The 62,281-nt window shown below is 37.4% G+C and overlaps 4 protein-coding genes and 1 pseudogene across 5 annotated transcripts; 1 reads left to right on the top strand and 4 right to left on the bottom strand.

Annotated features, from left to right (window-relative positions):
- The first annotated feature begins 11,779 nt into the window (after positions 1-11,779).
- On the top strand, positions 11,780-13,252 carry LOC121808074 (protein RICE SALT SENSITIVE 3-like). Its single transcript, XM_042208414.1, has 7 exons — positions 11,780-11,996; positions 12,086-12,121; positions 12,192-12,314; positions 12,387-12,492; positions 12,567-12,608; positions 12,689-12,745; positions 12,823-13,252. Exons 1-7 carry the CDS (start codon positions 11,860-11,862, stop codon positions 13,159-13,161), a joined length of 840 nt encoding a protein of 279 aa, XP_042064348.1. The 5' UTR covers positions 11,780-11,859; the 3' UTR covers positions 13,162-13,252.
- A 606-nt stretch (positions 13,253-13,858) lies between these two features.
- LOC121809237 lies at positions 13,859-25,580 on the bottom strand (annotated as a pseudogene).
- A 2,593-nt stretch (positions 25,581-28,173) lies between these two features.
- LOC121809685 lies at positions 28,174-30,940 on the bottom strand. Its single transcript, XM_042210442.1, has 7 exons — positions 30,673-30,940; positions 30,516-30,596; positions 30,282-30,458; positions 29,801-29,971; positions 29,472-29,684; positions 29,301-29,389; positions 28,174-29,098 (listed from the first exon to the last, which is right to left on the bottom strand). Exons 1-7 carry the CDS (start codon positions 30,749-30,751, stop codon positions 28,439-28,441), a joined length of 1,470 nt encoding a protein of 489 aa, XP_042066376.1. The 5' UTR covers positions 30,752-30,940; the 3' UTR covers positions 28,174-28,438.
- A 12,649-nt stretch (positions 30,941-43,589) lies between these two features.
- Positions 43,590-49,273, bottom strand: LOC121808301 (probable alpha,alpha-trehalose-phosphate synthase [UDP-forming] 8). Its single transcript, XM_042208712.1, has 4 exons — positions 49,051-49,273; positions 44,653-46,734; positions 44,292-44,559; positions 43,590-44,191 (listed from the first exon to the last, which is right to left on the bottom strand). Exons 2-4 carry the CDS (start codon positions 46,632-46,634, stop codon positions 43,868-43,870), a joined length of 2,574 nt encoding a protein of 857 aa, XP_042064646.1. The 5' UTR covers positions 46,635-46,734; positions 49,051-49,273; the 3' UTR covers positions 43,590-43,867.
- An 8,599-nt stretch (positions 49,274-57,872) lies between these two features.
- LOC121806684 (spermidine synthase 1-like) lies at positions 57,873-60,630 on the bottom strand. 2 transcript variants are annotated; one of them, XM_042206803.1, is made up of 9 exons: positions 60,401-60,630; positions 59,613-59,632; positions 59,332-59,454; positions 58,941-59,045; positions 58,788-58,860; positions 58,637-58,708; positions 58,384-58,570; positions 58,179-58,308; positions 57,873-58,097 (listed from the first exon to the last, which is right to left on the bottom strand). In XM_042206803.1, the coding sequence occupies exons 1-9, from the start codon at positions 60,531-60,533 to the stop codon at positions 58,020-58,022; spliced, it is 921 nt and encodes a 306-aa protein (XP_042062737.1). In that variant the 5' UTR covers positions 60,534-60,630; the 3' UTR covers positions 57,873-58,019. The 2 variants fall into 2 exon arrangements, with proteins under 2 accessions (XP_042062737.1, XP_042062738.1); XM_042206804.1 differs by having other exon boundaries at positions 57,873-58,055; positions 60,401-60,629.
- Positions 60,631-62,281: the final 1,651 nt, after the last annotated feature.

Genomic DNA, 62,281 nt, shown 5'->3' with positions numbered 1-62,281 from the left:
TCATCTTTTACCACGAGTTAAGTGACATTTTATGAGTTGGCAAGGTTATATAGCATAATATAAATACTACTTCCTCCATCTATGATTACAAGTCCACATTTAGTATGACACGAATTTTAAGAAATATTGTAGAGAATGAGCATAAAAAGGTTAATGGAAGGTGGGTCCTACTTTATAAATTAATTTTTTAATAAAAATGTGAGTGTGATAAAGTTAATGGAATGTGAGGTCCATTACAAAAATAGTGGTAAACGGAACATTTATTGATGAACGGACGAAAATGAAAAAAAAATGAGACATTTTATTGGTGGACGGAGGGAGTAGTACTATTGTAACAAATTCCAACCATAAACCACTCGGACATTGGTTCTGGTCAACTCTATAAGGTGTCTAGCAATGTTTTAAAAACCGGACCAGTGAGTAAACTGGCGAAATTACTGGTTTATGGTTCAACCGGTCCAATCAGGTGAACCACTGGTCGAACGGTTTTAATGTTACAAATTATATATATAATATATCAAATATATTCAATTCAATGAATGATAAAATAAACTGTATATATGACAAAATAGATTAAATATATAAATATAAAAAAATTAAAAATTAGTGTGGATAAAAATTTTAATATTTTAGATATAAAAATAGATCCATATTAATTCTAAAATATTCTATGGCAAAATATATAAATAAACCTGAATTATTAGTTAGTTTTGATAAAATTATACTATGTAGTAATAATTTATTATAAATCTCAGGTATAATTACTTTGAGTCTCCAAATTCACTCATTATTGTCTAATAGAACCATATTAAATTAGGGCTTTTAGATCTAGTTTTTTATGGATGAGGTGCACAAATTTATAAATTATTTTCGTCTTCATCACTAGCCTATTTTCATTCATCCGAGAGAAAATAAGTCACACTAACATATTACGAAGATTTAACTTCATTATATTACTTCATTCCAGTAGGTTTTTACTGCATTCCAACAGGATTATTACTTCATTCCAGTATGTAAGTGTGGTTTCGTCGTCGCGTACCATTCTTTCTCTCTAAAATGTCTATCACCACCGCCACGGCACTGATATGGTGTAATAAACACATGGAATGATATAATAAATTATTTGAATAAAGTATGTGTAGAAGCATTTGAAGTCCTACTGGAATGAAGTAAAAACTTTACCCAATGAAGTAATAACGTTTCTGAATGAAGTAATAAATCCACTTGAATAAATTGCATTTTTTAAAGTGAATAAAGTAAAAACTCAGGTCAATGAATTTGAATGAAGCATATGTTGAATCATTTCAAAACCTACTAGGAACAAGTAAAAACATGTTGTAGTTTCAAGGTATTACGTATGGAAGGAAGTAATAAACCTAATATAATAAAGTCAAATGGGCTTGTAACGAAGACCGAAAAAAATTTACACAACAGCACATCTCATAAAAAAACTAGATCTAATGACCCTAATTTGGTCTCTAGTTCAGTCTTTAAAATTGGTTTGACATTGATCACAACTATATTTACATAATATACCTACCGGGGTGCGTTAAAATGACAACACCTCTTAAAGTAACACCATACCACCATTCCTAGCCAATCATTTGTACACGGGGACGAATAATCAGCTGCCATGTGGCAATCATAAAAAATGCTCAAGGGTAAATTTCTCGGCCAGCAATATCCAATACACTATACAGCAATATTTCTCGGCCAGCAATATCCAATACGCTGGACAACAATCTATAGATTATTGTCTAGCGTTTATACTATTGTTGTGTAGCGTTTATAATATTGTTGGATACGTGGTGTCACAGTGTCATTTTAAAATGTGTTGTCATTTTAACACAAACCTATACCTATATTATACAAATAATGATTAAATTTAGTAAAGATGATAAATATATTACTCCCTATGTCCCAAGTTATTTGAGTCGTATTCTATTTTGGGTTGTCCCAAGTTACTTGAGTCATTTCTCTTTTTGACTAAAAACAAAACATCTAATCACACCTACTTTATTCTTTTTTTTAATTTACCATCTCTCATCTCTCTTACTTTATTCTCTCTTTTACTTTATTTTACCTTATTTAACTCACTAAAATACAACTTTCTTAAATCCCGTGTCGGAACGAAACGCCTCAAGTAACGTGGGACAGAGGGATTATCATATTAATACCTTCTCACTAGAATATAAATTTAAACATGAATTATTAGTTTGCATAGATAAAAAATATTTTGTTTTAATATAATACTCCCTTCGTCCAACAATAAGAGTCACATTTGGTCATTTCGGTCTATCCCACAGTAAGAGTCGCATTTCACTTTTTACCATAAATAGTAACTATGTCTCACATTCCACTAACTCACTTCACTCACATTTTATTATAAAATATATAAAAAAGTGGGCTTCATATTCCACTAATTATTCCAATTCATATTCTTTATTAAAACTCGTGCCCACAATAAGAGTGACTCATATTATGGGACGGATGGAGTAATAACTAACGTCCGTGTTATTACCAAGAAATGCATGTGGTGCAGTGGTAATGGTCTTTGTCTCTTGACCAAGAGATCATGAGTTCGACCCCCACCAAAACCACTTATTTTACAAAAAAATTAAAAAATTAAGAAAACCGATTTTCGGTCTCCGGTTCCCGGTCAGACCGGTTTGACCAGCCGGTTTCGATAGTTCATGGTGGCTCAACATGCTAATTGTTTTATGGGGCAAACAAGACAGGACTACTCGCCGGTTCGTGGTAGAACCGGTCGAACCGGCCGGTCCGGTTCGATTTTTAAAACACTGACCGTCTAGCTTGAAATGCTTTGTCAAGGCATCATTTGCGGTCTAGACTGATCCAACATCATCTTGCAAATTGAATGGAGACAAACAATGTCTATTTAAATTTCCAGTCATATTCACAAATAAATTATTGAAAATAGTAGAGAATTTGTTTTACAGTTGAAAGACTTTTTCGCTTACTTTTTATGCTCAATAAAATAATACACGATTCCTTTACAGTCGATATCTTTCGACCACAGATATTTAGGAGAGTTAGATTAGTTAGAAATGTGTGTGGTCCATATTAGAGTTGTCGCATTGGCCGGCCACGCTAGGCCCGGCACAAGCCCATGTTTGAGGCAGGCTGGACTAGGCCGGACTTTTATTTCTTATGCTAGGCCAGGCTGGCTTTATTTAAAATTTTTATTTATGAAATAGTTTATTAAAGGGATGCTAAAAATATTATATGCACAAATAAAACATATACTAAGGAGTATTTATATGTCATTTACACTAATAAAATAAACCTAATTGTTGGTTATTTCCCAACACCATTAATCTAACTTGTATTTATATGTCATTCAGGTTTGAAGGATTTAAATATAGGTTATCGAATAATTATGACGAATTTAAACATTTTCTAGGCCCAAATCACAAGCTTAACTGCAACCATGAATGATTTTCATTAGGATGAGTCTGGCCCATTAAAACTGTAGGCCCCGATTCTAGACCCATCACTGAAACCACGCAGCAGCCCAATTTGATTTTGAACCACGTACAACTATAATTTAATTCTAAAAAACATGATTCCCCCAAACCCCAAATATTATACCATGTCACAACTATCTTGATTATCTGTTAAACAAATGTTCACATTAGAAAAACATGATTCCCCCAAACCCCAAATGATTTTAAAAAATCGGGAAGAACAAAGGGCATGTAGGATGGGGGAAACCATGTAAAGATAGGGAGTACTAAAAAGAGTGCAAAATATGCTCCAACATTTATATGGAGTTGCTCCTTTTGAGTCTTTTCAATAAAAAGAGTGACATCCCTCTTCATTTATTGTCACCCAGAGTGATATTATATGATATAGTATAGCATTATTCAAATTAATATCTTTACATTTGTCAGAATATAAAATTGAAGCATGGTCTCTCTCTGTCTACGTGTCTTGTTGTGATGAAAAGGAGAGGGGCACTTTGGTTGGAGAGTGATCCAATGTCTATATAATTCAAACCCCACATATCTCAGTCACTCACTAAGATTTAGATAGATGCTTATTCCATCCCACTATCATTGTAGTTCATTTTCAATGCATCTGTAGCCTAAAGATGCTACCATCATCCATTGTCCCACACCAATTATTCCAAATTATTGCTTAAATATTAGTAGTATATAATATTTCCTCCATCCATAAAAAATAGAGCAATTTATATATGACATGGGTTTTAATGTAGAATTGGTAAAATAAGATAGAAGGGGAAAAAGTTTAAGAGAGAGAGAGAAAAAGTAGGAGAGAAGTAGTGTTAATGTAAGAAAGAAGTTTTAATTCTAATGACATAAGTGGTAAATAAAATGGTGTGTAGGGTTATTGTTTTGTTGAAAACTTTTCATAAATGATTGTGCTCTATTTTTTGTGGACGGCCAAAAATGGTAATTATGTTCTATTTTTTGTGGACGGAGGGAGTATAATTTATAGATAAATTTGAAACTCAAACAAAATTAAAGGAATTGAACTAGATATGGTGCAAAATGTTTATACAAATCTCTCTTTAGTACGACATTGTACTTCGATTATATAACTATATATTTGTTAAATTGAGGTTTGACCTCTAACCTTCCCTCAAACAATCATTTAACTAATACAAACTGCACATATATGTATTTAATTATTTTCTAATATTTTGTTGTATGTACATAGATAATGAGAATTTGATGGATCGATGTGTTAAATATCTATCTATATGGTAGTCCGGATGAGATCTTACGATTTACTAATAAATATTAGTATAAAATTAAATAATATTTATTAAAAGGTGGGACGTTGAATCTCATCCGTAGATAATCTGGTCAATTATCTAATTAACGTGATAAAGACTTGATTTGGAGTTGTTTTTATTGCAGCAAAAAAAGACGATTCCGTCACCTTGGCAGCCTCCATACTCCGGCCCGATATCATGTGAGGGGGTTAAATCAGGATACGCAATAGCTCGTTAAGGGGGAGGCCTTAATCTACTAGCTGCCAGAAGCCCATCTTCTAAGACCTCACCCTTATACCTGAGAGATGGAGTTGACCTCACACTTATACCTGAGAGATGGAGTTGTTTTTAGTTAAAGGAAACAAGGGGCAACCGTGAAACTTAATTAAGGTATGCTTAAATAAGTAAAAAGAAACATCGAAAAGGGCTCTACTCATAATACTTCCTTTTCTATAGTTCCAAAACCCCTTTTTCAGCCCTACCAAATAATTACTATTATTAAACATAATCCTTCTTAATTTGTAACCCCCGATAAAGAATCAATGATTGCAAAAACTAATTGACAGAAGTGTGTCTAATTACTTGGACTAACAAGATTTATTTTATACGCACATAACACTACAAGAATTATCTTATAAGGACGTGATAGAACTAGAGATACAATCACCTTGCATTCAAAAAATTTGAAAAATCAATTGGTGGCGTCCATGAGTTAGTGAACGCAAAACTTAAGAGTGTACAATTACTTGGATTGAAAAATTCTAAAAAATAAATTAGGAGTATAAAGAAAAGCGTCCATAAGTTGAGGACATAATTGTCTACTAAACTTTAATCTTTTCATTTGCGTTCCCTTTTTTAATTGGGGTGTCAAAACTAAAGACATTTTTTTACGCAACCTTTAGGTCTTAATAATTGGTTGCTTCATGACATATTAGATATTTCGTATCCTCGTTGGTTTGTTTTTGTTACCGGCCTTTGCCACTTCTATCACCTAAAAAAGGGACATTTATTTTAAATAGTAGGTACGTGTATGTGGTGTATTTAGACATTTTTTTTTTTGGTAATATGTATGAACATTTATCTTGACATCTTTTAACTTTTACTTCTATATTAGTATTACACATCTTTTAACTTTTACTTCTATATTAGTATTACAAATATGGGCCCATTCTACAGCTCTTTCATCACTGGCTCTGAAAATTTTCTCTTTGCTTCTTTGACAAAATTTACACCCATGCTTTCATCAAGTCCTCCACTAACCCCAGCTATTAAATTTTAGTGCGATATGATATAAGTCTACATTCCATATATATGCTGTCAAACAATAGTAATACTGTGCTCAAAAGTCAAATCGGTCTATTAATTAGAGAAAGATTATGGAGATGAATTTATTTGGATTTTGACTATTACATTATGGATACCAGAATTTGAAACAGTGCAACATGTCTTTCAATGTTACATAGTGCGTTACAACCTTCACCACAATGATAATAGTACTACTAATAATTATGTGAGTTTGATATTTGACCAAGATCAGGGCATTTATATCGTAGTACATTATTTTCTTTTGAAAAAGACTAAGGTATTTAAGTTTATTTTATTTATATATGCTAGATACTCCATTAATATATTTATTTATATGTAGCCTAGAAGAATATAATTCATGTAGGCATTAAATTAGATTGTCGACAAAGACACTGAATCTTATACATAAATAACTGCATATAGTAAAGAGCTGAGGATATTCTAAATTCATCACTCCAAGAAAAAAACACTGAATATATCAACCGATTATACACTCTCAATCGTCGATTCCACCTATATCGACTTTATGATAACCAAGTTTATGAATATAGCCCAAAATATTCTTATGTTGCCTGGTTATCTTTTATTCACGTTTTATTTATAAATTATGCAATAATATGTTAGCCAATCATATGATAGATGAATGATTCCTAGTCTAGGAATCATGAATTATGATGACTAAATAAATTATTAGAATTCAAGGTGAATAATGTCAATATTTATGATAATTATACATTTTGTGTAGGTTAGATATCAAATACTAACATTTTAAAGTAATAACTAATAACTAAATATCAATTTTGTATGTTAAAAATATCAATACAAAGACATAAATTTATCAATCTTTATTGTGTTGATAATTTATGTCTTTGTATTGATATTTAAATTTACATGTTGTATTGATGTAATTATGTCTTTGTGTTGATAATTTTAATACATAGAATTGAAATTTATTACTCCCTCCGTCCCTGAAAATTTGTCACCTATTTCCTTTTTCATCCGTCCCTAAAAATTTGTCACCTTTCACTTTTACCATTTTTGGTAGTGGACCCTACATTCTACTAACTCATTCACACTCACATTTTATTATAAAACTAATATATAAAAGTAGGACCCACATGCCACCAACTTTTTCAACCCACTTTCTATTACATTTATTAAAACTCGTGCCGGGTCAAATGGTGACGAATTTTGGGGGACGGAGGGAGTAGTTATTACTGTAAATTAGTTAGAACACTAACGCAACCCGTTAGATATATCCTTAATTATTTTACTGACGAGCGCAGTATCTTTTGTTTGGATGAAGGAAAACAAATTATTTTACAGAACATTTTAAAAACAAACTATTGTGCAAACTGTGAGATCGTCAATTCATCATCATTGCTTAATTTTAGAGAGAATTATACCGAGAATCAAGGAAAAGATCAATATTTTGTCTCCTATATTCGAGGATGAAGATTATTCACCACATCATTAATTTTCTTTCATTAGAAAAAAAAAAGAAAAAATTGCCATAGAATCGTCCATTAATTTCTTTGGGTCTTGGGTCTTTGAGTAGCGCTCACTAATTCGTAAACTGGATGATAGATCACACAAAGACCCATTTCTTGAGTTTGTAGCTACTCCCTTCGTCCGCGAATAGGAGTCTCATTTTTCCATTTTTGTCTGTCCGCTAATAAGAGTTTCGGTTCATAATTACCATAAATGATAAAGATGTCTCATATTCCACTAACTCATTCCACTCACATATCTTTTAAAACTACTAATATATACAAGTGGGAACCATATTCCACTAACTTTCTTTCCTTCACTTTTCTTAACATTTCTTAAAACCCGTATTGGAAGGAAATGATACTTTTATTCTTGGACGGAGGGAGTACGTTATAATGGTTAATAATGTTCACCATATATATGGATCATGTATAGGATATTAGCTGTACATTAAAATAGAATATTTGGGAACATTTAAAAAATATATATGTGAAGTAGTAACGAATAACAATGGAAGATGGGAAGGGCAGAGATTCCACTTTCTTAATGAAGGAAAGGGATGGGGCATTCCTACAATTTGTTATCTTCTCTCTCATTACCATCTTCTACAGTAGTGGTAAGTAGTATGGAGTAGTGGTTTCACGGGCAACGCAATTAGTTCCGTAGGGATAGATTTACAAGAATGGTCAAGAATCGAATCTTACTACTACGTAGTTGCAACACCTCTCAGACACAAATGTGAGGCCTTGAGAGGTGAGTTTCTGGCAGAATAGTGGGTTACGGCCCTCCCCCTAGCGGGCCTTTAAACACGCTCACAATACTATCGGGCCGGGATGTGAGGGCCCTTGGGTTGGGATCTCTAACCTTTTGCAAGTAGTATGGAGTAGTATTATTTTTCATACAAAATCCACAGGAGATATGGTAAATTTGAATACATGTAGTTGCAACTTAGAGCATCCCCATCCGTGCTCTTAAATAAGAGCACGAAGGTGGGCCTGGAGCTACTTTTACTCCATGTCCTTAGCCAAGAGCACAACACCCACATTTATGCTCTTCCGCAAGGATAAGCTCAAGGGTCCCACCATTCTATTATTCAATTTAAATACTTCAATTACTAAAAATATTTCTACAATATAAAAATACATTAAAATATAAAAATGACATAATTAAATCCTAAAAAATAAAAATTACAAAATTAAAATCATAAAAAAATAAAAATATATAATTAAAATCCTAGATAATAAAAAAAATACATAATTAAAATCCTACAAATTAAAAATTACATAATTAAAATCCTAGAAAATAAGAGAGGAAGATGTAGATGATTAGTATTAAAAAATATGAATGAGAGATAATTTGATGTGAAAAGTGGATGATAAATGCGTGTATTTAATATTTATAGATGATTTTGGGATTAAAAAAATTTAAAAAATTCCAAAAAAACGTCCATAAACGGCTCTATTTTTTGGGAATCCAAAAATATTTTTTTAAAAATTTTTGATATTATTTTCGAATATTTTTTTAAAAAAAAAAGAAAAATCAAATTTGCCAACGGATATGTCGTTGGCCAATCGCAGCCCACCACATAAGGCTGCTCAGCGGCACGACGCTGCTCTTATTTAAGAGCACGTCCGTGCCGCTGGCACAGACGGACGAGCTGCAGCGGCGGATGAAGGAGGGGCGTGCCAGTGGCACGGACGGACAGCGTACAGCTGCTGCGGATGCTCTTATGAATAAGAACAAAATCCAAATATCACCACAACCATCACTATCCCAAATCAGAAACAACAAATGTGAAAAATAAAAACTTGGGATTATTTCCAGCCCCAAACACACTTCATCTGCTAACATCACTTCCTCAGGTTTTGTCTCAATTTTCCTCTGCTTGTGCAGTCGTACATACACGCACCCACCCTATATTGTGTCAATTCACAATGCAATACTACTATATACATGGACTATGGCCAACAAAAATATACTACTACTATGTACTGCTACTAATATTATATGGTTAAGAAACCCTACGTTTCTCTCTCTGCGTGTGGTATGTGTGAAGAATCCAAAGTAGGGGAAATAATTGAAATACCACTAAAATGGTGCATCAATTTTCACCACTGCATAAAGAGTAGTAGTAGTACATGTTTTCTTGTTAATGAATGGTCAAAAAGGCTTCCTTAATGTCTCTGTCAGCCTGCTAGACATGAAATGAAGCACTCACAATCTCACATGCACCAATCACCATATATATATATATATATACGTTGAAAAAATATTTTATTTGATTTTATGGAATCACGTTCTACAAAAATATATTTGCACACATTCTAGCACCCACATTTATATGTTGTATATATGCATGTATTTTTATATGATCAGCTGTTGTAATCATGCAGCAGTATGTAAGGAAAAAAAAGTACTACAAGTTACCAAAACTCAGAAAAGAAAAAAGAAAAAAAAAAGTACACTGAGGAATTCGACCACTCTTTATTAAAACTGTGATATGTTTGTACACGATGAGTCAGAGATTGAGAGTGATGTATACACTGTTAAAGGAGTGCTCACAACCTTCTATTCACATCACATTCACATAGTAGAATTATACGAGTATTTATATTCCATTTTCTAAACAAAACAAAAGTGAAAATTAAAATATCCGTGACTGTACATATGGGCTTTTCTGAATCAATTTTCACCTAATTTTCTTATGTTTTAACGAAAAATGTGTTAATCATCAGTTAGGTGGCAAGAGATTTCAGAAGAAAAACTTTTGATAAGAAAAGAGTCAAGACCACATGATTTTTTCATGCTTAATTAATTTGTTACACATTTCATTACTACTATATACGTATAACATACTATAATGCATACATACACACAGTGATTTTGTCTTGTTTTGACAAATGTACATGTAGGTTTTGGCACAGGCTATCTAAATTGTAGTATTTAATACAATAAATATGACTCAATTAATAGGTTTTCAACTGAGTAAATTCTTGGTTATGAATTTATGATAGTCAAGAATAATAAAAGAGATTGGTTTTAAATTAAAATGATTCGTTCTGACGTGTATAGTGTATTATTGAAAATATCAAGTGTAGGTATCAAATAAATCAATAAATGTATACGATACAACTAATACATCATGATCCAATAATTAATTATAGTGTTGTCTTTCTAGGTTTGCACTCATTATACATGAAAAAATAAATATAGCACGTGACACCTTCTATAAAATTATGTTTGTTATTTTGCCGCTAAAATGGGTTTAAGTTTAGTGCAGTGGTTGTATATATTGATAATGAATCATAATTCCTCGAATGTGGAATCCTGGAAATTACTATAGGCAAGTCGCATATATTTCATTTCATTTAACCTAGACCGCCTTAAAATAATACTCCAACTTAACTACCAACTACTCCTCTAGTTAAAGGCATTGAATTTGATTAAGTTAAAATTCGAAGATGGAGGTACTTGTAAAGTAGTAGGAGAGATTAGGCAGAAGCCATGTGTAAATACTGATAGTATGTGTCATAGAAAAAAGATATAGAGCAACTCATCAAAGCATAAATTTGATGTAGTGATTATGGATGCTAAGGTTTTCGGTGAGGATGAACAAAACCATAGGATGGGACTATTAGGGCTAGTTTTGAATGGAGGTTTGAAAACTGGACCCAGAAAATGTTGGCCAATCTCAAATCATTCATTTTTAATGATTAGAATTATAAAGTTGATGAGAGTTATAGTAAAATTATAAGGATTCACTCCATGGTTGTAATAAGTAGCTCTCTTCAACCTGTAGAGTAGGACATATTCTTATCAGAACTTGTTTAGTGAATTACCTCTAGCTTGATGAACGATTACAATCGAAAAATTCTGTTGGATTGGATTTTAGTTTATGGAAGATGCAAATCGATGATTAAATACCTATATGAGGCCATGAAAGAAAAGCCTGAGAAGATGAATCGAGTAGAGTAGGAGTACCTGGATAGAAAGGCGATAAGTTCTACACGTTTATCCTTGTCCTATGATCATATGACTAAATTAGCCAAATCGACGCTCTAAGGATATAGTACTAAGAAATTAAAAGAATTAGGTAACTAATCTTGGTGTTCTTAATTGTTTTTATCATAATTGTTGGTTATTTCCCAACACCATTAATTAGAGAGAGACATTGGTGAGGTGGGCTTAGCCTTATATAAAGGGAGTAAAGAAATGTTGGGGTTTACTTGTTTTGCAAATTGGTTCGACAAACATAGAGAATAAAAAAAAAGGTAGTTCTTTCATCAGAAGAGAGAGATAGAATGGAAGAACAACTCAACTCTCTAGCTGTAGCTCATCTTCTCCAACACACTCTGAGGAGTCTCTGTATACAGGAGAATTCCCAATGGGTTTATGCTGTTTTTTGGAGGATTCTTCCTAGAAATTATCCACCTCCTAAGTTACTATACTCCCTCTACAACTTAATTAATTATGTTTAACCTAGCTATACATTTGACATAGTATTATTATGTTTGGATTTGATGATAGGTGGGATGACAGGTCAAGAGGGGTGAGGAAGAACTGGTAATTAATTTAGGTTAGCTGTATTAAGTATTTAATCAAGGGGTGTTAATTATTGATTTTGTTGGATTAGGATATTGGTTTGGGAAGATGGTTTTTGCAATTTTGCAGCTTGTGGTGGTGAGATGAAGGAAAGTGGGCTGCAGCCTGACATCTTCTTCAAAATGTCACATGAAATCTACAATTATGGTGAAGGGTATGTTTCTCCATACTAATGATATCTATATGTATAGCTTATAAACTAATACAGTAAATAAATAATGTTCAGTTTGATTGGGAAAGTAGCGGCTGATCACAGCCACAAGTGGATCCATAAAGAACCAAATGATCAAGAAATCAACTTCCTATCAGCATGGCACAACTCAGCTGATTCTGTGAGTAATTATTAAACATATCTTAGTAAGTCACTCTTATGGTTTTTTAACATATACTACTACTAAATTAACAGCATCCTAGGACTTGGGAAGCTCAGTTCCGGTCCGGTATTAAGGTAACAATGAATGAATTCATTATTATTATGACCTCAATCATTCAAAATATTAGTACTTAGGAATTAATTAATTGTTGCAGACTATTGCTTTGATTGCTGTAAGAGAAGGTGTCATTCAATTAGGAGCTGTCCACAAGGTTCTGTTATCTCTATTTCCTTCTATCTCTCTCTATGTGGAATTAATTAATTAATGAAGGTATAATAAGTGCTGCAGGTTGTTGAGGACTTGAGCTATGTAGTGCTGCTGAGAAAGAAGCTGATCCATATTGAAAGCATACCGGGGGTTTTGTTGCCACATCCATCGTCTTCATCATCTTCGTCACCATATGCTACTGTACCTCCAGAAATGTGGCACTATCAAAACCATTTGATGAATCATGCACCAAATGAATACTACGATCCCCGAATAACCCCATCGATGAGCAGCCTTGAAGCCCTCCTCTCGAAGCTGCCATCCGTGGAGGCCAGGGAGGAGAATGAGGCCGGAGACGGAGAGAGTAGCCTGCCACCGCCCTATTACACTAATAACCATCATCATCATCACCACAACTAATAACACTATTGATGATGTTCAATTAATTCTGTGTTTGGTTCCTTAATATTGTACTACTTGTTGCTAGGCTTCTTTATATCATCTTCTTCAATTCTTGGTCGCTCCAACTAGATTGATTAATAACGCCAAAACGTCATCATCATATATATTCATCGATCGATTTTCACCTACGATAGTTGTTGGCTAGCTATTGGGGGGCAACTACAATAAGTGCATACGCCTGTTGCTCATTTTTTGGGTTTCTTTTCTTTTGGGTAACGTCTTTACTTTTAGATTCATCAAGTCATACTACTATAGTATGGAGTATAAGTTAGCATTTAATTTCCTAGCTTTGTTTTTCAATACTCCATAAAATGCAGCCTACCCTAACAATACACTCAATTCTGCAGGTGTACACATATTTTCTTCTTAGATCGAATTCGTAAAGGTCCTCTCGGCATTATTTTTATTGTTTTAATATAGTTTGATTTTATCGTAATAAGTAATTAAATATTTTTATGTTAGCTTTAAAGTTTTGGGCAAGAAGGTTTAGAAGGATGATTGGGCTGGATTTGATATTAGACATTTATGTGATTCATCTCTAGATCCCTAAAACATTCAAGAATTAATTCAATTTACATACACGATATGACACATTAATTTCTGGTCTCTCGTTAAGTAAAGAAGGTCAAGAAATATTTACAATAGACAATAGCAATTAGCAAACACATTCCATTTCTCTCTACAAATTTATGCAAAGCTTGCCCGGATTGGATACAATCAGAATCCAGTCAAATACCTCAACTACAAATAAGGGTAAAATTGGATCCAGCAATTGTCAAAAAATAAAATAAAATAAAATAAAATAAAATTGAATGTATTGGTAATGTACCTAAACTGCTTTTCTCAGGGAAGAGATCACTAGCAAAGATAGGATGTCGTTCAAATCAGCACACCCCAATTTCCGCCATAACAATGTGTCTTAAGAGCTGCTTCCCCGCCCGTTCATGAAATCCTGGCTCTACAGCACACCCCACGAGGAAATTGCTTATTTGACCGTCCTCCAAAATGTCTTTGCCATTGGCCTTGTAGTTTATTCTTACTCTCAACACCTGAGATTTCTGATAGTAAAAACACAATTATGCATAAGCATGAAATGCACATAAACAGGTAGCTTACAACTCGGTATTCTGAAAGCACTATTGCATCTTTCCATATATCAACTGCCAATGCAATTGTAACCTATTTTAAGATAAAAGGGTTCCTACACGGTTCATGCAATATTAGTAATACATGAATCTGAAGAATATATATGCATACATATATAGGCAAGTAAACTGATATGCACTAATAATAAAAAACATTGGAAGTTATCACTAATGCATATAGATATGGATTATCTTACCTTGCCTTGCTGGCTATTTGAAACTTTTAGCTTCTGTGCGATTGATCCATTACCACTTGCTGGAAGTGTGTTGCCACTGGCTGGTTCCAAGTGCAATTGAAGAAACTGTACATTGGGTTCACAAAACGATACGAGGATTGATTCAATAACCAAAAAGGCTATAAATATTAGGAGCAAGATTCCACGCCAAAAAAATAACAAAAGCAACGCGCAAAAGGCTTAGCAATAAGAACTATCACCACAAATAACAAAAAAAGGAAGATGATTGATTTAGAAAACCATCACACATTTAAGTGCCTTCCAGTAATTTAACCTTTCAGTTTAAATATTGGTTATCAAGTACTGAAATCTCTAGCTTATACAAGGGACAAGAGAGGAGTTACTTTGAGCAGAATAATCTCTTAGGACCTCCAGCACAGAAAAGCAGATACGGATTTAAGTCAAATACATGCTTGAAACACATTTGGCACAGCAGCCTGGAATTTAAAATTAGAGTAGATATCAGGAGACTTGTTCACAAATTGAGCCTCAGTCTGAGAATTTTTATCTTCAATGAGCCACACTCTCAAATGCAACAACTGATGGATAGGATGGGCCCTTCTGTTTCTGCAACTGAAGCTAGGGCATCATAGTACTAGGAATGAAGTAATAAGAGAAAGAAGGTTATTAGAAATGGGTCACTCACCCCTTAAAAGGCCTCACAAGGGAGGAGGGTTATCCACTCTTATACAGATGAGATAGGATCATCACCAAGTCGATGTGGGACAAATTCAAGAGATTTTAACAAAGGTAACTTGATTAATGAATAGATCATACCAGGAATGCCAGGAACAGACAAGCTGGGTCCAAATCCATCCATCAAATCCATCATTGAAGAACTTGCAAAGGCGGAAGAGGACCGTGCTGAAGATGTAGAAAGAGATGCAAAATTGTCTAGCAGACCCTCTGACCTTTTGTTATCTTGTTCAGATGACAACACATCAAGCATTGACGAACTACTTTTGGCTGTAAGAGCTCCAACAGACAAAAGGTCTAGCAAGACATCTGTTCCATTCTTTGGGGCCTGACTATTAGTTCCTGAAACTGAAGAGACACAGATGTTAGTGGTAGAGGAAAAAGAAACCAAAAACTAATTTAGAACAATATTATTCTCTTTGTTGTAACAAAGATATTACAACAACAGGAGACATGAAGAAAATTAACCTAGTGAAGCAGGAGACAGATCAACACCAAGAAGATCATGAAGAAAATCTCCACCAGAAGAGCTTGGTGCTTGAACATCATCAGAGTTAAGATCGAGTAAATCAATAAGAGGAGCTGAAGTGGGCTTAGCAACACATTTGACATTTATGGTAGAGGTCCTAGCGAAGTTGAAACCACAGCTGGTACAGAACCAGCCCTCCTCCCACTATAAGTTGCCTCATCAAGCACCGGCATCCTTTCCACCAATGCAGATCTGGACCACACAGCATCATCTTAGAAGTTTAAAGGCGTCAAATAGAAGCAAATAAAAGAAAGTATAAATTTTGTAATCAAGGTTGAGTGACTGAATCTGTACCTAATTTTCTCATGCTTCTCTATAATAGAGTTAAATTCAATGGCTCTTTGTTGCAACTCAAGCACAAGGCTTCCCTTTTGATGAAGGACAGTGTCTTTTATTCTCCTGCAATAGATAACAAAACGATCCACGACTTCATAATGCTACCAAACACACAATTAAGATTAAAAATTAGCAATTATAGAAATTGCAACCCTGGGATAATATGCAGAGAACAAATGCGAACATACTTTGCACATGAAGGATATCGACTTGATAGCTTTAACAATGCAATCTGTAGAACAGTAAAATATAGAGACATAGTGGAGAAAGTAGTTGTATATATCATTAGTAAACATAGGCCACATATATATAGTATAACAAACTAAGCTAGGCTATGTTACATAACCAATGTGGGATAGAATTCATATACTATATTAACACTCCCCCTCAAGCTGGATCATATATATTGATCAAGTCCAGCTTGGTACAAAGTTCTGAGAAACGCTTCACACGCAACGGTTTTGTGAAGATATCAGCAATCTGGTTAGACGATGAAGTGAAAGGAGTAGTAATTGTCCGATTCAAAACACACTCTCGAATGAAATGACGGCTTGGTTATCACAATGCATAGGTAAAGGTTCATTGAAAGTGAACCTCAATTCTCCAAGTAGATTCTTGACTCCGATCATCTCAATAGCAGTATGAGCCATAGCTCTATACTCAGCCTCGGCAGACGATCTCGCAACAGTATGTTGTTTCTTACTTCGCTAAGTTACAAGGTTTCCTCCCAAGTAGGTGCAATATCCAGAAGTAGACTTTCTATCAGACTTAGAACCAGCATAATCAGCATCAGAATATCCTTCAATTTTTAGATGCCCATTCTTTTTGAATAACAATCCGTTGCCGGGAGATTTCTTGACATATTGAAGAATTCGAATAGCAGCATCGAGTGAACTTGCTTAGGCTTATCCAGAAAACGACTGACTAAGCCAACAGCAAAGGAAATATCAGGCCTTGTTACTGTCAAGTAGATAAGTTTTCCAACTAGACGTCTATACTTAGCTTTATCCTACAAGACTTCTCCACTGTCATCCCAAACACTTGGATCAACCTCCATAGGAGTATCAACGGGTTTTGCTCCAAGTAGTCCAGTTTCTTTCAACAGATCTGTAGCATACTTTTGCTGAGATAGAGACACTCCAGAATTTCCGTGTGCTATTTCAATTCCCAAGAAATACTTAGAACGTCCCAGATCCTTGATAACAAAATGTTGCTACAAATATTTCTTAGTTTCCTTAATTCCACGAACATTACTTCCAGATATGAGTATATCATCAACATATACAATGAGAATAACAATACCCGATGCTTGACGTCGCACAAAAACCGAATGATCAGACTTGCATTACTTAAAACCAATAGTTCCAAGGACACTACTGAACTTATCGAACCACGCCTTGGGACTTTGTTTAAGGCCATAAATTGCCTTTTTGAGACAACAAACTTTAGTAGCATCCTCCCCCTGAGCAACATATCCCGGAGGTTGCTCCATAAAGACCGTCAGAGTCAAATCACCATACAAGAAAGCATTTTTCACATCACGTTGATACATGGGCCACGAAAGATTAATAGCCAAAGAGAACAGAATTCGGATTGAATTCATACGAGTAGTGGGCGAGAACGTCTCAAAGTAATCAATACCATAAGTTTGTGTGTATCCTTTGGCCACAAGCCGAGCTTTGTAAAGATTAATACTACCATCAGCAAGACATTTTATGATAAACACCCAACGACAAGATACAATATCCACCGAATCAGGGGCATGTACTAGAATCCAAGTACCACGACTCAAGAGAGCTCGCATCTCCTCATCCATAGCGGCTCGCCATAAAGGGTGTTTGAGTGCCTCTTGGTAAGAAGTTGGAATCACTGTAGACAAAAGGAAAAGAGCAAAGGCACGAAAAGGAGCACTCAAGCGAGTAAAGGAAACATGATTACATACGGGGTGTTTGATGGTACAAGTACGTTTACCTTTACGAATGGCTATGGGTAACTCATCAGAAGGAGGTGGATCTTCAGAAGCTGGAGGCGAAGATGACTGTGGCAGTGGACATGAGACTGTTGGTACTGTTTCAGGGGCTTCAGGGCTGTTGCAGGTCGATGACGTCGTGTATAGACCTGTAAAAGAAGAGCAGGAGAAGCAGAAGACATAGGAAAAACAAAAGTTTGGGCAGGTAAAGGAGTAGGATATAACTGGCTGGTTGGTTTAGTTTGAGAATGAGTAAAATAAGGCTGAAACTCAAAGAAGGTAACGTCTGCAGAGATATAATGGCGTTTGGTTAGAGGGTCAAAACATCGGTATCCCTTTTTTGTTCTAGAATAACCAAGAAAAGTACACTTAATAGAGCGAGGAGACAACTTATCCAACCCAGGAGTCAGATCATGAACAAAACAAGTACATCCAAAAATGCGTGGAGGAATATGATAAAGAGGTTTATCAGGATGAAGACACGAAAAAGGAATATCCCCATGCAACACACTAGATGGCATCATGTTAATAAGGAAGCATGCAGTAAGAACAGCATCAGACCATAGATACTTAGGCACATGCATGTGAGAAATAAGAGTACGCGCAACATCTAAAACATGACGATGCTTATGCTCAGCTACCCCATTTTGTTGAGAAGTGTGAGAGCAAGAGGTTTGATGAATTATACCATGAGATTCACAAAAAAATGAGATAGATTGTTGTGTGAACTCAAGAGCATTATCAGTACGAAGAATACGCAGATCAACAGAATATTGGGTCTTTATTTCATGATAAAAAGATTTTAGAACAGTAGGGACTTCACTTCTGTATTTAAGCAAATACAACCATGACATACGGGAATAATCATCAACAAGAATTAGAAAATACTTGAAACCCCCCGGACTCAATCCTACTCGGACCCCAAACATCACAATGAACTAAATCAAAAACAGAAGAGCTACGAGTCTCGACTCGAGAAGGAAAGGAAGTGTGATGGTGCTTGCCCAACTCACATGACTCACAATTAAAATCAACAGACGCAACTTGAACTAAACTACGAAGGCTAGAAGAAGACGGATGATCAAGATGACAATGCCACTGATATGGAGACACAGCAGCAGAGAGAGCACTAGGAGAGACAGGTGAAATAGGATCCAAGTAGTACAGACCACCACGCTCATGTCCTCTACCAATCGTCCTCTTCGTCTGCAGGTCCTGAAAGATACAATATGAAGGATAAAAAGTGATAGAACAATTGTGAGTTTTTGTTAGCTAGCCAATAGATATTAAGCTGACTGGAAAATTTGGGGCAAATAAAACATTATCAAGAGTGATATGAGTAGTGGGTTTGACAACACCAGTGTCAGTTACTGGAGAATGGTTGCCATCAGCAAGACGAACAAATGGAAGAGATGATGGAGAAAAAGATGAGAAAAGGGATTTTGTACCAGTAATATGGGTAGAGGCACCTGAATCCAACATCTAAGACTTACCAGGAGATACAACAAACGCAGCTACAGAGGTAGCATCAGTAGTAGATGAAGAACTTGGCGCCTTAATGGTGGTTTCGATAGGCGGTCTAAAATCAGACATGATAAAAAGAGACTGTAGCAGGAGGACGGCAGCAGTAGGAGGAATAGAATAATAGCTGTAGTAATAGAGCAGCAGAGCAACAGTAGCAGACAGATAACAATTGCAGACAGATAACAGTTGCAGACAGTAAAACCGGAGCAGAATTGAGCAAGTAGAGTCGGAGCAGAATTGAGCAGCAGTAGCAAATAACACAAAATTGAGCAGCAGTATTAGCAGATAACAGTTGCAGGCAGTAGAGCAGAGTAGTGGAGAAGGGGCAGAACAGAGCAGCAGTAGCAACGGAGGCGGAAAAAAACCTAAATTTCGAAACCCTAATTTTCATTTTTTTTAACATAGTGACGGATTCGAATCTGCTCTGGTACCATGTAGAACAGTAAAATATAGAGACATAGTGGAGAAAGTAGTTGTATATATCATTAGTAAACATATGCCACATATATATTGTACAAGAAACTAAGCTAGGCTATGTTAAATAACCAATGTGGGATAGAATTCATATACTATGGGGGTGTTCGGTTTACAAGATTGTATCCAGGATTAAATTTGTAATGTGTTTGGTTCATGAGATTCAACCCCTCAACTCAATCCTAGATGGATAATCATGGGATAATTAGTCATAGCTAACCCCCTATGACTAAAATAATCTCACAACTCAATCCTAGATTGTATCTTGGTATTATTTTATCTTGGAAACCGAACACCACCTAAATTAACACAATCAAACACATAGCTTAAGTTGTTAGATCCGAAGAATTGCGCTTGACTGCAGTTTCTACAAGATCCACAGTTTCAGCCTCAGCTACCTGTTCGAAGCTCGCATTGATAAAAAAAAGATGATAATTTGAAGAAAATCCTAAGAAGCGTGAACTCACAGTTATTGGATCCTCTGCATCAAGCAAGCCAGCATTACTGATCAACATTTCCCCATATTCCCCAATGCACCACACAGCAACTCGAACAGGAGTTACCTGGTGAAAAAAATAGCAAAACAGGCATGACTGTGCGTTTGCAAGACAATTTACCAAATTTCATAAGGAATCAACACCTCTGCAGCATACTTGTTCTCTTGATTTTTGAACAGCCTTGAATATAGATCTAACAGTATACCCATGTAGGTTTGGAGCATTAGTAATTACGACAATAAGTGCATGCCACACTTCATCCTTTACATAATTTCCATCCTGAAACACTCTCACAAAAATCGGATCTATATTGAAGCTTTGAGATCCATGAGAACCAAGTTCCAGTATTTCTACTAGCTTACATCAACTATACGAAAGGATAATGAGATGACAAACCAAAGCACGTTTTTCTTTTAAAAGCACGTGCAGAAAGCAGATGATGAAATAGACAATGGGTGTAGGTGTACGATATGCAGCACAAGGACAAAAATAATAATTATCTGAGCTTAAATATATGGGTACTTACTCATCAATCATCAATAAAAATTTATGAAGTCAAACATATTAGAAGTATACAGATAATCCACCACCAAAAAATAAAGACGGGGGCATACATCGAGAGAGTATTTAGATAGTAAGATGCATGGTGAATTCTCATGGATAAATTGTGTCCTGTCTGAAACAGAAGCATCCAACTGAATATAGAAATATTAGAAACTTAAATGGGAAAACTATCAAGTTAAAAATAAATAAAATACATGGTGGCCACATGATACCTTTACACGTTCTAAATGCCTTTGTACTGCTTGACTATCCAATGAAATAGCTTTCATCAGCATTGAACAACTGAATATAGAAATATTAGAAACTTAACTGGGAAAACTATCAAGTTAAAAAAATAAAATACGTAGTGGCCACATGATACCTTTACACGTTCTAAATGCCTCTGTACTGCTTGACTATCCAATGAGATAGCTTTCATCAGCATGTTCAATGCTACGTACCTGGAATAATGACATTCGGTTAAGTAGCAGAAACAAAAATCAGAAATATGAGAATACCGTCCAGGTAAATTCAACCAAAATGGAGTCGAGAACTCCAAATAGAACAATACAGCAAGGAATGCCCTTGCTACCCAAATATACATCCTTAAGAGTAAGTAGAAGATATATACGCCTAAGTGAACAAGTCACCATTACAACTTTCCTCATGGAACAACATTAGATATCAAAGTAGCACTTAAAGGCACTTTTAGTAGAAGAGTCTACAATATAAGTGTGAGATCATTGTTGGATAACAGTATTCTTAAGAATTGAAGGAAAGGCATAATATCATCATTCTGCCAGCGTTATATATTAAGATATCAGCTCGCAGTAGTATGCCAGGCGCTTCTCAAAACAGATGTTTAGCTACAAATGAGCTTCGGTGTACAAATCAATATGGATAAGCTGAAAAGTATATCACGAAAAAATGATGGTTATGTAAGACCAAACCTCACAGCTTTCTTGACCTTTTCGTGGTCCCCATGACTTGTTCATAGAAAATTACTTAATATTGTTGTCACGGCTGGACAAAAACTTTCCCAGAATATTGACAGCAAGCACGCGTAATCCACCATTATCTTCAATACTCATGATTGTAGCAACACATTCATGGAGGGTGGCATTGCCTGCATTTTATTTGTCTCAGTCTTGGTAGCCACCTAAAACATCAGGGAAACAAAATAACAAACTCTCAGATTACAAGATTTTCCTTTGAAAGTACTGGATATTATAAGCCAAGCATCAAACATCAAAATTAAGGCTTTTATGGAGGAAATTAGCATAAATGTATAACAGTGATCTATTATTTGCCCTTGTAGCTTAGAGCAACACAGCTAACTTTCCTGGGCAAGGACATCAGTCATAGCATCACTAGCATCAGCATCTCCTTGGCCCAACATGCAAAAGCCTGAGCAATCTGATATGAAGTAAAGGATCTGTGATCCCAGAAATATCATACTCGGGTGCATATGGACTGTTTGCAAGATCCCTTAGAAGTTTGACCACGTCATCTAGGAATTTCCGGAAAGCGAAAAAATAAACAAAAAGAACATTAGATTTTTTTTAAGTTGCGCCAAGTTCTTCATATGTTGGCTCCAGGAAGCGCACACAACTGGCACAAAACTTGCCTTTCTGAAATGTTCATGAGGCTCTGTACTGACTCTACACATATCTGTGCAAAGCTGGGCTCCAGCTATTAAGACTCCATGGTGCTTTTCTTTAAGTAAGGCAGCAGCAGCATTTATAGAATTCTCTGCCAGGTCTGGCACTTTCTTGATTATCCATAGTGTGCATAGTGCTGCCTGTTGATGAAACAAAAATATAAGGTCAACATAGGCAATAAAACGTATCAGACATCCTATGTTCTGACAAAATATTGAAAATGGCTAGTAAGGAAGCATTCATCATGTTGGTGCTCCAAGGTATATAAGTGTAAAACTTTCAGTTTTCTGAAACAAAGATTGCAAGGGAAATTATAGTACGATCATACTGAACTGAAGATAACATTTCCACTTCACACTACATATGAACATCAAATGGATGTTATATCAGAGAGACAACAATATTGACTCTTTTCTCGTACAAAAGCAATATATAGAGGTCTTTCTTAACAATTTTGCACAACAATTTACGGTGGTCTCTGACACTTATTCCAAATGGCCTTTAAAACTATCACGAATTACTTTACAGTGTTCCAGATGGCTAAACGCATCAACCACCTGACATGGATGGATATTGAGGATGTTTGGTGTCAGCTTCCTTACTTCTGCCTTGACCTTGAGGACTTTCCTTACTTCTACCTTGGGGACAAGGTTGTTTCCGCTGGGGGCACAATTGATACAGATCAACAGCCTTGGCATCCACAAATGTAGTGAAGGGGCATTGCAGATTATCGTTAGCTTGGAGATAGACTTTTAGTTGTCATTGGTATTTATCTTGAATTATCTGTCTTTGTTAAGTTGTTCTTTGGCGTAAGGAATCTTGCGTCGGTAATCTTCTAGGAATAGATTTGTTTCTGAGTTCTTTTAGGAGTAGGAGTCTTTATGTAGTTCTTATAAATGGTCCCTTGAGGTTTGAGAGGGAGAGCTTTGGTCATAGAGTTGTGAATGGCAGTAGCTGTCAGCCTCAGTGAGGAATTTTTATACCAGTTTATTTATTCGCTCGTTTTTTGTTTCGTATAATATGTTAATTTCTTGCTCTCTCTTGCCTTTACTCTATCATGTTTTGTCAAGCAAAAGGAAAATAAACCATTCTAGACAATCAAGTAATCTACAAAAAAAGCAAATGAGGTTTCAATTTCCACAAATGTAGTTCACATTTGTTTCTTTGTGGTGAATTGTGGTGCATGGAGCAAGACAAGGAATAATCAAATAGCCCGATAAGATAAATACTCCTTTTTTTCATTTTACCACCATTTTATAACCATGATGTCACAAGTAAAATGTGATAAAGTCATTCTAAATCATTGCTTGGTGTTTTTGAATATAATACTCTGATACATGAAGACGTCAATGGTATAGCATAGTTAATATACTAGAGATAGACTTTATAGGTAGTAGATCTCTGGACTCATTTCTTCTTTAAAAAAAACAAAAAAAGAAAATCTTAATCAGCATTCAAGAGAAACCAAAATGCTTACATTCTTCCTGATGTTAGGATCCCTGAATTGAAGCAATCTTTCGACTTCTGGTGCAAGATCACGAGCCATTTCTGCAGAGCAGATATTACCCAAGGCACAAAAAAGCAAGTCCAACAATATAATGGTTCGTACGAGTTAGATCTCTATCCACAAGTTAAGCCAAAATAAAGAACATGTGGCAAGGAAAAAGAAGGATGATATGTAGTGATTACATTAGAAAGCCACGCAATATTCTCTCATTTTACTATCAATAGACATGGTTGAGTATGTTGCTTGATCATACATAGTAAGAAGGATACTGTTTTATTGAATTCGTAACAAGCATCAAAACTTCTTGTCTTTCATCAAGGAGCAACATCAGACCAAGATAACCTATTCTTTTCTTTTGGAACCCTTGAGACGCAATTAATTTTAGACATTCCATTTGACCAAAATGTGTTGGGCAACCAAGCATGTGGATGAACATGAGCTTTGCCAAATTGCGATGCATATAATCTTGGTCATTTTCACTAATAGAAGCACATTCTTTTCTAATAATAGCACGTTCCTCTGCAGCAGTTTTGCAAGTATGTATAGCTCGAATCATGTCCCTAGCAGATACTAATTTAGAACAATCTTATCTCTATAATCAGCTAAATGAAATGCAATTGTATGCATGGCATCCACCTAAAGTTGGGGCTTTGAGGTTTATAGGAGGTTTGCAAACAAAGGCAAATGGATAAATAAATAAATACATAAAAAATAAAAATAAAAAATAAAAAACTAGACTAAACTGTATCTATACTGCAGAACGAAAGAAAGACATAAAAGCAAGTTGAACTGGAAATTGTTCATACAACTAACCAACTAAGTTTTGCGGCAAACAGGAAGATACTTGAGCGGTTAAAAGGAGATATGAAGGATTCATTTCAAGCATGGGAACGTGATTACGTAATTATTTGAATCACAAAATGATGATTGGTCGTTCTGTATAACTCACATAACGCCGCTATAGCTTTACTTGAATTAGTTAAACATCCTTGTTTACTTTATCAATCAATTCATCCTGAAATTATCCTCCAAAAACAAAGATAGTAACCCAAGTCCGAGAATTTAAACCAACAAATGAACCTATATCTACGTCCCAATGAGACATTAACCAAAAACGAATCAAAACAAGCTAAGATGAAGCAGACTAAATCGCAATTACGCGCATCTCCACACTTGATGTAAAAATAAATACACTGAAAAGCATGAACACACATAAGTTACGACTAACCTCAGCCGAGTGCCGGAGGAGAAAGGATTCATGATTGGGTCGCTCTACCAGATTCACCTGCAATTTCTAGACGAATTTCACACACTCTCAACGGCCTAGCCGCAGCAGCACAAGAGTGTACAACTCCTACAAGTTCCAAAATATTTCGTGAATATTTTAATTTAGTATGAAAAGTTTTAAATTTAATACTCCCTCCCTCACTATTCAAAAAATATAAACATTTGAAACAGCACGTGTTTTAATGCACAATTAGTAAATAAGTGAGAAAAATTGGTAAAGTAAGAGAGAAGAAAGGAAAATGAGTAAAGTAAGAGAGAATAAGAGAAAAAATAGTGAAAGTAGAGTTAATGGGTCCAATGTCCTAAAATAGAAAAATTATAAAGTTTCTATTTTTAAGGAACGGCTCAAAATGGAAATAGTTGTTATTTTTAAAAAACGGAAGGAGTATTTTATACTTCATTCATCGGAGTATAAACTTTGGGTCAGCACAGATTTTGATGCATTATTGGTAAAGTAAAAGAGAGATAGATAGAGAAAGTTTTTTTAAATATTGTTAGTGAAGAATGGGTCCCAACTATTAGAGAGAAGAGGGTTTTAAATTGGAATCTCCATACCCTTTGGAGGCTGGCGAAAAAGAAAATAGTACATACTCTTTGAGTACGGAGGGAGTATAAAATGATTACTTTGTGTTTCAGAAGGATGCATTCTTCAAAATATCATTAATTTAGTACAAAAAGTTTTAAATTTACATATTTCATATAATATGTTCATTTTGTGTTTCCCAAACTATATTCAAAAATGTTAAAAACCTAATATTACTTATATGTTAATACTCTCTCTAGTGTAATAAATATAAAACGTTTGCTTATTCACCGTTTGCTTTTGGGGCAGGGGCCTTTGGGTCTCTCTCTCATTTGAATTTTGCCTATATATATTACTCCCCCAAAAACAACAATGGTTTTAATGAGAAATTGGTAAAGTAATGGAGAATGAGAAAAAGTAGATAAAGTAAGAGAGATGTGTAGAAAAAGTAATTAAAGTAAGGAAGAGAGAGAAAAGGTGGAAAAAGTATAAGAGAGAAACTTTCCATTTATAGAATAAGACTATTTTTTGTGGACATCCTAAAATAGCAAAATGGGACTATTTTTCATGGACGGATGGAATACTAGACATGTATGAAACATTTATAATATAAATTGATAGCTCAATTGGTTTGGTTAGTGGATTTGTATCCAACACGTCACAGGTAGGGATGTCAATCGGGTCGGCCCATCGAATTTTGGGTCAATCCTACTTGAGTTGCGGGTCAACAGGATGCGGGTTAACCGGGTTGTATTTTTTGGGTTATAAAAGTTCAACCTTAACTCTAAAATCTCGGGTTTCGAGCTAGCTCAACAAGTTAATCGGATTGATATAAATAAAAGTAACATCCGACCAATCCAATAAATATTGATGAAAATTAGTTATACTTATAAAATGTAATCATTTAACTATGATAAATTTAAGAAATATGCTTAATTTCATATATAAATATGATCAAATACTAATATTTGAGATTAGTGCAAAATGAAACATAAACATATTACGAGAAATTTTAAAGCATGTTTTAAAAATTTAAATATTGTGTGGTGAATTTGAAGTTTCTAATTTATTTATCTATTAAAATATTAATAAAAATTTAATATATAACTTTTATATTAAAATTAAAACTTAAAAGCTATTTTTTAGTTATGATATTATAAAAATAAACAGTGTAGTGTCGAATTAGGAGCCCAAACAAATAGAATAATAGAAATTTTATTGGGTTTCCAGACCAACTCATTGGGTTTTCGGATCTGACTCTAACGGGTTGCGAGTTGATCGAATGCGAACCAATCAAAGTTGTAATTTTATCGGATTTCAATCCTAATCCTAAATGTTGATGAAACATTTTTGTATATACCATGTAATTACCCAACGAACACTACTTTGAGAAACGATTTTTCCTTTTTCCTCTTCTCTTGTGGGGGGGTGGTGGGTGGGGGGAGGGACATTGCAATGTTTTTTGTAATTTGGGGACAGTTTGTAGAAACTACAAAGATTTTTCAAAATTACCTACATATATAATTTGTTACTACTTGGAAAAGTACAAAGTAGTTACCAAGCATATGATTTTATTAGTATGGCTAGTATGGCTTCAAACTTACATGTAGTTGTCCATTTATGCATGTTTACACAGACAATGAGTATCTTTTATTTTATGCAGATTTAAACATACAGTACACCACATTCTTTAACAGCATACATGATATGAACGTGTAACGTATGTTTCTATTACGGCAGTTGCTTCAAAATGCGTTCTTGCTTCTCTTTGTATAATTGTCCAAGAATATGGGGAAAAAAGATCTGAAATATTAAAAATAATAACATCCAACAACATTAGGAGGTATATAGGTCTTTACTCTTTAGACATTATTGCACAAAATAATATTGTTAAAATTTCTGCCTAGTTCATCGTAGCTCACCACTCACATTATAATAAACTGAAGCAATATCCAATTATTTAGCAACATATGGATCTGCTGACAACCCCCCCAACAACTTGACTAATAAACAGAGCTTTTTTAACTAGAGCTGAGAACTTTCTTCCATGTGGTGGCTGCATAATTCAATAAATAAAGTATATATATAGTTACTGACAAGAAAATTTGAACAACTTCCACCCATTTTCACAGGGCTGTTGAAGTTGTATTTTAACCAGAAATAGCAAACTTTGCACTATTCTACTTGAATAAACAGATTCCACTCTCAAAGATGCACTTATACTGTAATCTTGCATCCAGCTATACCCCATACTCCGCAATTCAATATCTTGATCAAACCAAAACAGCAGCTCTGTATGCATAACTGATCAACGCCCAAGTCGAGACCGAATGTTCTGATGATCATAGAGAGGAACACCATGATCTAGGGGCGGCTTGATCACCCTAGTTTCTCTCCTTCTATCTTGTTCTTGTACTGCTCCAAAAACTATCTCATTAGTCATCTCAGGGCTTTGCTCGTAGTGGGTCTGAGCAGGTGGTGCGTGATACTGATGATGATGCTGCTGTTTCTTTGTTTGCTGCTGCTTCTGAAGGTCACCTTCCCAGCCAGAATAGAAGGCGCGGCTTTGCCTAAGCTGCTGCATTTTCTCAGAGTCATTCGTCATGAAGGCATACGTCTTCTTAGGAGTAGGAGCTCTGGTTTCAATGGATGGAGGCTCGTCTTCATGTGGTATAACATAGCTCTCCTGTACGGGCCAAGCGTTTGAGTACTTGAGCTGCTGTTGGTACGGATGCTGCGTCTGATATTGAAGGTTCAGCTTCTTCTTCTTGAACATGGGAAACACTCCTCCCAGAATATCAGCAGCAGATTCCCCAGTTTGTGCCACAAGCCTCCCCAAAGACCCCAGAAAACTTTCTTCTTGCCTTTCTTGCTCATCTTCAGATGGAATCAGTGGTGGCCTCATCATCGATTTTAATGGCTTCTGATAATGACGTTCGGAAAAACTCGCATTCATGGCTTCCTGATCCTTTAAGAGAAAATAACATCATACGGTTAATCAAATATGGAACAACTGTTAACCAATCCATAAATCAATGCAGAGAAAAGATCGATAATCACATTTTTTCTTCTTTCTACATATTGCAACAATCCTCACCACAAGAATAATTAGATAGTACTACCATTTTCTCCGAGATGAAGTGAGATGCAGAAAGTGGATGACGACTCACATTTTCAGAAGATACGATCAAACCAACCCTTCGTTGAAGCAAAGCCAGCATGTAACCAAAGAAGCCAGCTGCAACAAGAACTGCAATGCCTGCAAAAAAATGTTACAAGAGTTTTATATGTTGAATTCAACATTTCAATGTAACTAGATAACCATACTACTGCAGATTTACCCATGGGGAAGCCACTTCCATACTGATAAGCACAATCATCAAAATTGAGCTGAATCTCCCTAATTGCCTTGTTTCCACGATCTATTACAAGGAGGGAGCAGCTGCTTCCAAGATACACCACATCAAAATCATTTGAAAACTTTGCATCCTCACTTGCTCCATCCACATGTCCGCCTCCACGAACCCTTTTGCCCCCTGCAATTGTTGTGACTCCTGGAAAACAAAATCAAGAATTATGGTAGTGATTCATGAAAACACGAGACGACTAAATAACACATCTAAATCCTTTTAGTTGATTTCACATCTATGAAACTCTCATCTCAAATCACCTGTATCACTTATCTTCCGGATCGCCATATTGTCCGTGTCAGCAATGTAAATATTTCCTTTGTCATCAACAGTAAGCCCCTTGGGATGATTCATTCTTGATTCCCTCAGTCTCCCATCCACATGTCCGTAGTAGCCATCTCCCGACCCTGAAACCAGCCTCGGCCTGCTATCTGGAATTACCAAAGCAAGGAAAAGCGCTAACAAGAGTATGGCAATCAAGGGCATATAGTTGTGGTTATGCAATTCAACAGTCACAACCCAATGACACTTTTTAGCTTGTTTTTTCTCCAAATCCACAAAAATCAAAGCTGATTTTTTGAAAACCAGAATCAAACATTACTAAAACAAGGAAAATCAGATCCCTATAATCGAAAGTGCTAACAAGAGTGGCAAGCAAGAGCATACTGTTATGCTTATACAATTCAACAATCACAACTTTTCAGCTTATCAGAATAACAAGCATTGATAAACGGAACTTACACAATGACAAGGATGAAGCGATCCTGTAGAGATTACTATTGGCGGAATCCAAAATAAGAAGGTCGCCATCTGGCAAGACTTGAAGCGTGTAGGGCTCAATTCCGAGCTTGCTGCCGTCAAAAACCGTCTCCACATTGTAGCCGCCCTCGAACTTGATCATCGGACGTCCCGAAACAGCTGCAGCATAAACAGTTAAACACTGTTGAGGAGAAGGAAAAGGAATCCAATCCTTACCAGTTTTAGTTGTGGCTTTGAGCGATAGAATCCACTTCATCAGCATCGAAAATGCGTTGGATAAAACTCCATTAAGAATTCCTGTAGAATGAATAAATATTAGTAAAAGGAAACGAATTGAGAGAAAACTCAAACTACAGTACTAGTACACACTTACTAGCAGGCGAAGGAGCAGAAGAAACGCCGCCTAAGAGGAGAACAAGAGTGAAAAGCAGGACACCAACATTTTTCCCCATTTTCAAATCGCATTCAGAAGGAGCTCAGCATTGCCTGAAAATCAAAACCCTAGCAACGAAAAAACAAAGTTTTCTTCTTGAAGGAAAAAGGAGGAAAGGAAAAGGGAAGGCTGATGAAAAAGCGATGGGATTTTTTGAGGGGCGAGTGAGAGTGAGAGTGAGAGTGAGAGTGAGAGTGACAAAAGAGAGAGAAAGAAGGGAGACGGTTGTTGGGGTGTTGAGGGCCCACTGCTCTGCTGTTGCTGCTCCTCACATTAAATAATTAAATACTCCTTAAGAGCATCTCAAATGGTTCTGGGCATGCAATAGCCCTTCTACAATCTTCTCACTGCTACATAATCTGCACTTAAATCCTCTTATCACATCATCTGGACATGCAATAGCCCTCTCATAGCCTATCCACATCGCTAATAACAATTATATAATTTAATTTACAATCGTAGCAACATACGGAATTTAATTTACTAGACAAATACAGGAAAATTGAATAATAATATTAAAATTTATAAAAAAAAGTACAATAATTTATAAAAAAAGTACATTAATTTTAAAAAAATACAAAAATTAAAAAGTAAAAAAAAAATACATAAAAAATCACTCCTCGCCGCCGTCCTCGCCTCCGTCGTCGCTCAACCCTTCGTCGCCGCCGCCGCCTCCGTCGCCCCCAACGCCGCTGCTACTCCCGCCGGTATCCCTCTGAAACCCCTCCAATTCTTCACGCATGCTCCGGAGCAATACGCGAAGATAAGTCTTCTCCTCGGGGTCCACCGCCGTCCGGAAGTCGGCTAAGGTCTTCACCATTTGAACGCGTGTTTGTTGACACGCGAAGAATTTGAGCTCATCGATGGACCTGCCGAGGGGGATGCCGACTGGACCTCCTGGGAACTCGGGGTGCCCCCCGCGCTTCCCGTTGCGCCCGCCTTTGGCCAACCGGGCGAGGTCGGCGACCGAACGAACGAGGGGTCGGGAGCTCCTGTGCCGTCTCGGGGAGGTCGTGGGAACCACCGCTGATGCCGCTATAGTCACCGGTATAGTTCAGTTTCTGCTTCTTCGGCCAGCCAGCCTCTACACCTGCCCGGAATTTCTCCGACTCGTGGAGCACAAGGTAGGAGGTCCAGTAGGTGAAGTCGTAGTACTTCCCGGGATCCGGGTAGACTCTCTCTGCAATCCTCCTGCAGTCCTCCTCTGTTTGGCCACTGGTCCGCATACGGAGGGCGTTGGCGTACAAACCCAAAAATTGAGAGACGACAGACCTGATTCGGTCCCAGCATTTCCGGCACTCCTCCCCGGTGCGCGGTCTCCCTTCAGGGCAAAATGCCCTGTAGGCTGCGGCTACCTTGGCCCACAAGTTGACGATCCTCTGGTTGTTCGAAACGAGAGGATCATCGCAGACACTCACCCACGCCTTGGCCAGCGCAACGTTCTCCGCGTCCGTCCACTTCCTCCGGACCCCGCTATCCTCAACCGGCTGCAACGACTCGCCGACCTTCTTGGCCTTGCCCTTCTTCTTAGGGGTGCTCGGACCCCGCCCTACTCCCCGGCTTGGAATGGGGGTTTCCGGAACCTCGTTAATATCAAAACCCAACTCCTCTAAGGAGAAGCTCTCAAACGGCGTGTACTGTGCATCCGTTGGGGTCGATGTGTGCGAAGAACCGGTGGAAAAATCAAAAGTCGGCCGATAGACGTTTCCCCCCCCCTCGGCGTCCCCTGCGGCGGTGGCATCATCTGCTGCGCCGGTGGCTGCATCCCGGGTGCCCACCCCGGCATCATCTGCATAGGGGGTTGCATCGCGGTACCCCCTGCCAAGCCGACAAACTCCCCCGGCGACCATCGGTGGCATCATCTGCTGCCACGGGTACATGTTGTAGTACCCGGTCATCGGAGGCCAACCACCTCCCACGGGAGCCGGGGGAGTCTGAGACCCTCCCCCGGGAGTCGGGGGAGTCTGAGACCCGGTCGTCACTGGAGTACCTTCGTAGTTGTTCTCCATTTCTCGTTGTTGATCTTGTACAGAAATTAAGATAGAGAGAGTACTCGTTAATACAAGTGGTGCGAATGAAAATGACGTACAAAGAGCGTATATATAGTGTTTCGAAAAAATTTTAAAAAAAATTAAAATTCTGACGCCGATTCGGGGCCTACAATGGCGCCGTGAGAGTCGGCGTCAGAATCGGCGTCAGTCCAAGAATCGGCGTAGGCGCGCCGATTTTGACGCCGGTTTGGCTGACGCCGGCTGCAATGGTTCGGCGTCATCACCGGCGTCCGCGAAAAATCGGCGTGCCTACGCTAACGCCGCCATTGGAGATGCTCTAAGGTCATCCACAATAGGAATAGCGCAGCCATAGTCTAGCCACAAACTCCTCCTGCCACATCATCAACACTAAAAATTCTCCTGTCACATCATCAAAACAAGCAAATAGCTCAGCCATAGCCTAGTCACATCACTCAAAATTATATAAAATAAATAATTAACAATCACACAAAATACGGAATTAAATTTACGACACAGATACGGGAAAATTCAAAAATAATATTAAAATTTTAAAAAGTACATTAATTAAAAAAACACACTTCATTAAAATTAAAATAACATTACAACATCCTCATTAATGAGTTTGTCCCACATCGAAAGTGGAATATAAAACATTCAAGGATGTCTCTATAAAAGAGAAACAACCAAGAATGAATTTATCCCACATCGATAGTGGAACATAAAACATTCAAGGATGTCTCTATAAAAGAGAAACAACCAAGAATTAGTTTGTCCCACATCGAAAGTGGAACATAAAACATTCAAGGATGTCACCAAGAATGAGTTTGTCCCACATCGAAAGTGGAAAATAAAACATTCAAGGATGTCTATATAAAAGAGAAAGAACCAAGAATGAGTTTGTCCCACATCGAAAGTGGAGCACAAAACATTCACGGATGTCTCTAAAAATAGAAACAACCAAGAATGAGTTTGTCCCACATCGAAAGTGGAACACAAAACATTCAAGGATGTCTCTATAAAATAAAGAGAAACAACCAAGAATGAGTTTGTCCCACATCGAAAGTGGAACATAAAACATTCACGGATGTCTTTATAAAATAGAAACAACCAAGAATGAGTTTCATAAAAAAACATTAAATGAAAAAAATAAAAAATCCGCTGGGCGATGCGCTCGGCAATCCGGAGCCTGCAATGGCGCCGAGCGGATCGTCCAGCGCATCGCCCAGCGCCCACACATCGCCTAGCGCTAGGCGATTTTTTTTCCGGAAACCGGCTCGGCGGTTACAATGGTTTGTTGGCTTCTGGGGATTACAAGATATAAACAGGGCGTAGTACAACCCAAAATGAAGGAATACAGATGGAGAAACTGAAGCTGAAATTACAACGAAAAGAAACAATACACCGTGAACAAAGTTTAGTCGAGTCGAGGAGGCCTCTTCCCGCAAGACGAGATACGCCCCGGTAGTGCTCTCGGTTTGGCGTGTCGTCCCCAAAGGTAAAACGGCTACGTCTCTGGTGAAGCAGCACCGCTATCAGCAGAGCTCCGGCGAACTGGATGGAGGAGAGGGCAGAGCTTCGACAGAAAGACAATGCAGAGAAAGGGAGAGAGCTTATGAATGCAGAGAATGCTTGTTTTTGTAGCTAATGCAGTGGTATGGCTAGCCTATTTATAGGCCAAACCACCATGCTGGGTCAACCAAGCCATTGAAGGCTCATCATGGCAAATTCGTAACCGTCGTCGGTTACAGGCGTGTGGCAGGAGTGTGCCTTTCGCGTGTGGAGCATGTGGATTTCTTATGTGGCAGTCGTGACTGTGCCTCGCTTGACGATGTGTCAAGCCACTTGGATTGCTGACTCGACGGTGGTCTAAAAAGATTAGTTTGGGCCAAGCACCAAGCCCAAAGACCAATTGCCAAGATCCAAGTCCAAGATCAAGTCCAAGATCAAGTCCAAAGTCCAAGATCAAGATCGGGATCGGGATCGGGATCAGGCCCGCGGCCCGCGACCGCGACCACTGGCACGGGCGGGCGGGCGGCGGCGGCGCGCGCGTGTGCGCGCTTGTGGGCTCTTTCACACATCTTGGTCCACTATAATTATTAAGTAACATAAAGTCACTTAATTTAAACACATTAAAATATGTGTTACTTCTCCTATGTGGGATAATTAACACTAGTTAATTACTCCCTAGGCTCAAACTCCAAGCTTTAATTAAAAGCTAATTATGCCCAACTTTAATTCACTATTTCTCACTCACCGGAAATCGGATTTGAGAAAGTGAATATACTACATTTATCTACGTAAAATGTAGATCGATGCTATATCATTTAATTTCACAAAATTAAATGTCTCGTCATATTTATTATTTGGTCAAAATCCATTGACCGGGCATATTTAATCCATGATTTTTACAATCCCCCACATGAGTGGAAATAGCCGAATGCATATGCATGCAGACACAAGCTCAACCCTCGAGAGGTATATAAGCATAAGGATAGGTAGTTGTTGGCTTTGAACCCTCCATAGTCGACACCATCGGATACACAGGCGGCTTAGTAGCGCGATGCTTTGAACTAATCCCCCACGGCGTGCACCGAGACAATGGTGTTAACGCTTAAACACCTCAACCTCATCCGTTCTCACGTTTTGTGTCCATTGCGGTCTTGGACACCACTTTGGATTCATAAGTGTGTTTTATGAAGCGACCACACTTCGCACTTACATAGGTGATTCTTAGTTAAGTACCTTGCCATACTTGGTCTCTTTGAGAACTCCATCTCTTTGAGATCCTTAAGAACCATTAAAAGTCATAGACTTAGCCTTTACCACTAGGCAAGTTCTCCAACACTCTATTGCTCTCTAGGGAATAGATATAGTTGAGTGTTTCTCATGAACTCTCATAGCTTAGTTGTCCCTTTGAACCAAGTTCTTGGGATCTCCAGTCATCATGGTTGGGTTACCACTATGATAATTCTTTAGTTTGTGGATTTCAAACTCATTCCCTCTAGCAACTTGTTCATTTGATCACGGTTTAACCCTTTGGTTAGCGGATCCGCTAGATTATCTATTGACTTCACATAGTCAATTGTAATCACCCCTGTTATGATCAAATGTCTCACGGTGTTATGTCGTCGACGTATATGTCGAGACTTACCATTATAGAAGTCATTGTTTGCCCTTCCAATAGCCGCTTGGCTATCGCAGTGGATCAACACTGGTGGTGCTGGCTTAGACCAACATGGAATATCTTCAAGGAAGTTCTTAAGCCACTTGGCTTCCTCACCCGCTTTATCTAAGGCAATGAACTCCGATTCCATTGTTGATCGGGCTATACATGTCTGTTTTGTGGATTTCCACGATACAGCACCACCCCCAATAGTAAAGACGTATCCACTTGTTGAAAGTGAGTCTCTATTATCGGATATCCAGTTCGCATCACAGTACCCTTCAAGTACCGGGGGGTATCTCGAGAAGTGTAGCCCAAGATTTTGAGTATGTTTCAAATATCTCAAAACCCTCACAAGAGCTCTCCAGTGCTCTTTGCTTGGATTGCTCGTGTAACGACTCAACTTGTTCACGGCACAAGCAATGTCAGGTCGAGTGCAATTAGTCAAGTACATAATGCACCCGATGACCCGTGCATACTCTTCTTGTGCAACGGGCTCGCCTTTGTTTTTGCTCAAGTGAACGTCGAGTTCAATTGGAGTCTTAACCGGCGCGCCATCATAGGCTTTGAATTTATTCAATATCTTCTCAACATAATGTGATTGTGTTAAGATGATTCCATCAGACGTTCTTAGAATCTTCATTCCAAGAATTACATCAGCTAGACCCATGTCTTTCATCTCAAAGTTTCTCTTTAACATGGCCTTTGTATCGTTAATTACTTGAGTGTTGCTACCCAAGATTAACATATCGTCAACGTATAGACACACTATAACATGGCCGTTATTAGTGCTCTTGATGTAGACACATTTGTCGCACTCGTTGATTTTAAACCCATTTGATAACATCACATTATCAAACTTCAAGTGCCATTGCAATGGCGCTTGTTTTAATCCATATAAGGACTTTACGAGCTTGCATACCTTTTTCTCTTGTCCAGGTACTATAAACCCTTCGGGTTGTTCCATATATATTTCATCTTCTAGTTCACCATTTAGAAACGCGGTCTTTACATCCATTTGATGAATCTCAAGATTGTGCAATGCAGCAATAGCGAGAAGCACTCGGATAGATGTAATCCTTGTTACAGGTGAATATGTATCGAAGAAGTCATGTCCTTCCTTTTGTTTAAAACTCTTTACTATTAATTGGGCTTTATACTTATCAACTGTTCCATCGGCCTTAAACTTTCTTTTAAGGACCCATCTGCATCCTAAAGGTTTAGCACCTTCGGGCAAATCAACCAACACCCACGTGTGGTTTAGCAAAATTGAATCAATTTCGCTTTGAACAGCTTCTCTCCAATGCAGCCCGTCTGGGCCAGCAAAGGCTACTTTTATCGATGTTGGTTCTTCATCCAACATGAAAGTAATGTAGTCAGGACCAAATGTTTTTGGTGTTCTGACTCTATTACCACGTCTTAGTACTGTATCTTTTGGATCGGGCCTTGCACGCTTGCGCGATTCAGGTTCCTCATCCGCTGATTTAGAACTAGTGGCTTCTTCTTCCACTGGTTTAGAACTAGTGGCTTCTTCAATTCTTGTCTCAGAATTGGTTGAGACTTTTTCCTTGTCTTTGCAAGGAAATGTATTTTCGAGAAATACAGCATTCCTCGACTCAATTGTTGTTCCTACTATGATAGTCGATATTTAAGACTTGTGAACAACAAATCGATATGCACTACTGTTAAGTGCATATCCAATGAAGATGCAATCAACCGTTTTAGGTCCGATTGTAACTTCTTTGGGTGGAGGAACCATCACCTTTGCCAAACACCCCCACACTTTGAGGTATTTGTAGGATGGCTTCCTTCCCTTCCACAACTCATAAGGAGTAACATCTTTTCCTTTGAGAGGGATTTTATTCAATATATAGTTGGCTGTCAAAACAGCTTCCCCCCACATGTTATGTGGTAATCCTGAAGTCAGAAGCAGTGCATTCATTATCTCTTTTATAGTTCGATTTTTGCGTTCTGCAACACCGTTAGATTGTGGTGAATATGGAGCAGTTGTTTGATGAATTATACCACTTGCATTGCATAACTCCTCAAACGGGGCTACATATTCGCCTCCTCTATCGCTTCGAATCGTTTTGATTTTACAACCAAGTTGATTCTCAACTTCGTTCTTATAATTTTTGAACGCTTCTATTGTTTCATCTTTACTTCTTAAAAGATAAATGTAGCAATACCTTGTGCAATCATCTATGAAAGTGATAAAGTACTTTTTACCACCTCTAGTTTGCACCATCTTTAAATCACATACATCCGTGTGAATTAATTCAAGGGGTTTTGTGCTTCGTTCAACTGAGTGAAACGACAACTTAGTCATTTTTGCTTCAAGACAAATTTCACATTTATCTTGGGTATCCACTTTATTAGCCTTTAGTAAATCTAAATTCACTAATCTTTTAATGGCTTTTGAATTTACATGTCCCAATCTACAATGCCATAAATTTGAAGACTAAGTCAAATAAGAGGAAGTAGACGCTTTATTATTATTAGCCAAGGGCTTTGCAACACTGCGGGTTGCCACACTAAGCTTGAAAAGCCCATCGGTTACATAACCTTTTCCGGGGGATTTTCCAAACTTATACAAAGCAAACCTATCAGACTCAAATACAAGTTTAAACCCCTTATTAACTAGTATTGATCATGACACTAGGTTCTTGCGGATGTCCGGGACATGCAGCACATCCTTCAACGTTATTGTGACGCCAGACGTCATCATGAGGATCACATCTCTGATGCCAAGGACTTCGGAGGATGCTTGATTCCCCATGTTGATCTTCCTTCCTTCAACCGCGGTGTAGGAGGCAAACTTGCTCCTATATGAGCAGACATGAGCAGTAGCGCCGGTGTCGATGTACCAGCCACCCTTGTTATCAACAAGGTTAACCTCTTCAGTGACCACAGCAATGAGGTCATTCTCGTCCCAGTCCTTGAACTCCTTCTCAACGACGTGGGCAGCCGGCTTCTTTTTCTTGCTGCGGCAGTCCTTTGACAAGTGGCCTGGTTTGCCACATTTGTAGCAGTCGCCTTCAAACTTCTTTGAAGGTTGCTTTCCCTTCCCTTTGTCATTTGGACGGTTTGGGCTAGGGCGTTTGTTGGAGGGACCGCCCCGCTCCAACAGATTGGCTTTGGCTTCAAGTGGGGTGAAGCCCTTAGCCTTTTGGTCGCTTTTGCGCACATCAGCCTCAATGCGCAACTTCACGATCAAGTCTTCAAGGGTCATCTGCTTTCGCTTGTGCTTGAGATAGCTCCTGAAGTCCTTCCAACTAGGAGGAAGCTTGTCAATGATCGTGCACCTTAGGAATTTGTCAGGCAAGGTCATCCCTTCAGCCAATAGTGCGTGGATGATCATTTGGAGCTCTTGGACTTGCTCCATGACAGGTCGAGAATCGACCATCTTGTAGTCCATAAATTTGGAAGCTACAACTTGTTCAGTCCCTGCAGCATTATCTATGCTATACTTCTTTTCTAGGTTTTCCCACATTTATTTAGATGTGGTTACATTGGAGTATACATTGTAGAGGCTATCATCTAATGCACTTAAAATAAAAATTTTACATAGATAATCTCCCTTTCTCCAAGCTTCATAGTCCGCCATGACTTCGAGCCTAGTCTCTTGGTCACTTGGCGCGGGTGGCTCGTTTTCCGTGAGGAAGTTGACGACGCTCAATGTTGTCAAGTAGAACAACATCTTCTAGTACCACCGCTTGAAGTCAGATCCTCCAAACTTCGGTGGCTTCTCGGCAGGTGGCATCATTCTTGGTGCCAAAGGTGCCGCACTTGGTCCATGGAAGGAAGGAACCAATTCCGTTACCCCCGAATGAGCCAACAACGTGGTTGGGCATAGAGCCCCCACCATTCATGTTGGGCATAGAGCCCGCCATGGTCATGTTGGGCATAGAGCCCGCCATGGTCATATTGGTCCTGGATGAGCCAATACCCGTGTTGGTCCCGAAAGAACCAGCACCCGTGTGAGACCCGAAGGCCCCAGCACCTGTGTGAGACCCGAAGGCCCCAGCACTCGATCCATCAAAGGATCCGAAGGAACCACTAAAAGTGGAACCAATTGTTCCACTCGAGGTGGATCCGCCAGTGAGCCCATGGGTGTTAACATACACCCAAGGGGTTGTTGATGAAGATGGATAGAACCCAGGGGTTGGCATCATCGACGGAATCGATGAAGTGTTGATAGGTCCAGTGGTCGCCATGGTGGAGGAAATGGCGGCGGTGGTGTTGGATTCAGTCGACATCTCCAGCAAAGGTGTTAAATGTTTCGAAAGTTTTTAGGTTCAGTTTAGAGTCCAAATTCCTTCAAAAGCAAGTTATATCTCGTCTTGCGATTGTTGGTTTCTGTGGATTACAAGATATAAACAGGGCGTAATACAACCCAAAAGGAAGGAATACAGATGGAGAAACTGAAGCTGAAATTACAACGAAAAGAAATAATAAACCGTGAACAAAGTTTAGCCGAGTCGAGGAGGCCTCTTCCCGCAAGACGAGATACGCCCCGGTAGTGCTCTCGGTTTGGCGTGTCGTCCCCAAAGGAAAAACGGCTACGTCTCTGGTGAAGCAGCACCGCTATCAGCAGAGCTCCGGCGAACTGGATGGAGGAGAGGGCAGAGCTTCGACAGAAAGACAATGCAGGGAGAGGGAAAGAGCTTATGAATCCAGAGAATGCTTGTTTTTGTAGCTAATGCAGTGGTATGGCTAGCCTATTTATAGGTCAAACCACCATGCAGGGCCAACCAAGCCATTGAAGGCTCATCATGGCAAATTCGTAACCGTCGTCGGTTACAGGCGTGTGGCAGGAGTGTGCCTTTCGCGTGTGGAGCATGTGGATTTCTTATGTGGCAGCCGTGACTGTGCCTCGCTTGACGATGTGTCAAGCCACTTGGATTGCTGACTCGGCGGTGGTCTAAAAAGATTAGTTTGGGCCAAGCCCACCCAAAGACCAATTGCCAAGTCCAAGTCCAAGATCAAGATCAAGATCGGGATCGGGATCGGGCCCGGGCCCAGGCCCGAGGCCCCCGATCGCGACCGCGACCACGAGCACGAGCGCGGGCTCAGGCGGGCGGGCGGCGGCAGCGCGTGCGTGTGCGCGCGTGTGGGCTCTTTCACCCATCTTGGTCCACTATAATTATTAAGTAACATAAAGTCACTTAATTTAAACATATTAAAATATGTGTTACTTCTACTATGTGGGATAATTAACACTAGTTAATTACTCCCTAAGCTCAAACTCCAAGCTTTAATTAAAAGCTAATTATGCTCAACTTTAATCCATTATTTCTCACTCACCGGAAATCGGATTTGAGAAAGTGAATATACTATATTTATCTACGTAAAATGTAGATCGACGCTATATCATTTAATTTCACAAAATTAAATGTCTCGTCATATTTATTATTTGGTCAAAATCCATTGACCGGACATATTTAATCCATGATTTTTACGTGGTTCGCCTAGCGGACCGCCTAGCGCCGGGGCTCGGCTAGGCGGTGCGCTAGGCGCTATTGTGGATGGCCTAATTCATTTTCAAAAAATAAACACATTCCTACTGAATTTTATGTACAGTATATTTCAAATGAAATCTTTATTCTCTGGTTTTCTCTCTTTTGGGTCAAGATATATAGATAAGGATGAACTGTAATCAATAGCATCGAATCGAGAGAGTAAATAAAATCTTATAAGTACTCTACTAAATTGATGTATGTGTGAAACAATACTTGAATTAGGTATATCTGCAATTAATGCCCTCTCACACTTGTGCTGCACTTTGTTACCTGAATTTGATGCAAATTTTTTACTTTTTTATTTTTATGGTATGTTAGTTTTTTTTTTTTTAAATTTTTGTTCGTACATTTTTTGGGTACATTGCATAAGGAATTAAGGATGGTATTCACAGTATAGTCGAATAGATTCTCTATTCAAAGTAGGGATGTCAATCGAGCTAACCCGTTCGGGTTCGGGCCAGCTCACTCGGGTCACCGGGCTATATGGGTGCTAGCCATTCGGGCTATGGATTTTTCGGGTCATAAAATTTCAGCCCTAACCCTAACCCGCCGGGTTTTGGGCTAACCCATCGGGCTATTCGAGCCTAAAAGCTTTCGAAAATAATCTTTTGTATAAAAATTTCTTCTATAAAATGATTTTAAATTTTAGATACTTTTTTTCTTTTTAGTTTAGAATCATATAAAATCTTCAAATTTTCATAGTTTTCTTCAATAATATTTAAAAAGAAGCCTTTCATCTTGATCAATTACAACATAAATTAAAGCTTGTGTTCGTGTCATTATTATGGTATTGTTCGTAACTAAATCTTTATGAAAATTAAAAATTGCATCTTACATGAATCATTATTAAAATGATAAATATATTGAGATTTTTATGGGTTAGTTCTTAATTTTGTCTTGATTGGCTTTGGTGGTGGTAAGACACCAGTGGCAAGTGGCAGATGATGGGACGATGCAATAATTAGTTGAGGTAGAACTTGAAAGCTGATATTGTGGGATCGAGTGGAAAAATGTAGAATAAAGATTGAATAAGATTGTGTAGAATGAAGATTGAGAATTCAAAAATATAAAAAGACCCCTAAAATTTAATATTTTATAATTAAAACTCGCAACCCATCGGGCCAACCCGTTTAGCCCGTTTTGTATTCGGGTAATAAAATTATAGTCCTAACCCGCTCATTTTACCGGGCTGTTCGGGCCGGCCTCTGGGTTTCGGGTTGAATTGACATCCCAAATTCAAAGTATGTATGGATCTTTTTTGGCCAACAAAATTTTAATATACTGTACATTCAGAACATGGATTCCAAGCAATCATGAACTAGGAGAATAAATTACTAGTAAGGGATGGCACAGAAACATCAATTGAGATTCGCTGTCATGCATAATTTAGCTTTTGGAATTTTGAGAATTTTAAACATGAATGCTTTGCAATCATTTTGTGTGATACAGAAAGAGTCAATAATTATGTTGTGGGAGACTAAATGAGATGGCCTATAATGAGTAATTTAGGTTAATAAATTACCATGGTCTAACGTTATTTAATCTTCACCATTTTTGGTGGGAATTGACATACTTGAGGCCCCCAACCAAAGATAGTGACAACATAATATTAAAGGCAAGTGGGCCTACAATTACTGTGGGTCAACAAGATAGACTTTATGCACTAATGTTGGCAGACAACTAGAATAGTAAAATCTATATTGGGGTTAATCTAACAAAATCAAGAATGAGTATATATCTAACTACGTACTACTCCTATAAAATAAAATAAAATAAAATAAAATAAAATAAAATAAAATAAAATAAAATAAAATAAAATAAAACGACATTATAATGAGGTTTTGGATTTGTTATATGAGAATGATGTTTAATTAATGTGTCTTTTTCTTTCTTAGGAGTATACTCATTATAATTGAAGAAGGATCTACTAGTCATCAATATCCACTATAACCATATGCATGCAAATCATCTCTAGATACACATGGCACAGAAACTAACACAATACTAACCTTTATAATAATAATACCCACTATACTTTTATTCTTCAGTTTTGATACACGCGACAAGGATGTACACAATTCATCACACTTTACCCAGTTTTCCTTTTTTTCCCTAAACATAGGAGTACTAATTTGAGAAGCTATGGCAACAAAAACAATCTTAACAATCAACCTTAAACCATACATTTGAAGGACCAGTTTCAATTTCAACTATACAAAATAATGGTGGCATCTAAGCAATGAAGAGCAACCATTATCAACATCTGCACAACTACAATATGCTCTTCTACACTACTCAAGTATTTCACATTCCAATACAAGATTTAACACTACGTTTCCACACCCTATTCTAGTTAGATCATTTGTCAATTTTTCTTTTTCCTTTCTATGGTCAGAAGTCCAAAAGCATAAATACACAAGACCTACCTTCGGCTTTTGTCAGAAAACACTATCGAACGCAACCTTGAACTGGGAGCTACGCTGAGGCTTCGGGTTAGAAGCCATGGCAAGACCTCGAAGCATTCTCACAACATCCGCAGTGTCATCAAGATAGTATTTTGCCTTGCTCGGCTTTTGCCCAACTGTGCAAGCAAATATCTCTGGAACAGCAGTGCAGGATGAATTAGAGACGGCGTTTGCTATGCTCTCGAACATATCTTCATCCGATCTATCATCCCCGATACACATAACAAGATCTGGGGCCTCGCCATCAGTGGCCAACATAGAGAGCACCTTCCTGGCAACCAAACCTTTGGTCACTCCCTGCAAATGAGAGATACATCAATATGATAACTCATATCCATGACATCAGAGAGTTGATGTATATTTATGTGTGTGTGTGTATGAGAGAGAGAGGACGTACGTGCGGCTTAACTTCAACTATATGCTGACCCCTTTGAACAACAGCAGGTTCATTTGCAAGAACATTTTCCAAATGAACTAGAAGTTCCTTGGCCTGGCAAGAACCGAAGTCAGGGTCAGCATCCCTGTGATGCCAGACCAATGCACTCTCTTTAACTTCCATAGAGGATCCATCAGTTGCTTCCATGTAATGTTTCATAATGGGTTCGACAATTTCTTTCCAATCGAGATCAGCAGCTAATGACTCCCATTCCGAGGTTTTGTTCCACCTGAAAAACAAAGGACATGACAATGTTGAGTTGCACCAAAACACACTAAAATCCAACATAACAGAAGTACATCAACAAGATTCTGTTCAATACCTTAGAAAATACCCATGTTCAGCAGCCAGTCCCAAATTTTCACATGGAGCAAGCCACTCACTCAGTGGATCCCTTCCTCTGCCACTAACTATGAACACTGTGTTATTAGAATCATTACTCAAAGCATTGAGCATATCCACCACTTCGGGACTGGGGGATTTAACCATAGAGGATTGAGATACAACGGTACCATCGTAGTCTAGAAATATTGCTCTTCTGTGAGTCCTTTCATAGGATGAAACAATGCGATCGACTGACAGCTTCCTAAAGCTTGGAGAAAGTGATACAACCCTGAAACCCAAGCCCAAGCCGATTCCCCAACAGCGTTTGTTGTAGTGATCCTTGCAAGCTCTCTCTAAGTCCTGCATGAAGCTGCGAGCCCAATAGGCTATATTGTGAGAGCTAACATATCGATAGTGTTTTTCATGCCGTAATTGTTTTTCTGCATCAGGCATGGTGATTGCCATATTCATGGCCTCAGCAACAGCATCAATATCCCATGGATTAACCCTAATAGCTCCACTTAACGAGGGTGAGCAACCAATGAACTCCGATACCACAAGCGTGCCAGTCCGGGGAGATTCTGGTTTTGTACCCGTAACTTGATCCATAATGGAAGAGCCCTGCCGGCAAACTACATATTTATATGGGACCAAGTTCATCCCGTCCCTTACTGCATTAACAATGCAACACTCGGCCACAGCATAGTAGGCGGTTTTCTCATAGCGGGGAGCAGGCCGATCAATCAGAATCACAGGTACATAGTCCCCGCAACCATATATCTCATTAATTCTTTTAGCAGCCACGTACGTTTCCTTTTTTACTTCCTGGACGTCCTTCTCGGAGCTCCTGGCAGGATTAACTATCTGAACCAACACTAGTTTACCTTGCAACTCTCGATGCTGTAGCAAGAGTTGTTCAAATGCTAGCAACTTTAGACTGATGCCTTTGAATATATCCATGTCATCAACTCCAAGAATCACTTTCTTGCCATTGAACTGTTCTTGTAATTCTTTGACTTTATTGCACGTAGATTGCAGATTCAACACGGATTCCAGTCTTCCAATGTGAATACCCACTGGGAGGATTTTAATGTAGACTGTTCGACCAAAGTAATCCAGACCAATGTGCCCCCTCTTGGATTCGTAGTCGAGGCCTAGCATTCTGCCACAACAAGACAGGAAATGCCGAGCATAGTCAAATGTGTGGAAACCTATTAAATCAGCATTTAGTAGTCCTTTTAGAATTTCATCTCTAACAGTCAAAGTTCTGTAGATCTCTGACGAAGGAAATGGGCTATGAAGAAAAAAGCCTAGCTTGACACGGTTATAGCGCTTCCTTAAAAATGTAGGCAGCACCATGAGATGGTAATCATGAATCCAGATGAAATCATCTTCTGGATTGGCAATTTCCATGACCTTATCAGCAAAAATCTTATTTGCAGACACATAGGCTTGCCACAGTTGTCTGTCAAATCGATCTCCGTGATCCGGGCACATAGGCAGCATGTAATGGAAAAGAGGCCAGAGCTGTTGCTTACAAAAACCGTAATAGAATTTTTTCTGGACATCAGGAGGAAGAAAGGTAGGTACACAATTGAATTCATCTAGAAGTCTCTGTGCAATTTCTTCCTGATCGTTGGCTTCTATTTCAATCTTAAGAGATCCCACATATATAACTTCAGTCTCAGGCAAAAACCCATCCTTCATTTGTAAATATAGTGAATCTTCATCCCAACTAAATCTCCATATACCAGCCTCACTATCCTTTTGAGCTATCAACGGCAACATGTTTGTCACAATAATTTTCCGCTCACGGGAAAAAGATGATGGTGTATCTGAGTCAACATCACAGCCCCCATTTCCATCACATATAATTCCAGGAATAGTCATCACCTTTGGAAGGCTTCTGGGAGTTGGAGGAACATCCGACAGTTCTCCAGAAGCCAAGTCAAAGAAATTTCCACATGATCTTGACGTCATGGCAAGAAGTCCTTCCAGACAGTCTCCAAGAATTTATTCCTCAGAAAGTGCGACTCCAGAAGTCAATGAAAAAGCTGCCAGTACTTTCGTCTCCACAAGCCTATATCACAAAACAGAGCACTAAGTGTAAGCAGTACCACTTCTACAATTTGGTTAACATAAGTTCTCTGGCACTCACTTTGTAAGACATATGTTGCACAGTAAAAATATTAATAGAATCATAGAGAAAGGTGAGATTTCAAGAATGCTCCACTAAGCTCTCCACAGACGAAATAAATACCCCAGGATGCAATTATCACAGCATTCCAGTTCATCTATTAACCATTACAATCTAGCACAAAATCTAGTGAAGCAGCCCCAATTGCACATGAGACAAAAACATAATGATGAACCAAGATTTAGAGGAAAACATAAAACACAGTAGTGGAGGCTGGTGAAACATTTAAATGCCACTTGCATCAGTTAAAATCTAAATTAAATATTGCTGGCTGATCAGAGCATGCCCAGGAAACAAAAATATGCTATTCAAATAGAGATGTTGATGTTGATGTTGTGGATAATTAAGTAGCCAAGAACTGATTGTAAACATTTAGCAAACGAGACATAAATACATCTTCATATCATGTTCAGCAACATAGATGTCAAACACAAGTTTATAGTTAGATTATAATACTCCTTCCATCCCAACTAAGTTGAGGCATTTCTTTTGGGCACATAGATTTAAGAAATTGTGTTGAATGGGTTAAATGATAATAACATAAAATAGGAGTGAGAATAATGTAGAAGAGATAAGAGAGAGTAAAGTAGGAGAGGGAATAGAGTATAAGTGATTAGATGTTTTGTTTTTAGCCAAAAAAAAAATACAATAACTCAACTTAGTTGGGACGGAGGGAGTACATGATTTCAATATGAGTGCAAAGTTATACCAATAATATCTCAGAATTTTTGAAACTGAGTCAGTTCAATATCAGCCTCTAAAAACCATATTAAATTTCAAAATCAGCATACAAACCATAGACATGAGCATCAAAACCTTCTTAGTGCTAGACTATCACACTGCAGTTATTTACCATAACTATTTGAAATGGCCATTCTATCTTTGAACCATCAGTCATTCTTGAAAATTGGTACTACTATATCAGTGGAAATATACAAGGACCACCTGAAACACATTTATGTACTTGTAATGCTATATTTATTTAACAACCTAAGTATTATCTCCTATGGAACAACCTTAATCAGATATCAACAGGTTTACTGCATGCGCTCACAATCTGATCGCGACAGTTAAAGATCTTAGGATAACCAAACTCGCTTGCTTGATTACAAACTATATCATGAAGCATACATCCTTTAATGATGTTTCAGCATACAGATGCGATTGATCTGAAATAATTACAATTATGTCATTATTCACATATTAGTTTAATTGAACTATATGATTCCTGAAAATATATATACACATCAGCCTTGAAGCACAATCTCTATATCAGATCTTCTTAGTAAAAGCCAATAATCGCAGCAAAATTTAGGTGCCACGAATGAATATTAGTTGCAGATGACTAAACTGCAGAAGTTATAACAGCTGTAAAATATGCTCAAACCTCATATAGAGATTTTTAGCTGTGGATCAAAACTCAAAGCCAAATGGTAGTCCGTAATGCAATATTTTCATGAAAAAACTCCCAAGCAACGAATCGCAAGAGCCTTCACAATGCAGCTATTCCTTATAATACATGACTGGAGCCAAAGATTTAAGCTTTTCAAACATAACTAATTAGAAGGATGTTGTACGGATAGAAATCCACGCAAGTTTCCAAAGAAGAGCATATAAAGAAAGATAGAGAGAGATGGAAAGATAAGAACACATGCACTGCCAAATTCATAATAGTAACAATTTGAATGCCTTAAAATAAACTTGATTGAATGTCTTGAAAATGACTCTCGTGCGATAAGAGGTGCTAGAACAACCGGCTTATAGTCATAGAAGGTACTCAAAGCATTGAGTTGCTAAAAATTCCACAAAAACACCCCAAAAAATTGGATTCATTCATCTTACTATGAAACTATTACTACAAGTCCAGCCTAAAAAAAAAAGATGTCTACCCCGCGAGCACTCCTCGCGAGACTCAGGACTCAACTCCTTTAAAATGGAGATTAAACTCAAAATCACATCACAAAATATATTAACTTTAGTTGAAAACTTGAACGCTATGATTACAAGATTAAGAAACGCCAATCAAAAGACAAAACACACCAAATTAACTCCAACTTTTCATGCAGTAAATTAAAAACACGAAAAGCAGGGGAAAAAATGGTTCCACAACGCAATTAATTGACAGCAATCCAAGAGTCAAAGCAAGTAGAAAGAAAAGCAAAAAAAATAGAAAAGGAAAGAAGAAGCGGAATCGCTTACGGTGAGATCGCAATAAGCAGTCCAAGTCAGCAACGATTGGCCTTCCGCAGACAGTGGTTGGAGAGGATGAAGCACCAAACAAAATAATGCAAAGAACAAATTAAGAAATGAGAATTTGGCCGGATGGATATAGTTTTGGAGAGAGATATAGTGTTAGAGATAGAATATGAATTTAGAGATAGAAAGAGAAAAATGGATAAAGATAATAAATGCAGCAAGATGAATAAATGGTACAACTTTCAAATGTTAAGGTACAACTGGCTTTACGGAGTATTTAAAATTAAAATGTAAATGCCGTGGAAAATGTCGCACAAAGAAGTGGATAAAGATGAGTAGTTTCTTCTATTTCCTTATTTACCCCCTTCTTCTTCATTATATTACATCTATTATTTTATTCACTTTCCTTATTATATTTTCTTTGTTTAAAACAAATTTATTACTAACATTTTTAATCACATGTAACTACTAGTAAATGCTACTAGTATAATTTATAATTCATTCTCTTTTCTCCATCACTTTTCATATTTTTAATAAAAATATACCTCCATTTTATATAATTTATACGTACCTTTTAATGGACTTTCTTTTTTTAACCGTATAAATACATAGTACTTATTAAATATGTAACGATAAAAGTGGAAATTTTATTTCTTTTACTCCTAATAATGTAGAATAATATGTCTACAAACTGTTACTTGTATAAGAAAACTAAAAAAATACTATAAATTATTAGGTTGACAATTTTATGGCATAAGATTATAATATAAGGTCGAAATAAATTACTACTAATATTTTAAATTAGGTGAAGTAGAAACCGAGTCAGCATACTATTAGATTGTGTGGTTTATATATAAAAAACTCTAGTAATTTATTAGATGTATTCCTTATCGATGAAGGTGTGCAAGTTGTTGTCCTTGGATCATTTTAATTGGATAATCTAAGTCAAATTAGGCTGCTTCCAAATTCTTACTTAATTTGTCATGAACAGGATGCACACATACAAATATAATCAAAGAGAGATATTCTAATTAAGGTATGTTGTGGTGATTGTGAAATATTTGCAGCTACTAATCTAATCCCAAATCCATTGAAATAGCTCAATAATAGTTTACATGTAAATTTTGATTTATATTAAAATTTTAAGCATTAGTCAATTACACACCAATTTTCCAATAGGTCATTGTCTTTTAATTAATTTTCTCACTGTTGTTTGCAAAGTGAAACTAGATAAAAAAAACCTTTTAGACGTAATGAGTACGTCATTTATTACTTTTGCATGCTTATTCTTAGCATAACATTTCAAATTTTTATTTTATCTTTTTTATTGACGATACTTCAATTTTTGTAGTATATAATTGTAGAAAAGTTTATGGTTTCCTAAATTTCCTTTATAGTGCATGTCCGGGTGTTTGTTTGGTAAAAATACATTAAATAATGTATAGTGCATTTCATTAGTAGATAAAATCCACTTTGTAGGGAAAAAAGTAAAAAGAAAAATCCACTTTATAAGCTTAAATTCTGCACAAATTTGATATTTATATTGAGGCAAGTTGCAGCCATAACCCATTTTTAGTTTAAAAATCTTCTCCAACTATGCACCAAACCCAAATCTATGAATATGAATAACACCAAATTTCGTGTACAATACCAATTTTGGATATCTAGTGCAAAATTTTTAAGTATTACAAACTAGCCCTTTATTTTATAACTGATGTGAATATGCATGATTATTATAAGAAAAATACGTTTCTTTCCCAGGATGTGTAACAAGTACTTGATAAATTCTTCACTGGAATATTTCTTGGGTTGGTAGCAATAGAATGCTTCCATATATGTTTAATTTTATGAATCTTTAATTTGGGAAATTGGTCCTTAATACCATGAAAATTGCACAAATTTAGGTTTTTTCCATTGATTTTTAAATCAGTACCATAAATCATGAACTTTCGGATTGGTTTGGTATTTCCCCAATAATCCAATATTTTTTGAAGAAATTCCCTAAAATGCGTTCCAAGGATTTGGGAAAGGGAAAAACAAGGTTTTGTGTTTTAATTTTTGTAGCGTAGTGTCACAGGTGTGTATTTCTAATTGAATTCTGTGTGTTTTTATTAAATATGTTTTGTTTTTATTAAATATGTTTTGTTTTCTTTGTTTTTAGAGTTCTATTTTTTATATAAAAGCAGTATTGTGTTTAATATTTCAAATAGATATACCAACATGACATGCCACTTATAAGAATTATGCCAAATAGGATTCAAAATGCCATATAAGCTAGCTGAATTTTATTCTTAACCTACCATGAGAAATACCAAACCGGCATGAAAGTTCATGATTTATGGTACTAATTTGAAAGTTTATGGGAAAAACCAGAATTTGTGCAAAGTTCATGATATTATGGACTAATTTCCCCTTTAATTTTAGCTATTTTATACTCCATCTGTCGCACAATATGAGTCACTCCTATTGTAGGTATAGATTTTTAGAAAAGTAAAGAAAAATATGTTGGAAGAGTTAGTGGAATGAATGGTCCACTTTTTTATATTGGTTTTATAATAAAATGTGAATGAAGTTTGTTAGTAGAATATGAGACATACTTACTATATATGTGACTCTTACTATGGAACGGAGGGAGGTATTATATTGCTAACTCAATACTTAATTGCTAACTACAACTAAATAATGGTCATTAGATATTCAAATTAAGGACTTAGATCATTAACCCCGAAATATCAATACGATCAACAAAAAACATCAATAATGGTATTAAGGTCAATTTACAACAAATTAGTCGTAACTAACTTTTGAAAAATATCTCATAACTTTAAAACGCATATAACTTTTTCGATTTAAATTATTTTTTCACACAACATATACCAAATTAAAGATAATTTCATAAGGATTCTAACGAGATCCCACTTGCATATGTTCCGACGTCAAAATTTGAAAAAAAAATCAAAATTTTTTAATTTTTCCGTACGGCACAAATGTCAACATAGTATATATAATATATCAATATAATACATGTAGAATGTAAATATAAGCAATGTGTTAACATTCTTAAAGCATTGTGTTGATATTCTCAAAGCATTGTATTGATATTTTCGAAACACTATATTGACATTTTCATCCAAAACCCTAATTCAGTAGTTTTTTTTATTCGGTTTAATTAATAAAAATGAAAATTACACATGGCAAATTGTAGACCACAAGTTTTCTAAAATTATATGGTCTTAAATTAGTTGTAGTTACAATTAAATTATGAGTTAGCAATTGATCACTCCCCGGGACGGAGGAGTACTTATTTATTATGATATGTTTTTATGTAATTGTGATATACTCCCTCCGTCCCGGACTACTCGCACATTTCCTTTTCAGCACGGAGATTAAGGAATGAGTGTATAGGAAAGTCAACAATTGCGGCTGTAGGTGATAATTTATACTAAAAATGGAAAGAGTGCAAATAACTTGGGACGCCCAGAAATGAAATAAGTGCAAGAAGTCCGGGACGGAGGGAGTACTATTTAAATGAGTTTCATTTTATATTAAAATTTTATTATAGCACGTTTAGTGCATTTTAGTATTCAAACTAGTTTTCTTTTTGAAATAGAGTATATTTATTACAAAAATATATTAATAATAAAATTTTATATAATTATTTAATTTATACTATTAATCATCGAAAAACGGTGGGGTTAATATGAAATTTAACTATTTATTATGATTTTACTAAAATGAGGGCAGAAACTAAAATGACTCAATTACCGCGGAACGGATGAAGTACGTAAATAATATTAAAATAATATAAAACGTAAGTGAATATGGGGTACACTTTTGGGTTTAAGTTTAGAGTAAATGATTGAAGTAGAATTACATTTGGTGTGATGCATACTCAAAAATGAATTTGCGAGATGCCCTAAACTCAATAATTACATGTGATTAGTTAATTATCTTTGATTATTATTCCCAGAAGAGAAGATCGACTAAAATTAGTAATTAATGGGCTTAAAAAAATGTATAAAATTAAAAGTTGCAATCTTTGGTAAAAGGTACGAACACGATTATTGATTTACGTAATTTGATCATAATTTCAATTATGAATGCTTGGGTTGAATTTTGTATTCACTGTAAAGAGTTTATTTGTCACATGACTCACATTTATTAGATAAAAATTAATCAGAGCTGATAAGTTCAAAAATAAGATATACTGTACTTGATTATAAATAAATAATAGGTACGATGCACTATATATTTTAATTTCATTATAACATTATTAAGTAATTAATATAATAATATTAATGGTGGATGTGAAATTATTAAAAAAAAAGTGGTACACTAAATTCATGGCAATATTTAACACAGAAAAATAGAGGGTGTGGGGGTAATCCAAGATTTATTAATCTCTCTTTAACATCAATCCATCCATATTTGATAAATAAAATTTATAAAAAAAGGTAAATTTTTTTTTATTGGAATGAGGAAAGACAGCACGCCACAACTCGACGGTGACTGGGCCCCACCTCCGAGCTGGAATGTACGATCTCTGATAAGATTTCTCGTATAAGGTTGTTCGAAGCCGACAATTATTAAGTCTTCCGACAACGATATTTTTGGATTCACAATCTCCATTTTCCTCATCACCGGACCCACATCGGCGCCGACAGTCCAATCACGGCGCAACACGTCGACCGGAAAACTCAAGTGATGTGGAAAAAAAAAAGAAAGAAATGCGTTGAGGTAATCAATTTATTGATTTATGGTTTCTGCTACATATAGCAACTCTCCGCTGACTTATTTAAACATGAAAATGATCATGTTGGAATTGAACTAAAGTTAAATTTCCCTTCTAAAATTTTGAAGAATAATAGTGATAAAGAGTATCTACAATAGTATTTTCATGTTGGAATTGAACTAAAGTTAAATTTCCCTTTTAAAATTTTGCCGAATAATAGTGATAACGAGTATCTACAATAATGGAACAGCCACGTTTTAGCCATAAAAAAATTTGTCCGCCTAGTAATCACAATTATGGCCCAGCTACATAAAACTTGTCCAGTCATGTCACAACCACGTCATAACCACGCCTCACATTTTTTTAATTGTTGATATATTTTAGTTGGATGGGAATAAAATTAATTGGACAAAAATAAATAGAATGGAATGGTATGAAAAAAATGAATTGGTAATAGATATTTTATAGATAAAATTTAAAAATTAATAAAAAATAAAATAAATTTAACACAGCGGCCGCGACGGTTGCGCGGCTCGCAGTAAACCGCCGCGGCACAGCCGTGTGACCGCCGCCCTCCCACTCGTCTCCGCCGTATACCCAGCTGTTCCACCTCCGCCGCGGCTGGTCTATTGTGGACGCTATGATGACTAGCACATATAATGTCCGTTTTTAAAAAATACCTTTTGTTGTTAGATACAACTGATGTTACATGTCGTAAATATACTTTTAACATAGTACTTTTCTCCGTTCTATGTTAATTTAGTTAATTTTTTTTTATTTTGAGATGTTCAAAGCTATTGAGTCATTTTTATTTTTATCAAAAAGTAATTATCTCTTTATCTTCGTGCTGAAAAGAAATGCTTCAATTAACAAGGAACATGAACAAGGAATGTATGGAGTAAAAGTTAGGCACAAATGCGTTTGGACTTAAAAATGACATTAAGAGCATCCACAACCGTGCTCTTGCCAGCGGCACGGTTGTGGGCCTGGGCCCACTTTTTCTGTCTGCTCTCTGGCAAGAGCACAACACCCACAGATGTGCTCTTCCGCAGGGACGAGCACAATTAATTTAAAATTTAATTAAACAAAAACATTTCCATAATACTAAAATTCATTAAAAAAACATAAATAATATTACAAATGATAAATAAAATAAAAACGACATAATTAAAATCCTAAAAATTAAAAATTGCATAATTAAAATACTAAAAATTTAAAAAACCACTACTCGTTGCCGAATTTCGCCCACATGTGTTTGATTAGGTCTTCTTGTAGCTGAATGTGGGTTCGGGTATCGCGCATTGTGTGCCTTGTCTCGATCCTCTGGCCAACCGTTGTATGCTCACCTCGGCGTGGGGGAGACCTCGCTATTGAGCTTTCGGCTTCATCCTCGTTGTAGAAGCTAGCCGCCCTTGGCCCTTCGTCGGCTATAATCATGTTGTGTAAGATAATACACGTGAACATGATGTCGGCTATATTATTCATGTACCACGGCCGAGCCGGGGCCTTCACAATGTTGAATCGGGCTTGAAGGACCCCGAAGGCTCTTTCGACGTCTTTCCGCGCGTACTCTTGACGCTGCGCAAAAAGAACCCGTCTCGGGTCGTGCGGGTTGCTGAGCGTCTTCACGAAAGTCGACCACCTTGGGTAGATACCATCGGCGAGATAGTAACCCATGTGGTATGTAGTTCCGTTGACGGTGAAGTCGATCGCCGGTGCTACACCGTTCAAGTCGTTGTTGGATCCGACAACGTCGAAATATGCATGCCAAATCCATAGGCGGTAGTCGGCGACCGCCTCAAGGATAAGTGTTGGGCCGCCGCCTTTGTGACCGCTTAAGTGATGCCCCCTCCAAGCAGTCGGGCAATTCTTCCACCTCCAAGCAGTCGGGCAATTCTTCCACCTCCAAGCAGTCGGGCAATTCTTCCACCTCCAATGCATGCAGTCAATGCTGCCAAGCATTCCGGGAAAGCCTGGACTGATTCGTGAAGACGAAGCAACCGTTGGCAATCATCGGTGGTGGGTACCCGAAGGAATTCATCCCCGAAAGCTGAACGAACGCCCTTGCAAAAATTCTTTAGACAAAGGATTCCAGTGGACTCACCGATATGCAAATACTCGTCGAAGATGTCGGCCGTTTGCTCAGTAGCGAGTTGTCAGATGGCACACGTACACTTCTGCAACGGCGTGATACTTTGCCGGCCGGCTGTATCTAGACCTGTTTGGAAGAATTCAACACGTGCGGACAATGTGCTGACAATTCGCATAAACAAGCGCTTTGACATGCGAAAACGGCGCCTGAAGTAATCTGCCGGAAACCGCCGCTGGTCGGCAACGAGCCTTTCGTGGGCTCCCTCCCGGTCACAATGGATGTAGCGGCGAGTTGATCTAGGTCGGTGAGGAGGAGGAGCGGGGGTATTAGCCGCGACATATGCTTCGTAAGCGGCACGATGTTGTTCGTAGTATGCTTGTTCTTCGCGCTCCGCTTCCGCCATAAGATGGGTGAAATCCATTTGAGGTTTTGATTGAGGGATGAATGTGTTGATAGTTTGTATGAGAATTATGAATGAGAGATGAATGAGAGATGATTTGATGTGATAAATGGATGATGAATGTGTGTATTTATAGATGATTTTGGGGAAAAAATAAAAAAAAATTCAAAAAAATTCAGAAAAACAAGCAAAAAAACAGCCATATTTTTGGGATTTGGAAAATATTTTTTTATTTTTTATCATTATTTAAAATTAAATAACGAATTTTAAATAAAAAAAATATTCAAAGGCAACGGCTATGTTGTTGCCCAATTGCGTGCCGCCACGTCTGCTCGCTGGCACGGACGGACGCGGGGCCGGCGTCCACCGTTGTGCATGCTGTAATCGAGCAGCGCCGCGCCAGCGGCGACGAGCCTCGTCCTTGCTGTTGGCACGAACGGACGCGGGGCCGGCATGCATGCTGTAAGTAACAAGGAACATGAACAAGGAATGTAGGGAGTAAAAATAAGGCACAAATGCGTTTGGACTTAAAAATGATGATGTATTTATTTATGGCTTAGATTGACGTTGAATACAAATAACAAATCTTGTGTGTGCCCTTTTAGATACTGCCATTAATTGTGAGTGGAAGATGAGATAGGAATGAAAATAATTGAAACATTATTTGAGATAAGTGTGTGTGTGTGTGTGAGAGAGAGTTCTCCAAAGTTGCCTAATCATTTTCCACATGGTGTAATCCCTAAGATTATATTAGCACTACTATAAATTAGGAACCAAACAACAGCCTCAGAGCATCCCCAACGGTGGTGAAATGCTGCTCGTCCGTCCTTGCTGCTGGCAAGGACGCGCTCCGCCGCCGCTGCGCTCTTGCCGCTGGCACGGACGTGCTCTTAGCTACTTCAACATGGTGTCCTAACTCCCTGCCACATTTATAAACGACTACTTTCTGTCATGCGTTTAAATATATTAGCACTACTATAAATTAGGAACCAAACAACAGCCTCAGAGCATCCCCAACGGTGGTGGAATGCTGCTCGTCCGTCCTTGCCACTGGCAAGGACGCGCTCCGCCGCCGCTGCGCTCTTGCCGCTGGCACGGACGTGCTCTTAGCTAAGAGCACGGCCGTGCCAGCGACAAGAGCACAAGGCGTCGACGTGGCATGCTCTGATTGGCCCGTTGATTAAAAAATTGAAAAAAATCTGAAAATTTCAAAATTAATTAAAAAAATATTGTCTCACTTCCTAATAAAATATATCCATTTTTTTCACACTTTTAATTTTTTTTTCCATCATTTTTACCCCAAAATTCATACTTTCATCTATAAATACTCTCATTTCAAACACAAAAAATGACACTATACTAAACAACTCTCTCAATCTCAATTTTTAGGATTTTAATTATATAATTTTAAATTTTTAGGAGTTTAATTATGTAATTTTTAATTTTTAGTATTTTAATTATGTAATTTTTAATTTTTAGGATTTTAATTATGTCTTTTTTATTTTATTTGTAATTTGTATTATTTATTGTGGTTTTTTAATGAATTTTAATATTATGGAAATGTTTTTGTTTAATTGAATTTTAAATTGAATTGTGCTCGTCCTAGCGGAAGGGCACAGCTGTGGGTGTTGTGCTCTTGCCAGAGAGCAGACAGAAAAAGTGGGGCCGGGCCCACAACCGTGCCGCTTGCAAAAGCACGGTTGTGGATGCTCTAATTCCTCGATTTGCGTCTCCGCTGGCTCCAGAGTTTATCTTCGGCTAGCCGCAGCTTTTGATTCGATCACCTTTTTAGCAAACGAGGGCAAACAAAAAGCGGTTGAGTGAATCTGAAGACAAGGATTGTAAGAGCACAAATCATCTATGGCTTTAAGCAAGGACAAATGTCAAATAGTTTGCAGACTATGTACCTCGGAGTTGTAGAACCTCAAAGGTCCCTTTGTTTTGGCATGACCATCATCAGCATCTATCGGGTTGATTGGATTCTTGAAGTCAACTGGGGGACCTTCCGTTGAACAAAGCATGAACCCAATCACACCACTGAAAAACAGATTGATTAGCATCTCCTTGTGAATAAGATGGAATGAACTGCTCTAGTTGTGTGGCAAAAAATACCTTGGGTATGTAGGGACTGTAGTCCAGGCATAACTGACCGAGCCTTTGAAGACCTGGCGGCAATTTGCAACGATATCTTCGATAATGTGCATGTGAAGCCATATGCTTTCGGCCTGAGTGCATACAACACCTCCAGGTCGGAGAGCCCTGGCTACGGATGCGAATTCAAACAACTCTTGGGCGGGGCCTGAGACGTGCAACATACAACTTCAACATTTTTGTTAGGAAGGTGCTGCTAAGAAGAGTATTGTACCTATTGGATCTGAAGAATCCACTATCACTGCATCATAAGTTCCCTCTGGTACAGCCTTTAGGAATGCAACCCCTACACAGCACAAATTCAACTAAGTAGAAAGAGAAAGCATTCATATGTTTTTTTTAAACCAACAGAGAACTCAAACTACCATCGCCGATGTGCAGTGTGACTCGCGGATCTTCAAATCCAACAGCTACACTCGGGAAAAATTGCTTAGAAACCTGCCAGGAAGGACCTGATTAGTTCTATCATATTAGTTCAAGAACAGTTGTGAAAAAAAATTACAATTAGAACAACTCACATCAACAACCATCTTATCGATCTCGCATATGTCTATCTTCTCTACAGAGGCATGGCGCGATACTTCATGCAGAACACCACCATCTCCTCCACCAATTACCAAAACCTAAAAGAGAAAATCTTTTCAGACCTAATGATGAATGAAATATAATAAAGTGCTTTTACGTGTGAGAAATTGGCCTTTCAAAAATCACCAGAAAGTGGCATATTCAGTAGTAATTTGATACTGAAGTGCTACAATAGCTACTTTATGTACCAACTATATTAAGAGAGCCAAATAGTCAATTTCATTCTCAAAGTCGATCATTTCTTTTCTTTCATATATCCGGTGAAGTCAAATCCGCATATTATGGTTATTAAATTAATTTATATGTTCCCCCAAGTAAAACTACCTTTCTGGGGTTCGGGATTGAGCAGAGTGGGAGGTGAGTTATCATTTCTTGGTAAGCACATTCATCTCTCTCTGTAAGTTGAATTACACCATCCAAGACAAGAACCTTCCCGTATGTGGATGACTGCAGTAGAACATTGGTCAAGGAGATTAGATTGCAATAAGACAAAAGATAACACACAACAGACTAACTGAAGATGATGTACTCCTCAAAGCATCAGGTATCTGGAAAACAATGACATTTTGATAATCAGATTTTCCCTGAAACAATATCTTTTCTACCTTGAGTGATTGTGCTTCTCCTGCATAAAAATTGCTGTAAGAATCATAATAATACATACACCACATCCAGAGTTCAGATACACCAAACAAATAAAGATTGGGTGATGTTTTACGAAATTTTAACTAAAAAGAAGCATTAGTCTTCAAATTACATTTCTTTTTTTTTACAAGCACATAATGATTTATGAAGCAGGTAGGAAACACTAAAGACCACCTTCCACCGTAGATGATGTTGACATCAATCAATTAGTTCGGTATTAATCCACACCCAAGGAAACAAGGAAATTAACAAACCGAGGGTGTAATATAGTTATGAAGAGTTGTTTGATCAAATTAGAAAGATCAAGACACAAGTTGAAGTTGCAAAAAAAAAACACATACGAAAGGCCGACAATAATCAATACAAGCGATAGAAAAGCATGGTGGATGGAAGTTATGGCACTTAACTTAAGCTGGAAAATAACAAGAGCTTCAGTTGCATAAACTTTGTGAGTAAAAACTGGAGCATAAGCAGAAGCTATGCAGTTATTAAATCAAGTAGTATCGAATTAGAAAAACATTGTTTAACAGAATTAGAAGGGAGGGAAAAAACATGTGGTACAAAATATATTGTTGAGCTAAAATTGCATCTAAGATAGTCCAATTCAAAAGCAGCGTATATATTAGTATTCCTCAAAACCCATAAAATCTGGTAGAGAAAATTCACTCCGATCACAAATCACAATTGAACAAATGCTGATTCACTTTCGTTAACAAATAAGAAGATGAATTCAGGTTCACAAAGTTACCTGGCCACATTGGGCTAATCTCCGAGAACCACCCGGGGATGACAGATGACATGCACTCGGGCACGGCGCCGTTATTCGCCTCCATCTCCTCGCGAGGTCTCTTCACAGGCAATTCACCCGCCGCCTCTGCCATGGGAGTAGTAGAGGATATGGACTATGGAGTGTGTATGTGCGACTGCAGGGGAATTGATTCGCCAGAATCTCCTTTGTTTTCTGCTAATATAATTTGCCTAATTTTCATTTTTTTTTATCTTTCTAATTTGTTTTATCCTGTCACACAGACAAAATCAAAATTAAATTATTGAATTTAATCAAATATGCAAATATTGGAGTACGTAAATACACTAATATTACCAAAAGTGGTGTATTTTGTGGGTGACTGCAATAATGATTGTGTTATTATTATTGTCAGACACGAATTTGATATATTTACATTTAATTTATTTATTTATAGGGTTTAGGATTGGGAAGATAAATATGATTGCGGCTGTGATTAGGGTTTAATGGTTTATGGTACAGTTTGTTTGTTTTTTTGAGAGATTTCGGAATATAGGTCTCAATTCGCTGACCTCTCGAAATTATGGATTAAATTCGCTGACCTTTTAGAATATGAGTTCGAGTCAATTAAATTCGTTGACCTTTTAGAATATGGGTTCGATTGATCTTTTGAGAAATTAGTGAGGGGTAGTTTGGTCAAGTTATAATTATTAGAAGGAAAATAATAATAAAAAAGAAGAGAGAAAATATAAAAAAGTGAAAAACTCTTATTCTGGAAAATTTGCATGACTCGAACTCATATTCCGAAAGGTCAGCGAATTTAATCCCTAATTTCAAAAGGTCAGCGAATTAAGACCCATATTCCGAAATCTATCTTTTTTTTGGCTTAGCTTATAGTATTATTTTAATTATGGTAAGTGATGCTAAAAACAAACAATTATGGTCATGTACTTCTTTAGCTAGAGCATTCACAATAAGTGCTCATCCGGCCGCCAAGTGGGTTGGCGGTTGTGACGGCGCCTATTGTGCATCAATATGCGGCGATTAGAGGGCGTCGAGCGACTGCCGAGCGGTTTTTAATTTTTATTTATTTATTCATTATTTCAACCAAATATATACAACTCATTGCACTTCATTATTCACACATCTCGTTCTCTCAAATATAAATTTTATTCACACCTCTCATTTTCTCTAGATATAATGAATCATGATAGTGATTCCCCAAACACTAGCGAATCACAATATCCCCCGTGCAGGACGCAGTTCCCTAGCAGCGGTTACGGGGGAAACACCGGCGGCATCGACAGAGGAGGAAACGCCGGTGGCGATACGGGGGGAACGTCGGTGGGTATGACATTAGCGGCAGCAGCGGCAGGTACGACATGGGCGAAAATGCCGGCGACAGTTACAAAGGAAGGGAAGCCAGAGACGGGTTTGACATGGGAGGCAACAGTGGAGGTTTTGGCGGGTTCCAAGGCGGAAACCAATTCCATGGGGAGTCTCTCGACGGCTTCATTCCGGGCCCTTGGCCATACGACGAGTTCCGAGGCGAAGGCGGCGGGTTCTCTTCCTTCGGCATTAGCAACATTGATAAAACACTAACAATTAAAACGAATTAAATGGGAGGGTTGTTGGAGGGCTATTAGAGAACTATGAGAGAATTGATGATGTGATTGAAGAAATATTTGAGAGGACTTTAATTTATAAGTATACTTGATATGAATTTGATGATATGAATTTTAATTAAAAAGGGATGGGTATAAGCCCATATTTTAATTTATAACAAAGATATATGCTTGACCAATAAATTATTAAAACTATTACATTCCTTATAGATAAAAGTATACTTATAAATTATTGCATGAATCTGTTATGTAGAGAACA

The sequence above is a fragment of the Salvia splendens genome, chromosome 6, assembly GCF_004379255.2.
Source record: "Salvia splendens isolate huo1 chromosome 6, SspV2, whole genome shotgun sequence".
Lineage (NCBI taxonomy): Eukaryota > Viridiplantae > Streptophyta > Magnoliopsida > Lamiales > Lamiaceae > Salvia > Salvia splendens.
This window is presented reverse-complemented; position numbering and strand designations above follow the sequence as displayed.

Excerpts from the sequence above, each read along its gene's own strand:
- LOC121808301 (XM_042208712.1), bottom strand. The coding sequence starts at position 46,634 with ATGACGTCAAGATCATGTGGAAATTTCTTTGACTTGGCTTCTGGAGAA. Across the intron at positions 44,560-44,652 it reads GAACATGGGTATTTTCTAAG|GTGGAACAAAACCTCGGAAT; the intron begins GTATTGAACAGA and ends TTTGTTTTTCAG. Across the intron at positions 44,192-44,291 it reads TAGTTGAAGTTAAGCCGCAC|GGAGTGACCAAAGGTTTGGT; the intron begins GTACGTCCTCTC and ends TCTCATTTGCAG.
- LOC121806684 (XM_042206803.1), bottom strand. The coding sequence starts at position 60,533 with ATGGCAGAGGCGGCGGGTGAATTGCCTGTGAAGAGACCTCGCGAGGAG. Across the intron at positions 59,633-60,400 it reads GATTAGCCCAATGTGGCCAG|GAGAAGCACAATCACTCAAG; the intron begins GTAACTTTGTGA and ends ATTTTTATGCAG. Across the intron at positions 58,571-58,636 it reads GGATTCTTCAGATCCAATAG|GCCCCGCCCAAGAGTTGTTT; the intron begins GTACAATACTCT and ends TGCACGTCTCAG.
- LOC121808074 (XM_042208414.1), top strand. The coding sequence starts at position 11,860 with ATGGAAGAACAACTCAACTCTCTAGCTGTAGCTCATCTTCTCCAACAC. Across the intron at positions 11,997-12,085 it reads AGAAATTATCCACCTCCTAA|GTGGGATGACAGGTCAAGAG; the intron begins GTTACTATACTC and ends ATTTGATGATAG. Across the intron at positions 12,315-12,386 it reads ATCTACAATTATGGTGAAGG|TTTGATTGGGAAAGTAGCGG; the intron begins GTATGTTTCTCC and ends AATAATGTTCAG.
- LOC121809685 (XM_042210442.1), bottom strand. The coding sequence starts at position 30,751 with ATGGGGAAAAATGTTGGTGTCCTGCTTTTCACTCTTGTTCTCCTCTTA. Across the intron at positions 30,597-30,672 it reads TTCTGCTCCTTCGCCTGCTA|GAATTCTTAATGGAGTTTTA; the intron begins GTAAGTGTGTAC and ends TTCATTCTACAG. Across the intron at positions 29,972-30,281 it reads CGCTTCATCCTTGTCATTGT|ATAGCAGGCCGAGGCTGGTT; the intron begins GTAAGTTCCGTT and ends TGGTAATTCCAG.